General features: G+C 40.2%; 3 protein-coding genes across 5 annotated transcripts; all 3 read right to left on the bottom strand.

Moving 5' to 3' along the window:
* Positions 1 to 33954: 33954 nt before the first annotated feature.
* LOC142174468 (uncharacterized) lies at positions 33955 to 35003 on the bottom strand. The gene is made up of 3 exons (XM_075240268.1): positions 34842 to 35003; positions 34671 to 34763; positions 33955 to 34563 (listed from the first exon to the last, which is right to left on the bottom strand). The coding sequence occupies exons 1-3, from the start codon at positions 35001 to 35003 to the stop codon at positions 33955 to 33957; spliced, it is 864 nt and encodes a 287-aa protein (XP_075096369.1).
* A 6013-nt stretch (positions 35004 to 41016) lies between these two features.
* Positions 41017 to 43089, bottom strand: LOC107797567 (arabinosyltransferase RRA3). Its single transcript, XM_016620466.2, has 2 exons — positions 42736 to 43089; positions 41017 to 42279 (listed from the first exon to the last, which is right to left on the bottom strand). Exons 1-2 carry the CDS (start codon positions 42904 to 42906, stop codon positions 41161 to 41163), a joined length of 1290 nt encoding a protein of 429 aa, XP_016475952.1. The 5' UTR covers positions 42907 to 43089; the 3' UTR covers positions 41017 to 41160.
* A 995-nt stretch (positions 43090 to 44084) lies between these two features.
* LOC107797570 (putative protein phosphatase 2C 55) lies at positions 44085 to 50946 on the bottom strand. 3 transcript variants are annotated; one of them, XM_075239968.1, is made up of 6 exons: positions 50636 to 50946; positions 48770 to 49951; positions 46830 to 47154; positions 46331 to 46480; positions 45481 to 45771; positions 44085 to 44590 (listed from the first exon to the last, which is right to left on the bottom strand). In XM_075239968.1, exons 2-6 carry the CDS (start codon positions 49531 to 49533, stop codon positions 44564 to 44566), a joined length of 1557 nt encoding a protein of 518 aa, XP_075096069.1. In that variant the 5' UTR covers positions 49534 to 49951; positions 50636 to 50946; the 3' UTR covers positions 44085 to 44563. The 3 variants fall into 3 exon arrangements, with proteins under 3 accessions (XP_075096069.1, XP_075096067.1, XP_075096068.1); XM_075239966.1 differs by having other exon boundaries at positions 48770 to 49701; XM_075239967.1 differs by having other exon boundaries at positions 48770 to 49698.
* Between the last annotated feature and the right edge of the window lie 21143 nt (positions 50947 to 72089).

The raw sequence follows: 72089 nt of genomic DNA, 5'->3' as shown, positions 1-72089 counted from the left end.
TCTTAATTGGGAGAAGTGCCATTTCATGGTACAAGAGGGCATAGTCCTGGGGCACCGGGTGTCAAGCAAAGGAATTGAGGTGGATCGTGCTAAAGTGGATGTGATAGCAAAGCTGGCCCCTCCAACTTCAATCAAGGCAATCAAGAGCTTTCTCGGGCATGCCGGTTTCTACCAGAGATTTATAAGAGACTTCTCAAAAATTGCTAACCCTCTTTGTAAGTTGTTAGAAAAAGATCACTCTTTCTTGTTTACTGATGACTGCAGGGTAGCATTCGAGGAGCTGAAAAAGAGGCTAGTCACAGCACCTATCATTGTTGCCCCTGACTGGGAGCAACCATTCGAACTCATGTGTGATTCCAGTAACTATGCAGTGGGGGTAGTGTTGGGACAGGGGAAAGACAAGCGGATGCATCCAGTCTACTATGCTAGTAGAATGCTGAGTGGAGCCCAGCTGAATTGCACTGTGACTGAGAAGGAGATGTTGGCTGTGGTGTTTGCTTTCGACAAGTTCAGATCATACCTGAGTGGATCTAAGGTAATTGTATACACTGATCATACAACTCTCAGGTACTTGATTGAGAAGAAGGAGTCTAAGCCACACCTGATTCGTTGGGTGCTACTATTGTAAGAATTCGACCTCGAAATTCATGACCGTAAGGGCACAAAAAATCAAGTCGCTGATCATGTATCTCGACTTGAAGGAGCTGAAAACTCAGTCAAGGTTGAAGATATTTTGGAAACCTTTCCAGACGAGCAGCTGCTCGCTACTAGTCTTGAGGAAGTTCCATGGTATGCAGATTATGCAAATTACCTAGCCAGCGGTATAGTTCCCTATGACCTTTTATCTGTACAAAAGAAAAAAATTTATTGTGACTGTCACATGTATTATTGGGATGAGCCCTATCTGTTTAGAATATGTGTCGACAATATGATCCGGAGGTGTGTCCCCGAGATAGAACAATCTTCTGTTTTGTAGGATTGACATGCATCGGCATATGGAGGACATTTTGGAGGGATCAGGACAGCTGCGAAACTGCTAGAGGCCGAATTCTTTGGCCAATAGTGTTTAAAGATGCGCACCAATAGGTGAAGGGCTGCAATGAATGACAACGGACCGGGAACATTTCCCGTCGCCATGAGATGCCCATGAACCCGATTCAAGAGGTGGAAGTGTTTGATGTCTGGGGGATTGACTTCATGAGTCCTTTCGTCAGCTCCTTTGGCAATAAGTACATACTTGTTGTTGTGGATTACGTGTCCAAATGGGTAGAAGCTGCAGCGTTGCCCACTAATGATGCAAGAGTGGTGGTGGGATTTTTGAAGAAGAACATATTCACCCACTTTGGGACACCAAGAGCGATCATTAGTGACGGAGGCACACACTTCTGTAATAGAGCTTTCGAGAAGTTGCTCGCAAAGTATGATGTAAGCCACAAAGTGGCTATCCCATATTATCCCCAGACTAGTGGGCAGGTTGAAATGTCAAACAGAGAGATCAAGAGTGTGCTAACCAAGACTGTGAACGCCACAAGAACTAATTGGGCGAAAAAGCTAGATGATGCACTCTGCGCGTAACCGCTTTTAAAACACCAATTGGTGTATATCTCCATATAAGTTGGTATTTGGGAAGGCCTGCTACTTGCCAGTGGAACTTGAACATAAAGCTTGGTGGGCACTGAAATAGCTGAACCTTGACATTGAAGTTGTGGGCACAACGAGGATCACTGAATTGCATAAGCTCGACGAGTTCCGACATCTTGCTTTTGAGAGCACAAGGTTGTACAAGGAAAGAATGAAGCGGTTGCACGACCAGAACATTGTTGAGCGATATTTCAAACTCGGGGACATGGTACTGCTCTATAATTCAAGATTACGGCTATTCCCAGGTAAGCTTAAGTCACGATCGTCTGGGCCATTTCGAGTGGTTGAAGTATTCCCTTCAGGTGCTGTAGAGATTGCCTTAGAGAAAGACTCTCACACATTTAGAGTCAGTGGGCAGAGATTGAAGTTATACATAGGCATAAAGGAACCAAAGGAAGTGTCAGAGGTCCACCTAACGGAACCTCAGAGGTCGAGCGAGCCTTAAATGCGCTTGTTTGCGTCGTGCCATGACAATAACTAAGGCGCTGGTTGGAGGCAACCAAACGATAATAGTAGTTGTTAATTGTGAGTTTTAGGAAGTGCTAACCAATGCAGGTGACAATTGGCGGGTGATAAAGCCATCGGAAGTGGTAAGAACAGGTGGAAAATGTGAAAAATTTCCGCCCAGAAGTGCGCCCGCGCTACAGGCCGCGCTATTTGGGCAAACATTCTGCTTTGCCCGCGCTCGTGAATGCGCTACTAGTCGTGCTACTAGCACGATTGTGATAGTGGATGCGCTAATGGGCAAACATTCTGCCTGGCCCGCACTCGTGAACGCGCTCCTGGCCGCGCTACTAGCACGATCGCTAGTGGCCGCGCTAGTTCCGACGATTTTTTGTGTTATATTTTCTGTGTTGTTCTAATTTTATTTTTTTATTAGTTGTAATAACCCCCCCCCCCCCCCACCTCCTTTAATCCCCAACCCCACGCCCCACTCCCAATCCCCATGCCCCAATTCCAAACACAAGAGAAAGAGAAACAAAACCCTCCCCAAATCCTCTTCTTCATCAAATCCCTTTCACCTTCAACTCCCCTCTTCCACAAATTTTCATCTTTATTTTCAATTGGCCCCAAGTCTCCAAACACATTCTCCTCCACCTTTCTTCTATGTTCCCCACCTTCTATCACTACGGGTATGCATTTTAGGGACCATTTTTTTTCTTTTGTTCCTTTTATTTTTGATTTTCGTTTTTATTTTTGTTATTGTTGCTCTTGCCTTTCTTTAGTCGAAATTTGTAGTATATGTTGTAGTAACTATGGATGGAATGGTTGGTGGAGTTAGAGAATGATTTAGTTGTTCTTGTGGCTACATTGTGGTGGTTTTTGATGTTGTCAAATGCTTCAAAAGGGTTGTGAGTGCCTAATTCATCAAAGATACGTTCGTTATGGTAAGAGCCTAAAGGTATCCCCAGCAGAGTCGCCATGCTGTCGTGCCCCCTTTTTTCCTCCACGGAGAAAAATCCGGGTTCCGATGTTCATGGTGGTAATAACTCATTCCCTTTTGAGATTTGGGTATTTGAAGAGTCGCCACCTAACAGATTATGGTGTGTTAGGTCACCTAGAGCGATTAACTCTTAGACTAGTTTGCATTACCGGAGATCTAGGGTAAGGGCTCGAAATAACCTTGAGGGGAAGGTGTTAGGCACCCCTCACGGTCCACAATGGTGGGTCCCGGCCAAACGTAAACTATGTGAATTAATCCTTTTAAAAATAAATAGTTTTAACACATATAATTGCAAATAAAATCATGTTGGACATTGCATGACCCAAATAATAAAACAAAGAATTTGAACAAGTTGCATATAAAAAGTAAAGTTTAAACATCGGGAATTGGGAAAAGGGGTCCTAGGTTGGTTAGCCTACAGGATCACCCCACACAATGCCCGGTAAAAACTCCTTAATGAGGGGCTACACGTGAGATTAGCGCTTAGTCATCATATCCTTACTACCCAATTCCCCCCCCTGGTCATAGCCTAAAGCGTCCTAATAACCTAAAAAATGTCTTATGCATGCACTACCCATCCCTTCCTCGTGGCCCTGGAGGTATTTTAGGACCTCTACGTTTGGACAGTTCTAGACCTTCCTAAGGTTTTAAAGGATAAAAGTCTAGGCGTCAATCAAAAACAGTTAGAACTAGATCTAAAGGGAACAAGTTAAAGGCCCACAGTTACCTCCACAAATATAACAAGTAAATGCACGTCTTCAAACAACAGTTAGGTATTTAAGAGAAAATCCTAGAACATGATATCTAGGTGAGCATGGATTATGCAGTATTGACTTAGGACAAAGTGTCAAAATCCTATTTAGCTTGCCTACTGATTTAAACATGTTAAATCTAGACAGTTTTAAATAACATAGCACAGTTTCAGAGTTGCGGAATTTAAATCGCCCTATAGGCTTGCCTAAACGTATAACAGTGATGTCCTAAGAGCATGATATCTACATTGATGCAATAAAACATCGAACAGTTTTAATCGGATACTTGAGGTCCTATAGACATGTTTTCTAGCGGTAGTAAATTAAGGCAGTGTTTGAAACTCATTAAAGAAGCGGAAAATTGATTAAACCCGTTAAAAGGAACTAACATGGATTAAACTGATTTGTTCAACTAACTAATTTTTAGTTTTATAGGCAGCATTTCCGATTTTAATTCCTATAGGCAAGGTATCTAATTGTTAAGAGCCGATTATGGAACTTATAGACATGATTTCTAGTGAAAACAAATGTAAATACCCGTTGTAATAGAAACTGAACTTGATATCTTTACATTCTATAGGCATGATATCTAATTATAAAGCCATTTAGGTCCTATAGGCATGATTACTAATTTTAAAGTTGATTTTAACCCTATAGACATGATTTCTATTATTGGAACCATTTCAATCCTATAGGCATGGTTTCTAGTATGGTGAAGCAAACATAGCAAGTGCATTAACACAATCCTATAGGCATGGTATCTACCCGAGTTAACCAACAGTATATGTAACGACCCACCCTTTTTCCACTAATCACCCCAATGTTGTTTACAAATAATTATTACAGGCCAGCTGAATGAATTATATAAATAAAGAAAAAGAAGAAGTTAGTTATAGGGAGCCTGAAGCAGTCCCAAATGACTTCCAAAGCCTCCAATAGCCTCAAATGCCCAAGGTTCCATAGACAGTATCTCGTCTAGGTGTGTCAGAGTTCCCTAAGGACCTGAAGGATCCCGGGCAGTGCTCACATCTAGACTTTTTCTCAACAATAACTGATTTAAGTGCAGTGTGGAAAGGCCAGACATGCCAGAGTTTAGAGAAACCTCAAGGATCTCAAGGCAGTACATATGCCAGAGGGGCAGAACCTAACATCCTAGGAGTAGTGTGAGAGTGCTTGACATAGTTTTGTTTTGAAAATAATACAGAGATGACTTCAGAAGTAGGAATGTTTTTTTCAGAAACAGGGAATAACTTAGTGGTAGAAGATAGTTTGAGAAGAGTGTAAAACAACAGACAATCAATTGGTCATAAGAAATATCCAGATTCAGAACACTCCACCAATAGATCTTTACACAAAGATGGAGGGATTATGGCACACAAGAATCACATTAGGGGACATGGATAGGGATAGTAGAGACATGTAGTCACAAACTGCATACAACAATTAGGATCTTGGAGACTTAGTAAATAGTTTAGAACATAAGTAATAGTTTGCTTGTCTTAAATAGGTTTTAAACATATAATATAGACATGCTAAGTAAAGAAGTAAGCTGATTGCAATGCATTGAAAGGATAGAAATTTAGACATGCTAGGCAAACAAGTGAGCAAGAAAGGGTGCACAACTAAAGCATACATTGAACAGGCAAACTTTGAACATACTGATCAAAGAAGTAGGCAAGGATACAAGTTGACCCTATAACTGATGGACTAATGCAAGAATGAAAAGCACATAGGGTTTGGATTCCAAAACTTAATTAGAGACATACCAGTTAAGGAGAGCAAGACACAAAGTATAGAGCAATGTAGTGCAACAACTAGTCTTGGCTTACAGCCGACTAGTTCAATGGAAGTAGCAAGTGACAGAAAGAGCAGAAAGCTTTAAGTATAAAAGAGAGTTTTGAACTAGTGTTCCTTGTCATGGTTGTTGTCCAGAACTTAAAAGAAGAGGGGGTTTATATGGGAATCAAAAACCTAACAAACAAGGTAATAAATCAATTAAGTAGTAAATCAGGGAAACCGCACGTAAATCAGCAAGATTTTCCCTTAATCAAGGGACAGCTCAACCAACGGTAAAACATACTCAGTATTTAAGGAAAAGAATAAAGTAAAGCTTAGGTATAGAACATGCAACTAAGGGTAAATGCACAGTAGTTTAATTAAGGAAATAAATCAATAACCATTAATAAAATGCAAACAAGGCAAGGAAAAACAATTAAGGCAGGTAAATTCAATAAAATTGAGTAAATAAGTAAGGATCAAACGTTAGATGGAAAGGGGTCAAATTAAACCAGAAAATAAGGGATTCAAAGGGTATAGGAAGTCATGAAGGAAGCAACATGTTTAGCATATAAAATGAGGTAGAGCATGAATAGTCAGGATTTCACACAGCTTTAACAAAACCCATGGTTAAACGACACTGATCCAAAGAGAAGCATACAAGTTTTGCATGAATGGTTAGTACAAACACAAATTCATAATATCAGTGAAAGGTTGAACTAAGAAACTTCAGTAGAAGCATACTAGGACAAATAAATCATAAGAAGTCACAAGAACCCAAGGCAAGAACACAGTCAGAGGTACCAACATCCAAAACCAAACATAGAACCCCAAAAAATTAAGGTTTTCTGTACAAACGGGCTAGGGTTGCAGCAGGTTCATAAAATTAGTCAAAATGTATGAGAATCAGAAATTTAAACACGAAGAGTCATTAAACAAAGTTTTAAAAGAAATTCCTGAAACCCTATTTATAGAAAAAGATGAAAAATCACTTGAAATCATACGATTCTTGTAAAGAATCTCAAGGCTATTGTAAAACACACAAGAAACAAACTCAAATCATCTTAGATCTATACAGAACTAGGAGGTTTGGAAAATATATTAGGGTTTCGAAGAGAACCATACAGAGATGAAGAAACATACTAAAAACCCTTAGATCGTAGCTAATATAGAACGATTTCACTCGAAATCACACTGGAGTGGCCATGAACAGGCGAGAGATGAACCATAGAGGCAAGTCGACATGGCCCTGGTCCCTTGGGGGCCTTACAGATGGCAAGAATGACATGAGAGAAACCATTGGAGGCCTGAGAAATGGTGAGAGGTCACCGGAGATGGCCATTGATGGGGTCGGCATTTGAAGATTAGGGTTTAGGTTGAGAGTGTTTGAGAGCAAAGAGGATTTTTGGGCGGCGGGGTTGGTTGTGAAATGAATTAGGTTTGGGAGGGTATAGGTTAGTTTAATTAGGAAAGGGAAAACCTGGGTCGTTGATCAAAACGATCAACAACCAGGATTTGGCCGGGTATTGGGTCAGGTAGGTGTTCCTGAGTTGGGCTGGGTAATTTTAGGGTCCGGTTTGGGCTGAATTGGGATATAGGAGGGTTGGAATTGGGCTGGAATTGAAATGAAATTAGGCTAGATTTTAAATAGCCATTTTCAGTACTATATAATTTATAAACAATATTTCGTGTACTAAAATGATTAAAAATAGTTGTTTAACATTTTAAAAATATAAAAAACCAAAAGTATGTATTTATAACGTAATTATGCATTAATATGGCTAAAATTGCAAATATAAGCAAATTAACTAAAAAATATAAATGCAATTATAGAAAATGTACTAAAAATATTTGAGCAGTATTTTGGCATAAATATAGAATTTAGATGGCTAAATTACCACAAAAATAATTTGAAGGATAATTATTGGAAATTTTATGAGTAAAAAGGGAAGAAATAAATCAATTTGAAGTCTTTAAAATTATAGAAAAATTATAAAAATGCTTATGCATGCTTATATATGCATATATGCTATTTTGAAAGTGTATATATATGAATTAAAGTATATAGGAAAAAATTGGGTATCAACAAACAATGATATGATGTGTCAAATAACAATAATCGAGACTGAGATATGATATAATATGCATGAACAAGATTCAGTACAGAATATCAATGAAGCTAATGATATGACAGCAAGAATGACCTCTCGGGTCTCAACAGTATTGGCATGAAGCCTTAACATGATAATTAGCATAATTTGCAGCTCATTAACTTAATCATATAATTACAACACAGATATCAGCAAGAAAGAGTCACTAAGCGGAGCCATGGAATGACCCAGGCCGCAATTCTCACGGTGCACACCCACACGCCCGTCACTTGGCATTTGCGTCACCTCAATAGTAATCATAAAACACATAGTTCGGGGTTTCGAACACTCAGAACCAAGTTTGAAAGCGTTACTTACCTCAAGCCAAGCCAAACTCTACCCTGCGACGCCTTTGCCTCTCGATTCAGCCTCCAAATGCCCCAAATCTAACCAAAATCACAACCATAACGTTAATTATGCTAAGGGAAAAAATCCCACGCAAAAATAATTAAATTACATCAAGAATCCCGAAATTGGTCAAACCCGAACCCTAGGTCCACGCCTCCGAATCCGATAAAAATCACATCAATAGAATCCTTATCTTCCTACGAGTCTATATGATCAAGAACATCAAAATCAGACCTCAAATGGCCTCAAATCACCACTCAAAGCTCTCCAAAACTCAAACCCGAATCTCCCAATTTCTTCCTTAATTCCCCCATTAATTTCATGATTATATCATGGAATAATTGTCACAAACATAAGATACAAGGTTCAAGTAGCTTACCTCACTGAAAACACTTAAATTCCTCCTTGAAATCGAAGTCCCCAAGCTCTAACTTGGCCAAAAATGGTGGATAAAAGACTGAAATTCATGAAGTGAAGTTTATATAGCTCATGCCCAGCGATTTTCGCACCTGCGGTCAATTTCCCGCACCTTCGGGACCGCTTCTGCGCTCCATCGAACCACTTCTGTGTTTTCACTTAAACTCCCTTAACCGCATTTGCGACTACCTACCCGCAACTGAGGCCATGCAGGTGCATTCCTTCCTCCGCACTTGCGGCTCCTACCCTTTTCACTTGTGGCCGCATCTTTGGCTGCTTCCTCGCTCCTACGGATGTCGCACCTGCGGTCCCCTAACCGCAGGTGTGGTTATAACAGAACCAGCAACTTTAGCTGCATCTTCCAATTTCCAAACTTTTCGATAACCATCCAAAATCATCCCGAGGCCTCGGGACCTCATCCAAAAATAAGAACAAGTCACATATAGCTATTCAAACTTATTCCAACCTTCGGAACACTCAAAACAACATCGAAATGCCAAATCACCCTCGGATTCAAGCTTAAGGATTTTAAAACTTACGAATTCCGCAATCGATCCAAGTACCTATCAAACCTTATCCAAATGACCTAAAATTTTGTACATACGTCAAAAATGCACAAGGACCTACTCTAATTTTTGGAACTCCATTCCGACCCCGATATCAAATTTTCCACTACCAACCGGAAGACGCCAAAATTCCAATATTGCCAATTCCAGCCTAAATCTACCCCGGACCTCCAAAACACATTCTGATCACGCACTTAAGTTCCAAATCACCTAACGAAGCTATCTGAACCATAAAAACCAAATTCCGAGATCATTCACTCACAAGTCAACTTCTGGTTGACTTTTCTAACAAAATCGCCAACTCAGGTGACTAAGTGTCTCATAACACTCCAAAACTACTCCAAACCCGAGCCAACCAACACGATACGATGAAATGTAGCTGAACAAGACATAAAGAAGTAAAAATGGGGGAAACGAGGCTGAAATTCATAAAACGACCAGCCAGGTCGTTACAGATAACTTAGGCAGGAATGCAAATATTTGTTGCAGGCACTCTTGGTCATTATCTTATCATCTTCATCATCAATACCTTTAAAGATGGGGTTTATAGGTGGCACGACCCAAAAACTGGCCCGGTCGTGATGACGCCTATCGTGGAACTAGGCCAGCCAACTTATTTCCAAATACTCCATAATTCATTAAAAACTTAAGAAAAATAATATTTTTAACAGAAATCCGATGAAAAGGTAAAAGTAGAAATCAGAACAAGCAGAAAGAAATATAAGCCCGACCTCGGGTGTCACTAAGTAATGAGCAAAAATACTACAACTGTTCGAAATAAACAAGAGTACATAGTCTGAGAATATCCAACAAATATACTAAGAGGAAGATAAGGAAGGAGAAGGCAGAACTGCGGTTGCCAGGCAGCTACCTCGCAATCTCCAAGGAAAAGTCTCCAACTGATATGATCAACAACCGCTACCGTGGCCTGAAACGCTTGGATCTGCACACAAGGTGCAGGAGGTAACGTGAGTACACCAACTTAGTAAGTAACAAGTCCAAACTATGGACTGACGGTAGAGACGAACCAAACCTCAACAGGTAGTAACATTTAATTGTACAGAAAAGTAGACATGGTTGGAGTTCAAGTATATTCTCAGTAGTAACTAAATACAGTATGAACAATACGGAGTATAAAGCTTAGGAACCTCTAAGTACTAATGCACATATAGCATGTTCAATATTCTGAATACCTACACTCACAAGTGCTCAACCACTCGGTACTGTATATGGCTATCCGGCCCAGGGAAGATCCATCCCGGAATATATACACATCACTTACCGCAGTCATTCAGTACCGAGGAAGGTCATTCCAGCCCTATATAGAAGATCCATCTCCAAGTATTATTACTTCAGACAAGATCCATGGCCAGGGAAAATCCATCCATCAATATCATTAACTGCGCTCACTGGGGGTGTAAACACTCCGGAGGGGCTTCTCTTAGCCCAAGCGCTATAAGAAGCTAACGAAGGCATGTTCAATATCTCGCTGCGGCGTGCAGCCCGATCCCCTACTATCACTCAATATCAGGTTCTCAACCTCACTCAATCATCACTCTCCATTCTCATACATACGGGCTAAAAATGTAATGATACTAGCCCGGACAATGATATGATATGTCAAATAACAATAATCAAGACTAAGGTATGATATAATATGCATGAACAGGACTGAGTAATGAATATCAATGAAGCTAATGATATAACAGCAAGAAACGACCTCTCGGGTCTTAACAATATTGGCGTGAATCCTTAACATGATAATTAACACGATTTATAGCTCATTAACTTAATCATATAATTACAACATAGATATCAACAAGAAAGAGTCACTAAGTGGTGCCCTAGAATGATCCAGGCCGTATTTCTCATGGTGCACACCCACACGCCCGCCACTTGTCATTTGTGTCACCTCAATAGTAATCATAGAACACGTAGTTCAGGGTTTCGAACCCTCAGAACCAAGTTTGGAAGCGTTACTTACCTCAAGCCAAGCCAAACTCTAGCCTACGACGCCCTTGCCTCTCGATGCGGCCTCCAAATACCCCGAATCTAACCCAAATCAGTATATAACCATCAATATACGCTAAAGGAGTGAAACCCATACAAAAATTATCAATTTAACTCAAAAATCCCGAAATTGGCCAAACCCGACCCCCGGGCCCACATCTCGAATTCTGATAAAATTCAAAAAAAAACTAGAATCCTTACACTCTGACGAGTTCATACATACCAATACACCAAAATCCGACCATAAACGACCCCTCAAATCCCTAAATCTAAGTCTCCAATTCCAAACCCTAAACCGCCAATTTTTAACCACTAATTTCCACAAATTCCATGTCTAATCAGTAAAATATCACCATAGAAACAAGTTTTAGTTCCAGGAATCTTACCTACACGAAATTCCCTTGAATTACCTCTTCAAATTGCTCCCACAAGCTCCAACCCAAATGCGAAATTGATGAAATAAGCCAAAAATTCGTGAAGGCATCTATTTATATGTTCTGCTAGCGATACCGCAGCTGCGACCTTTTTACTCGCACCTGCGGTCCCATGTGCGCACCTGCGGAAGTCACTTATCCACCCAAAGCAGCATATGCGCTCAAATAACCGCACCTGTGCCACCGCAGGTGTGCTTAGCTCTCCGCATCTGCAACTCCTGCCCTTCACAACCTTGGCCGCATCTGCGGCCCTTTCTACACTTCTGCGGGCCCGCACCTTCGGTCCCCTATCCGCAGGTGTGGTTATGACAGGATCAGTAGCTGAAGCTGCTCAAACTAATTTCCAATCTTTTCACCAACCTTACGAAATCATCCCGAGGCCCCCGGGACCTCAACCAAAAATACGAACAAGTCACATACCCCTGTTCAAACTTGTACCAATCCTCAGAACACTCAAAACAATGCCAAAACACCAAATCACCCTCGGATTCAAGCCTAAGGATTCCAAAAACTTCAGAATTCTGCAAACGATCAAAAAGCCTATTAAACCTCACCCGAATGACCTGAAATTTTGCACACACGACACAAATGATAAATACGCATAGAACCATCCTTTTTCTTTACAAACAAGATAGGAGCACCCCAAGGTGATACACTAGGATGAATAAAACCCTTATCAAGCAATTCCTGTAACTGATCCTTCAACTCCTTCAACTTAGGAGGAGCCATATAATAAGGAGGAATAGAAATTGGCTGAGTGCCCGGAAACAGATCAATGCCAGGACCTACTCCAATTTCTGTAATTCCATTTTGACCCCGATATCAAAATTTCCACTACCAACCGGAATATGCCAAAATTCCAATTTCGCCAATTCAAGCCTAAATCTACCATGGACCTCTAAAATACATTACGATCACGCTCCTAAGTCCCAAATCACCTAATGAAGCTATCCAAACCATCAAAATTCACATCGGAGATCTTTTATACATAAGTCAACATCAAGTTGACTTTTCCAACTTAAGCTTACTCAAAAGAGACTAAGTGCCTCATTCCTTTTCAAAACCACTCCGAACCCGAACCAACCAACCCGATACCACATAATACAATTGAATAAGACATAAAGAAGCAGAAATGAGGAAACGGAGCGGTAACTCATGAAATGACCGGACGGGTCGTTACATCCTCCCCCTTTTAAAAAAACGTTCATCCTCAGACGAGTCAAGAAACATACCTAAAGCCTCAAATAGGTGAGGATATCTGCTCCGCATCTCTCGCTCGGTCTCCCAGGTAGCCTCCTCCATGGGCCAACCTCTCCACTGCACTTTCACTGAAGCTATATACTTTGATCTCAACTTTCGAACCCGATGCTCCAAAATAGCCACTGGCTCCACATCATAAGTCAAATCACTGTCTAACTGAACCGTGCTGAAATCCAAGACATGAGACGGATCACCAATATACTTCTGAAGCATAGAAACATGAAATACCGGATGCACACTCGACAAGCTGGGTGGCAAAGCAAGCTCATAAGCCACCTCCCCAATCCTCCGAAGCACCTCAAAATGCCCAATGAACATCGGACTCAACTTACCCTTCTTCCCAAATATCATAACACCCTTAATGGGTGAAACCTTCAATAGAACCTTCTCCCCAACCATGTAGAATACATCACGAACCTTCTTATCAGCATAACTCTTTTGTCTTGACTACATTGTCCAAAGCCGCTCCTGAATCACCTTCACTTTGTCCAAAGCAACATGCACCAAGTCTGTACCCAAAAGCCTAGTCTCACCCGGCTCAAACCAACCAACTGGAGATCTACAGTGTCTCCCATACAAAGCCTCACATGGAGCCATCTGAATAATCAACTGATAACTATTGTTGTAAGCAAACTCCGTGAGCAGTAGAAACTGATCTCATGACCCTCCAAAATCAATGACACACGCGCACAACATGTCCTCCAATATCTAAATAGTACGCTCGGAGGACTGCCCGTCCATCTGAGGGTGAAAAGCTGTACTCAACTCAACTTGAGTACCCAACTCTCGCTGCTCGGCTCTCCAAAACTGTGAAGTAAACTGAGTACCTCTATCTGAAATGATGGAAACTGGGACACCATGCAAGCGAACAATCTCTCAGATATAATTCTCTGCTAACCGCTCTAAAAAAATATGTAGTACACACAGGAATGAAGTGCGCGGACTTGGTCAGTCGATCCACAATCACCCAAATAGCATCAAACTTCTTCAAAGTCTGTGGGAGTTCAACTACAAAGTCCATGGTGATCCGCTCCCACTTCCACTCTAGTATATCTATCTGCTGAAGCAAGCCGCCTGGTCTCTGATGCTCATATTTCACCTGCTGACAATTAAGACACCGAGCTACAAATCCTACAATATCTTTCTTCATTATTCTCCACCAGTAATGTTGTCTCGAATCCTAGTACATTTTCGCGGCACCCGAATAGATGGAATACTGCGAGCTATGGGCCTCCTCTAGAATCAACTCCCGAAGCCCATCTATATTGGGCACACATATCCGGCCCTACATCCTCAAAACCCCATCATCACCAATAGTCACATCTCTGGCATCATCGTGTTGAACCTTGTCCTTAAGGACAAACAAATGAGGATCATCATACTGGCGCTCTCTGATGCGATCAAATAAGGAAGACCTAGAAATCACACAAGCTAATACCCGACTGGGCTCCAAAATATCCAACCTCACTAGCCGATTGGCCAAGCCTGAATATCAACTGCAAGAGGTCTCTCACTAACAGGAATATACACAAAACTCCCCATACTCACCGTCTTCCTACTAAAGGCATCGGCCACCACATTGGCCTTTCTCGGATGGTACAAGATAGTGATATCATAATCCTTAGCAGCTCCAACCATCTCCGCTGCCTCAAATTGAGATCCTTCTACTTGAACAAGTGCTGGAGGTTATGATGATCAGTAAACACCTCACAAGACACACCATAGAGATAATGCCTCTAAATCTTCGACGCGTGAATAATGGCAGCTAACTTCAAATCATGAACAGGGTAGTTCTTCTCATGGGGCTTCAACTGACGAGAAGCATACGTAATCACTCTACCCTCCTGCATCAAAACACACCCAATACCAACTCTAGAAATATCACAATACACTGTATAAGAACCTGAAGCTGATGGCAAAACTAACACTGGAGTTGTGGTCAAGGCAGTCTTGAGCTTCTGAAAGCTTGCCTCACACTCATCCGACCACATGAATGGTGCACCCTTTTGAGTCAACTTGGTCAATGGTGATGCTATAAATGAAAATCCCTGAACGAACCGGTGGTAATAACTCGCCAAACCAAGAAAGCTGTGAATCTCTGTGGCTGAAGACGGTCTGGGCCAACTCTGAACCACCTCTATCTTCTTCGAATCAACCGGAATACCCTCATTGGACACCACGTACCCCAAGAAAGCCACTAAACTTAGCCAAAACTCACACTTGGAGAACTTTACATAAAGTTTCTCCTCCCTCAATATCTACAACACAACTCTCAAATGCTCCGCATGCTCCTCCTGACTACGCGAGTATACCAGAATATCATCAATAAACACAATGACAAACGAGTTGAGATAAGGCCGAAACACGCTGTTCATCAAATGCATGAACGTTGCTGGGGCATTAGTCAGCCCAAAATACATCACAAGGAACTCATAATGACCATATCGGTCCTGAAAGTTGTCTTAAGAATGTCTGAGTCCTTAATCTTCAACTAATGATAACCTGAATGGAGATCAATCTTAGAGAACACCATCGCTCCTTGAAGCTGGTCAAATAAATCATCAATACGAGGCAAAGGATACTTGTTCTTGATTGTGACCTTGTTCAACTACCTATAATCAATATGCATCCTCATAGTGTCATCCTTCTTATTTTCACAAATAGGATAGGCACACCCTACGGCGACACTAGGCTGAATAAACCCCTTATCAAGGAGTTCCTAAATCTTCTCCTTCAACTCTGCCGGTGCCATACGATATGGTGGAATATAAATGGGGTGAGTGTCCAGCACCAGATCAATACCAAAATCAATATCCCTGCCCGGTGGCATGCTTGGCAGGTCTACAAGAAACACATCCGGAAAGTCCCTCACTACCAGGATTGAATCAATGGTAGGAGTCTCTGCACTAACATCCCTCACGAAGGCCATATAACAAAGACAACCCTTCCCAACCATCCGTTGGGCATTCAAAAATAAAATCACTCTACTAGGTACATAATACATCGAACCTCACCACTCAATCCGTGGCAACCCCGGCATAGCTAATGTCAATATCTTAGCATGATAGTCCAAAATAGCACGACACGGTGATAACCAATCCATGCCCAATATCACATCAAAATCAACCATACTAAGCAACAAGAGATCCACTCGGGTATCCAAACCCTCAATAGTCACTACACATTACACATGACCGATATACACGGTCCACAATAATAGTATCACCCACCGGAGTAGATACATGAACAGATAAAACAAGAGACTCGCGGGGCATATCCAAATAATGGGAAAAATATGATAACACATATGAAAAATTGGAACTGGGATCAAATAATACAGAGTCATCTCTGTGGCAGACTGAGATAATACATGTAATCACAGCATCTGAAGCAATAGCATCTGGTCTGGATGGGAGGGCATAGAAATGGGCATGACCACCACTTGATCGACCTCCCCTTCTAGGGCGACCCCTAGTTGACTGACCTCCACCCTGAGCTGACTGGGCGGGTGGGGAAGTAACTGGTGTAAAAGTCAAAGGCTAACTCTTCTGCTGGGACGAACCTCCCATAAGACGGGGACAGAACCTCTTTGTATGACCCAAATCTCCACACTCGAAGCAACCTCTCCCGGCAAATGGCGGTGGAGACTGAAGGGAGCCCCACGCACCAGGATGCCCACCAGAAGAACTAGGCATAGATGAGCCCAAAGCTGATAGTGTCTGAATCGAACTCTGAGATGGAAGGGCACTGAGAAACGATTGACCCTAATGTGAACTATGAGAACCATGGCCAGATGACCCACTACGGTGACCCGAACGGGCTAGCTGAGCATGTCTAAATGGACAGCCTCTGTCGTGCTAAAACTGACCTCCCAAAGGAATACCACTAAATCTACCAGATCTCCGACACCTCTTGGCCACCCTCTCATCTCGCTCCTAGCGGCGAACTGACTTTATCTCTCTAGAAATGTCAACTACTTCCTCAAAAGGAGCACCAGATACTTTCTTTCTGTTCAGAAAAATCTGTAGCTGATAATTGAGGCCATCAACGAACCTCCTGATCCTCTCCCTATCCGTGGGAACTAGCCAGATAGCATGACGGTCCAACTCGGAGAATCTCATCTCATACTGCGACATGATCATATCCCTCTAATGCAGCTACTCAGACTGCCTGCGCAGCTCCTCTCTGTGGGAATGCGGTACATACTTCTCTAGGAAGAGAATGGAGAATTGAAGAAAGGTAAGGGGTGGTGCACCAACAAGCCTACGCCTCTCATAAGACTCTCACCAAGTAAAGGCAGCTCTAGAAAACTAAAAAATAGTAAATGAGACCTCACTAGTCTCCAGAATACCCGTTGTACATAACATTCTCTGACCCTTATCCAAGAAACCCTGGGCATTCTCGCCCTCTACGCCACTAAAAGTCGGAGGCTGAAGTCTACCAAACCTGTCCAATCGACGCTGCTCGTCATCAGGCATAACTGGACCCAGCAGGTGCAACCGGCTGGGCTGGTGGTGTGGTGTTTGGAGTCCCTGAACAACCTGATCGGGTGTACGTGCGGCGGGAGTCTGAGTGCCTCCCTTGGCCTGAGAAGTAGATGTTGCAGTAGAAACTATGATTGCCTGAGCTAGACTAGTTCACATGGTTAGAATCTGAGACAAGGTCTACTGGAGACCTGGAATAACTATAGACACAGTCGGTGCCTGAGCTGGTGCTGCTGGAGCATCCCCTGCTGGAGCCTGATCATAAACTGGGGCGGCGGGTGGATCTGCAGGTGCTGCCCTAACTGCTGTACGGGCTACACCCCTTCCCCTACCACGGCCTCGACCGCATCCTCGCCCCCTGGTGGCCCCAACTGGTAGTACTGGTGGTCGTCCGTCCTGACCGGTAGCACGTGTCCTCACCATCTATGAGAGAATACAATAACAGAAGTTTAGTTACCAGAGTCAACAGATTCGCACGACAAGAATTCAAGAATATAAGTTTTTCCTAAAGGTTCTGCAGCCTCCTGAGGATAAGAACAGACGTCTCCATACCGATCTGTAAGACTCTACTAAACCCGCTCATGACCCGTGAGACCTATGTAACCTAGGATCTTATACCAACATGTCACGACCCAAAAACTGGCCCGGTCCTGATGGCGCCTATTGTAGAATTAGGCCAGCCAACTTATTTTCAAATACTCCATATTTCATTTAAAACTTAAGAAAAACAATATTTTTAATAGAAATCCGATGAAAAGGTAAAAGTAGAAATTAGAACAAGTACAAAGAAATACAAGCCCGACCTCGTGTGTCACTAAGTCATGAGCAAAAATACTACAAATGTTCGAAATAAACAAGACTACATAGTCTGAGAATATCCAACAGATATACTAAGAGGAAGATAAGGAAGGAAAAGGTGGAACTGCGGTCTCCAGGCAGCTACCTCGCAATCTCCAAGGAAAAGTTTCCAACTGATATGATCAGCAACAGCTACCGTGGCCCGAAACACCTGGATCTACACACAAGGTGCAGGGAGTAACGTGAGTACACCAACGCAGTAAGTAAAAAGTTCAAACTATAGACTGACGGTAGTGACGAACCAAACCTCAATAGGTAGTAACATTTAATTGTGCAGAAAAGTAGACATGCTTGTAGTTCAAGTACATTCTCAGCAGTAACTAAATACAGTATGAACAGTAAGGAGTATAAATCTTAGGAACCTCTAAGTACTAATGCACAGATAGCATGATCAATGTTACATATACCTCCACTCACAAGTGCTCAACCACTCGGTACTGTATATGGCCATCCGGCCCAGGTAAGATCCATCCCGTAATATATACACATTACTGACCGCAGTCATCCAGTACCGAGGAAGGCCATTCCAGTCATATAGAGAAGATCCATCTCCAGGTATCAATACTTCGGACAAGATCCATGTCCAGGGAAGATCCATCCCTCAATATCATCAACTGCACTCACTGGGGGTGTAAAGACTCTGGAGGGGCTTCTCTTAGCCGAAGCACTATAACAAGCCAACGAAGGCATGTTCAATATCTCGATGCGACGTGCAGCCCGATCCCATACTTTCACTCAATATCAGGCTCTCGGCCTCACTTAGTCATCACTCTTCAGTCTCACATACACGAGCTAAAAAGGTTATGATACTAGCCCGGACAATGATATAATGTGTCAAATAACAATAATCAAGACTGAGGTATGATATAATATGCATGAACAGGACTGAGTACAGAATATCAATGAAGCTAATGATATGACAGCAAGAAATGACCCCTCGGGTCTCAACAGTATTGGTGTGAAGCCTTAACATGATAATTAGCATGATTTACAGCTCATTAACTTAATCATATAATTACAACATAGATATCAGCAAGAAAGAGTCACTAAGTGGTGCCCTGGAATGATCTAGGTCGTATTTCTCACGGTGCACGCCCACACGTCCGTCACTTGGCATTTGTGCCACCTCAATAGTAATCATAGAGCACGTAGTTTGGAAGTGCTACATACCTCAAGCCAAGCCAAACTCTAGCCCGCGACGCCCTTGCCTCTTGATTCGGCCTCCAAATACCCCAAATCTAACCCAAATCAATATATAACAATCAATATACGCTAAAGGAGTGAAATCCATCTGAAAATTATTAATTTAACTCAAAAATTCCAAAATTGATTAAACCCGACCCACGGACCCATATCTCGGATTCCGATAAAATTCAAAAAATGAGAATCCTTACACTCTCACGAGTTCATACATACCAAACACACCAAAATCCAACCACAAACGACCCCTCAAATTCCTAAATTAAAGTCTCCAATTCCAAACTCCAAAACCCCAATTTTTTAACCACTAATTTCCACAAATTCCATGTCTAATCAGTAAAATATCACCATAGAAACAAGTTTTAGTTCCAAGAATCTTACCTCCATGAAATTCTCTTGTGTGAGCACGTGATTTTTGCCCTATATGAATTATTCCCATAAATTCAAGCAAAATAAATCTTTCCCATTGTTTGCAATTTCGTGAATTTTTGTGGCATTTTTTGTTAATTGCTTGCATTTGTTTGTGCACATTTATTTTATTTAAATTATGAAAAATACCAAAATATCATGCAAGGTATTTAGGCTTTATTTTGTACACTTTTAGGATTAATCGGTAATTACTTGTTTTATAAAAGAATTAAAATCACAAAAAATGCTTCATTTTTTTTTACAAAAAATGCTTCAAAAATGCTAAAACGGGAAAGACTTGAGTTTTTTGTAAAACCCTAATTGCCCTTGTAATTAAAGCCCAGTGCGGCCGCACCCCCTAATTATGCGGTCCGCATGCCTTTTACGCGGCCGCATTATTCTGCTATGCAGTCCGCATAAACCTTGAACCTAAAGGTTGATTATCCCAGCGCGGACGCATGCCCAGTTTGTGCGGTCCGCGCCATGCCCCACGCGGCCGCATCCTATGTTTGCGCGGTCCGCATGGGTGAGGTTCAAAGGGAACCAGTTTTTAATAGTATGGCCAATGCGGCCGCATGACCAATTTGTGCGGACCGCGTTGGCCCCCACGTGGGTTCATTTCCTAACTTGGTCAGTGCGGTCTTCATGCCTTGTTTGTGCGGTCCGCATTGCTATCATCTGTTCTCTATCTGTGTTTCTGTTCTGTACTGAAACTCTGCAATTGCCTGAACTAACAATGTTAGAATTATTTGTGTGTAGAAAATGGTTAAACAATGAGGGCGTGGAGCTAAACAACCCGAACGAGGAGCTGACCCCTCCCGAAGAGGTAAAGCAAAATTGAAGAAACTCACTCCCCAACCAAAGCTAAAAACAAGAAAGCATGTGATGAGTGATGAAAAGCAGTCGGGGAGTGAGTAACTCCCCTCCCAGGATGTCTCAACTGATTCGGGGAAAGCCCTCACAGGCCCAGCTAAAGCTCCAACTGTTATACAACCTGAGTCGTTTGAGGGCTCAGAAGCAGGCAGTGCCAAATACTCCACCTCCCCCACAGCTTCAGAATCTGGGGAGGGTGCAGAAGATAAAAACAAGAGTGATGAGGAGGTCCCGGACATTGGGGTACTTAGAGTTGGGGGAATTGAAAGAACTAGAAACCCAGTTGTATGGCAGGACAGATTTGTCAGCGAGGTGGCCTTTCATAAATTCCGGGAAGTGTGGCCCAAGAAGAAGGTGATTCCAAAAAGAAGAATAGTCACCCGGGATTTGTTACCCTACCTTCCCTGAGTCCGTGAACAATTTCTTACTAGAGTGGGGTGGGATTTCTTTAAAGATGAGCTGGTCGATGCAAATGAACATATGGTGAAGGAATTCTACAGCAATGTGGCCCACACAAAAGAAGGGTCAATTGCAACCAAAGTGCGGGATAAGAAGATAGTGTTCTCAGGAGAGGCGTTGAACGAATATTTAGGTTTCAATGAGGAGGATGACTCTCTGAACAGAGAGAAGTTAGCGTTGAAAGAGGAAGCTCTTCCTTGGGTGGCACAGTTCTTAGCTTAGCCGTGTACTGTTCCGGAGTGGATTCAGGTGGGGAAGAAAATACTACGAAAGGACCTCAATTTTGAGGCGAGAGGATAGTTAACTTTTGTAAACAACAGGTTGGACCCTTCGTCCCATGACCAAACCATTCCAATCGCCCGAGCGGTTCTTATTGCATCCATCATGGCAGGTTTCCCCATCAATGTGGGTAATGTTATGTACAGTGTGATCACATCCATTGGCATTGATACGGACAGAAACTACCCCTACCCGAACACCCTAACAATGTACTTTGAAGATGCAAAGGTGAAAAAATACCCTTTTGATGTTGGAGTCTGATCGCTGTCCCCATCCTCATGGTTTAATATTCAAGGACCAGACAACCCGAAGGGGGATAAGAAGGGAAAATCATCCACCTCTGCTTCGACTGGCCAGTCTGAGGAGCCAGTTGCGGTAGAGGCTTCTATTGAGCCACCTACTCCTGCTGCCACTACTGTTCCGGACATCCCATCCTCCTCTGCAAGTCCCAGTTCTTCAACTGGCCTAGTGGTTCCCACATCCAAATCGAACCCCCTCACGGCCCAGAAATTAGCAAAGACATTGGCCAGTTTGAACAACTGGATGTTAGTCTCGACATCCAAGTTGTCCACTTTGGAAACCACAGTTGTGGCCCAGTCTGGTCCAGCCACTGTTGAGATTCCTCAGTCCATTAAGGAGACATTGAAGACACTCCTGGCCAACCAGGAGAAGATTTTGGTTACTCAGGCTGCCTTGACAAAGGCAGTTGATGCACAGGGCAAAGCTCTAAATGAGCTTGCCAGAGAACACAAGAAGATGAGAAAATCCCGGGCATCTAAGGAAGAGGTGAAGGAGCTCCGAGCTGAGGTTGACAAGCTAAAGGTAGACCAGCTGCCTTTAGACTTGTTCTTTGATGAGTCAGCACCTCCACCAGCAGTAGTTGTATCGGAGCCACAGCAGGAGGAGGAGCCTAGGCACCCAAGGAAGAAGAGGAATCTTCCTAGCACTGATGGTGTTGTGATACAGGTAGCACAGGTTCAGGAGGATACTTTCAGTGCTCCACCAGATGTTCAGTCGGTCCATGACGCGGCCCTTGTCCCAACAGCAGAGCAGTAGCAGGTCGGGAACCAGTCTGAGGTTCCCGCCAGTACAGAGGACCAGGGGACCACTGATCAGCCTATGACGACGGGTCAGGCTTGAGGAGCCACTCTATATCCTTTCTCTATTTATATGCTTATTTTGGTAGTTGGCATTAGGGACAATGCCAGCTTTTATTCGTGGGGGTGCTCCCTACTATTTTGTATTTTGATGGTTGATACATTTGAGATGATTGTACATATTTATTTGACTCTTAGCTTATGTTGCTAGTTGATAGTTGGCATGTACATAACTTTTCATTCTAGTTACTTTTCTACTATATGTACATATTCATTTCCCCCCGTTGTATATTCTACTCCCCTATTGTACATATTCATTCGGTTTTTCCATTTTCGTTAAAATTTTTTGTTTTTAGTTTCATAGCAGGCTCGTAACCTTTTTGTTTTGTGTTGGCGTTTGCAATAAGCCCTTGGTTTTCTTAATGTCACGGTTTTTTCCAAGGGTAGAGTGTTGTGCAAACCGGGTGGCTCTTCCCAGTGAGAGATAGCGTGACAACCTTCTTAAGGGTTTGAGTCCGTTTTTGACTTTTCTTTTTTTTGATTTTCAAGTTTTGCAGTCAAAGGTACCTCAGACAAAGCTTCACTTGGGCCTAACACATTTGCCTTTGATCCCATGGTCAAAGACATAATGTTTTGCTTAGGATGGTGAAAGTCATGGCCTTGAGACTCTTGTGTTGACCAAACAGTCATCATGTGGTCGTATTGGACCATTGTGCGCTTGAATCATAACTAAGGTCGTTGTGGGCCCTCGACTCGATATCTTTAGCAATCCTTGAGAGTGTGTGGTGAGAATTCGATTTGCGAGTCCAAATCCCGAGCCGATGGTCTAGAACCTACCCCGAATGTTTGTTGAGGCAAAATCTTAGGTGAAATTTGGCTTGAGAAGTGATTGTAGGCTCTCCTTGATCCAAAATGCTAAGATTGAACAATTCCATGACCTACCAATGAAATGATCCCTAGTTAACCCTTTTGAGCCTTGAACCTTCTTCTTTCAAGAACCAAAGCTACAAGCCTATACCCGTTCTTAATGATACCCTCTCTTGGCACCCAAATCTTCCCTTGAGTAGCTGGCAAATATCTAAGTTTGGGGGGAGACAAGAAAGGAAACAATGTGGTAAAAGGTACAAAAGCAAAAAGAAAAGAAAGGTAATGAAAAAAAAAGACCTAATTGAATAAGGTCAAAAAGGGGATTCAAAGAAAACAAAAGTGAAAAAGGGTGTGGAAAAAGTAGAAAAAGGAGAAATGTGTTGAATTGCATAAGAAAGGGTGACAATGTGTCTCTATAACCCCTTGAAAAAGAAGTGAATACTCAAATGAGTCAAGAAAGTGTGCCAAAATGAATCAAAAGAAGTGCTTAAGGGAAGATTGAACCCACTTGAACAAAAATATGTCCTACCCTTACCCAAAAGCCTTCACAATGACTCCACAAAAGCCCTACATGATTTTGAGTTGAAGGGAACCTACATTAGTGGATACTTACATAAGGGGCAAGCATATGGTACTTAGAGCCGGACTTGTGGCCTCTTCCTTGAGAGAGATGAGTGAAAATCCATCAACCTCGGTTTGTGTGTCAATACTTTAAAAGGTGAGGTTCACTTAGGGAGAGTTGAGGATGTGTGAGTTTGGGTTCCACAATGGCCAAAGTAATTGAGAAAAGTTCTTTAATGAAATGTGTCAACTCTTGATGCTCTTGTGTCACACTTGATCCACAAGTTTTCAAAGTTTAAATGTGTTAATGATGCATTCGCATCGAGGGAAATTGTTAGTCCCAATTGATGCTTGTTGAGGTTACTTTAGGATAAGCTGAAATTGCTTGGATGTTGCCTTTGAGGGGCGGGTCTTGTTTTGTTTGCTTAAGGACAAGCAAAGGTTTAAGTTTGGGGGAGTTGATAAGTAGGATTTTAACATATTTTATACCCATACTTGCCTGCGCTTTGAGTGTAATTTGCTACAAAATAGTCCCAAAATGCTTACAGATTGCGCTTGATTGCAGGTTTGAGCTATAAAGTGACAAATCGTCAAAGATCGGCTCAAATCAGAGTGAAACCTGCTCAAGTGTCAAAGATCATTAAAGTAAGGACATTCGGAACTTGGTGCGGACCGCACCATCATGTCATGTGGCTGCACCATAGGAATTCAGAGACTATGAAACTACAAGTCAAGCTCATGCGGTCGCGTCCCACTTCATGCGGCCTGCGTCTCACTCATGCGGCCGCACAATCCTGCTATGCGGTCGCATCCAAAAAAGTTCATAGAGTGTCATATTCCAGAAGCAAACCACGCGGCCTCATCCCACTTTATGCGGGCCGCGTCCCTCTCCATGCGGACGCACTCTATGGTCACGCGGTCTGCGTCCAAAAAGTTCAGAGAAGCTACCAAAAACTATTCATACGGCTGCACAACAACTTTGTGCGGTCCGCACCAGTCTTCATGCGGCCGCACTCCAACTTTGTGCGGTCCGCATCACCATCTTCAGAGAGCAAGATTCAGAGGTCAAGCAACCCAGTGCGGCCGCGTGCCAACTTTGTGCAGTCCGCACTAACCCCGCAGGGGCATTTTTGTCCAGTTTTTCCAGCCCACTATAAATAGAACATTTTACCATTTTTAGGGAAGTTTTTGTACATCTGATAGCTGCTGCACTCGTGAGACTTATGTTTTGGCCTATCTTGGGCATTTTTAGCTTAGTTTCATCATAGATTATTGTATTTTAACATTAGCAATTAATTAATATGGTTGTTTCATCTTCTATTTCTTTATTTTCTTCTTTAATTATGTCTAGCTAAACCCATTAGCTAGGGTTGTGGCTCAACCCTAGTGTGGGTAATTAATGGGTGTAGCTTCTTAATGATAGATTGATATTGGGTGTTTGTTATTTGGGTTAATTTTATGGTTTAATAAAGGATTGTTGGTTGCAAACATTGATTCTAGCTTAGTGGGTCTTGACTCTTCTTGAGAAAAAGAGTCTATGACCCCAAAATTGACCCAACAAGGAATTGGGGTGGACCTATGAGAAATGGTAGTCCCAATTAACGGGTTAAACCTCAAGAGAGTAATCCCTACTTGAACCCTAGTTGCTTGGTCTAACTGGCCTACCCAATTGGTCTCGAGAGAGTCAATTGGGCAAAATCGCTCTCTCTACTGAGAGGTGTGAGAGTGGGTATAATTGTGCAATGGTTATAACATTGATCCCAAATATGTCAATCTATTATTAGTAGTCTCTACCCGTTAGTTAACCACCTAGGTGATGCCACGACCCTAGTGCCTTTCTCTATATTAATCACAACTTAGAACATCTCTCTTTAGCATAAATTAGCCTAAATTTGTAGTTGATAATAGTAGTTATTAAACAAAAACCCCAAAAACTTTTAGAAGTACAATTTGGAGCAAGCACGCATTCCTAGTCTGAACAAATACGCAACTCCATCCCAAGCTCCCTATGGAACTTGACCCCGACACCACTATTCGGGTAAAAGTCTTAGCGCCCGCTCTTCCTACCGTTGTGTGAGGTTGAGTTTGCTGCGATCAACCTCTCCCTCATGTTACTTGCTGAGAAGTTTGTAAGCATCCCTCCTCTCGGTAAGCCCTCGAGTCTCGGCCTCATGTTGGTTGAACTCTTCCCGATATCGGAGAAAAGTTTTGACAATATATTCCAATCCAAAGTCATGTTGTATCCTTCTTCATATCAAGCAACTCCTTTCTGTTGCACCCAATTTTCCATTGTATGACAGCCAATATTTCAAATTGAGCTCGCAGACCCAGTCACTGACCAACGTGAATCCCAATTCACTCTAAACGTTTCCTCAAGGTGTGTAGTTATCCTACCACTAAACCCATATGCTACTCTATCATTCTCCCACTTTGGTCAAACTCACTCCTTTAAGCAACTACTCGATTCTTGTTTCTCACACTTGGCCTTCTAGGAGTTTAATCACCACAAGACACTTCCCACATGCCCTTCCTCATCCTTCACTGCCTAGTCAAATACGAAGGAGGAAACATCACACACCACATCTGCAGTACCATTACAATTCCTCGATTCCCGATTAGAACCATCGCTTCACGTCGCATAAGATTGAATGGGAAGGAAATAAAGGCATAAGCCTCAAGGGAATCAAACCGCACGATGAAGAATCAAGAAGGAAAATGCTTCTAACAGCCCTATAGCCTCTTGAAGATAAGTACAGACGTCTCCGTACCGATCCGCAAGACTCTACTAGATTCGCTCATGACTCGTGAGACCCAAGTAAACCTAGTGCTCTGATACCATGTAGTCACGACCCAAAATCCATTAAAGGTCGTGATGGCGCCAGACACCACTGTCAGGCAAGCAAACACCAAGAAGTTAATTAAATTCTCAATTTAGTATTTTTAAAATCTTTCTTTTCCTTATATTAAACAATATATAATAAACTCCATTGAGTAGATAATGATGTCTTTAACAAATTGAATACTGAAAAATCACATAGTCATCCTAAAACCCGGTGTCACAAGTGCATGAGCAATTTTTAGGAATTTAAAATATAATACAATAACTGTCTAAAATACAAATTGGACAGAAAGGAAAATACAATACTCTGAAGGAGACTCTGCTGGTTGCGGGTCGTTCCGAGAGATGCAGCTCACCTAAGTCTTTGTATCAAACCATGCCGCTGCGCCTAACGAGTCCACTAGACATACATGTGCATATGCAACAAAAATGCACAATAAGTGTAGTATGAGTACAAAAGCAACGCGTACCCAGTAAGTATTCAGTCTAACCTCGAAGAAGTAGTGATGAAAGGTCGACTTCGACACTTACTAGTGGTCCAATAATATCAAATACAGTAGAGAAGTAAATAAATATGAAATAGAGTAAATATATGAGATAAACATGTATTAAATACGTTGTACAATTTCCTTCTTTACAATTTTTGCTCGAGCTCTCAACTAGCAAGTTCCTTCCGTAACCGGAGCATATATATAAAGATGTAGTGGATATCATCAAGAGGTTGTCATAAATCAAATCCTGGAGAAACCCTAAGATACATCGGCTTCTAGCAAAATATTACACACGAATTCCATAAGAATGATGTATATATATAGGAAATGATGAGGCGTACGGCCCGATCCAACATCAAAGTAAATTGTGCACTGCCAAGGGTCAAACAGCGCGAACCATAGATGCATCTATTAACCTGCTAAGGCAAACAGCCCGATCCCATGAGAGTGTGGTACATAAATCTTGCCGAGGCGAATGAACCAATCCCATAAGAGTAGCAGAAGGAAATACCCCGCTCGCGAATCATACGTGTGATGCAGGCAAATATAATTTACAAAATTTCCCTGCTCGTGAATTATACATGCGACGCGGCCAAATATAATTTTTTAATAAATCAAAATCTTTTTCTTGATTCCTTTCAAAATAAGAACAATTCAACGTGAAGCTTTTAAAGAGATTTCCCCACTCGCGAAATGCACATGCGACACGGTTACACATAGATTTCTTAAGTCATTATAATATTTCTGAATTCTTTCGAAAATATGAAGTTTCATGAAAACCCTTAAAAATCTTAAATTCCTAAATTCAAATTCCTTTCGACACAATTATTACGCAACCCTAATCTTGTTTCTTCTCAAGACAACAATAACATTAATTAACAACAATATCAACAAAGCATGATGTAAGCCTAAACTACCCGGACATGGGCATAACTAGTAGCTATGTATGGACTCTCGTCACCTCGTGTGTACGCATCCCCCTCAAATAGAATCACATAATAATTTAGTTCACCTATGGGGTTAATTCTTTCTTACAAGATTAGAAAGGAGACTTACCTCACTCCGAAGTTCCAAAACCGGTATTTCACGCCCTTTCGAAGATTCAAATCGATGCACAATGCTCCAAAACTAGCCAAAAATTATGTAAACATATTAACATATGTTCGATTACTCACAATAACCCAATTTATAACAATTTCTAACCCCGAATGAAAAGATGACAAAATTGCCCTCGGGCCAACATGTGGTTTTTCCTCTTTTCAAAGACATTAGAGTTCCTGGTTAGCCAGATTGCCCAAAGGCAGAAGGGCAGTAGTTGTTTCCATTAGATTCAAGCATTGTAGTCCATATTTTGGAGCCTATGTCATGTTTCTTCCCAGTTATGCATACAATATGGATTTGCACTAAGGCTAGGCTGCTGAGTACAATTGTGTAGCAAATGCTGCCAGAATTGTTTGGCATTGGCACATTCAAAGAAGATGTGGTTTATGTCTTCTATTGCATGATCACAGAAGGAGCAATTAGGGGTAATTCTCAGGCTAATGTGGTGTATGTGATTCCCTGTAGGCAGTCTGTTTTGTTGCATGAGCCATATGAAGAACTTGATCGTATTAGGGGTCTTTAATTTCCAAATCTAGCTGAAGTGGTCTTCATTAGAATTGTCATCATGCATAAGTGCATCAAGATAAGAGTAGATTGATTTGGTACTAAACGTGCCATTGGGGTTAAGGTTCCAGATTAGTTTGTCCTCAGTAGAGGTGGAGGTGGGGATGAAGGTGTTTTGTATTATTAGGGTGGTATCAAGTGGGATTGGGTAGGGAATGCAGCTGAAATCTGAAACCCCATTGGAGAACACCTCATTAATCTTGGTGTTCATGTCTTTATGGTTCCATGGACCATTGAGGATTGTATCCAGAGGTTGCATTTTGGGCATCCATGGGTCAGTGAGAAATCTAACCATATCCCATTTGTGAACCACCCATCTAGTGCAATTAGTGCAAATCTTCCATCCCTCCTGGATATTTTTCCAGGTTCTAGTTTTAGTCTTAACCCTATTCCTTCCTCCATTGCAATGATTGCCCATGAGCACTCTAGCCCGGATGGAGGTAGTGTTTTGTAGAGTCTCCAAGCAAGACTAGTGTGGCATGTTTTGTTCTTTAGGTAGGATTGTTGGAGACTCAGCCCTCCCTTGTTCTTTGGTTTGGTGATAGTGACCCACTTGACCATGTGTAACTTTCTTTTCATAGGGGTAATACCTCAAATGAAATTCTTTGGATTTTGTCAATTTGGTTGGTTATTTGGAAGGGTAGCTGGATGTATTGCATGACATGATTTACTAAGGCATTCCTTAGACATAGTGGTTCGACCAGCCATGTTCAGGAATTTTGTTTTCCATCCTGTCATTCTACTATTAAACTTATTTATGATGAACTAGAAGACACTGCTTCTAAGCCTTTTAGTGAAGATAGGAAAACCAAGGTATTTCCCAAAGTCTTTTGCACCTTTGATACCTAGAATGGCACTGCATATTGTGGCACACTCTGTTTGGCAATTGGAGGAAAAGATCACTTTGGATTTCTGGAGGTTGACTTTCTGCCTAGATGCAGCATTGAAACTACCCAAAATGGCTAAGATTGACTCATAGTTACTTTTTGTAACGACCCGAACTGTCGTTATAAGAATTAGCATCTCGTTCAATGGCTTAAGACCTCGAGGAGCTTCGTAATACGCATTATGACCCACATGTATGGTCAAGTTTGGTTTGTCATAAGATTCGGAGTTAAATTTAAAGAAAATCAAAATCTTATTTTTGAAGCAAATGGAAAGAGTTGACCGAAGAGTTGACTTTTGAACGAAAGACCCCAAATTAGAATTTTAATGATGTCAATAGCTTCGTATGGTGATTTCGGACCTAGACGTGTGTCCTAATTTGGATTTGGAATTCCACAGGACAATTCGGTGCATTTTGGCAAAATAAGAAAGTTGACGTGTTCTAATTATATTATTTTATATGTGAAAGAGGTCTATTACCATGATGAATATCAATTGGATATGATAGCAAGTGTACGAGGCGTACTATAAGATATATGGGGTCTAAGGAAAGTCCTAATTCTAAGCCAAGTTGGAAAATTTCGTAATATAATAAAGTTGCAAATGAGTACGCACAAGACCTCATTTTGGACGAGCATATCTACATGTATATAAGAAGTTGTGTGATGAACATCCTATCAAATTAAAGCTCTTTGAGTCTAGTTTACAATGCATCAAACCGTTCATCATTTGGAGGAGCATACAGAAAGTTATGACCATTTTACCGGACCTATGTCATAAGCGCGCCCAGGCGCGCGACCGCGCCAATTCGAAAGTGAGCACGGAGGGAGCGCGGCAAAGCATGTAACATCCCTATAATACCCTTGGGCAGTGTAAAAATCAAAGGGATCTAAAATTTCTTCCATTTTTGGTCATTCAAGCACGGATTTGGGCGATTCCAAAGAGGTTTTTCACGATTTCGACTTGTGTAAGTGTTCTATATTCGGAAGTGGTTACATTTCATGAATCTATATCAATATTCATCGTTTATTTCAGATTTGGATGAAAGAAATTGTGGTTTTTGTAAAGTTTTCCAAAAATGAAAATTTAGGATTTAAAGGTCCATTTGACATCGGAATTCGATAATTTTTGTATAGTTGAACTCATATCGGAATGGGTTGTCGGCTTTTATGATTTTTGTCGAATTCTGAGACATGGGCCCCTCGAGCAATTTTTGATCTAAATTTCGGATTTTAATTCGGAAAATTTGTAAATTCATATAGAATTAGTTCCTACGATTCGTGTTGAGTATTTTGAATTGTTTATGACTAGATTTGAGAATTTCGGGCACGAATTCACGAGGCAAAGGCTTGTTGGAATTTTGAATTGGTTGCAAAGCGAGGTAAGTTTTTGGTCTAACCTTAGCTTGAGGGATTAGGAGTTGTGTCCTATTTGCTATGTGTTATTTGTTAAGTACGGCGTATAGGAATGGTGATGAGTATCTATATGTTGGTGTCAAGCATGCCCGTGAGTCTTATACTATGATTAATGTGATTCTGTTTCGTATTGTTCATGCTCTATATGATAATTTCTATTGAGGAATATAACTTGTGGAAGTATTATTGTTAATTGAACATGGTAGAGCGTTGGCTCAAGTTGAGAAATTAATTGTTGAACATGGTAGAGCATTGGCTCAAGTTGAAAATTGAATTGTTGAACATTGTAGAGCATTGGCTCAAGTTAAGAATAGAATTGTTGAAACTTATAGAGCATTGGCTCAAGTTGTGAATCGAGTTGTGAAGTAAATGTGAAAGAAGAAAGAATAGAGAGAATCATTATATTGTCTCCCTTGTTGGGATGTCATTGTTTTGATATTGTTTGCCTTGCCGGGATTTGATTGTTGTACTATTGTTCCCTTGCCGGAATTTTATTGTAATTTCATTTATTTCCTTGCCCTTATTTCTTGTGATTGTTGTTTGGGTGAGGAAGAGTGTTAAAGCACGAAGGGTGATGCCGTGTATGATTTTGTGAGGAAGAGTGTAAAGCACGAAGGGTGATGCCGTGCCGCATGATGTATAATTCTGTGCCGATTATATTGATTTTATAGTGAGGATGAGAGTAAAAGCACGAAGGGTGATGCCGTGCAGTTTATATTGATTCTCATGGTGAGGATGAGAGTAAAAGCACGAAGGGTGATGTCGTACACTTGTCCTTGATATTCCTGATTCTTGCTGATAATTGAGTTATGTTGTCTTTTACGTTTATTTACTGATTTTCTGTTGTTACTTGATTTTATTTTGAAGTTATAGATTCCCTTACCCTATTTGCCTTGTGTTTGTTTCTTGGGTGAGGAAGAGTGTAAAGCACGATGGATGATGTCGTGTATTGTTTTGGTGAGAGAGTGTTAAAGCACGAAGGGTGATGTCGTGTATTGTTTTGGTGAGAGAGTGTTAAAGCACGAAGAGTGATGTTGTGCACTTGTCTTTGTTTTCTTGATTTTTATCGATAACTGAGTTACGGTTTCTCTATATTTAATTGTTGGTTTCCTGTTGATACTTGTTGTACCCCGCAGCATGATCTCCCCTTCCTATTTTCAATTGAACTACGGTGATCCTCATATTTATTTGTTGCTCTTCTATTATTATTCAATGTCACTGCAGCATGTTACCCCCTCCCACACTTAACTGTACATTATTGTTCTTCTTTTTCGCTGTATATGATTTAACTACATAGGTTTATTTGGTAGTCTGGTCCTAGCCTTGTCACTACTTCGCCGAGGTTAGGCTAGGCACTTACCAGCACATGGGGTCGGTTGTGTTGATACTATATTCTGGATTCTCTTGTGTAGATCCTAGTGTTGTAGACTTCGGACCGCAATGAGATTGTTATTTCTCGTTCATTAGGTGACCTGAGGTAGTCCTGCAGGCGTCTGCAGGCCTTGGCGTCTCCTCTACCTACTATTCCTATTTCTTTCATGTATTTCCAGAGACAATGTTATATTTATTTCTTTCATACCCTTATTATAGTACTCCTAGATAGTGTGTGAAGTTGTGACACCAGTCTTGGGTAGATTTGTTATGGATTGGTATTAGCAGTATTATTAAATCTTTACACTGCAGTCTTTCGCTTATTCAATTCTGTTGTTATCTAATTGTTGGCTCTAAATTGTTATTGGATTCAAAATGAAAACACGGTAAGTAGTTTAGTTGGTTGGCTTGCCTAACTTTCACTAGTAGGCGCCATCACGACTCCCGATGGTGGAAAATCCAAGTCGTGACACTTTTATTGGCTCTAGCAAACATAGTGAGGCCATCAGCAAAGAATAGGTGGGAGATTTTAGGCCCTCCCCTGATGATACTGATAGGACACCAATCTTTCTCAGATACATCATTGTCAATATCCCTGGAGAGCATTTCCATGCATATGATTAACAGGTAGGGCGACATAGGATCCCCCTACCTAATGCCTCTACTGGGTTTGAAGTACTCAGTCTGAGTACCATTGACTAGGATGGAAATGGAGCTTGTAGTGAGACAGGACATGATGAGGGTAGTAAGCTTAATGGGAAAGTTAAAGAAGAGAAGGGATTCTCTAATGAAAGACCATTCTAACCTATCGAAAGCCTTCTCTAAGTCTACTTTCAGGATCATGTTGGCATTCTTGCCTTTCATGTTTTGGAAGTGGGTAATGTATTCTTGGACCACAATGGCATTATCAGAGCCTCTTCCATTGGCTAGAAAGCTGGCCTGGGTAGGGCCAATGATGTTTTGGAGCATTGGCTTGATTCTGTTGACAATGATCTTAGTGATCAGCTTATACAGAGTGTTGCACATACCAATTGGTCTGATGTTTTTCAGCATGATGGCATAAGGGCATTTAGGGATGAGGCATAGGGGTTGGTTTATTTTAGCAGGGACCAAACGTGTGGCAAAGACAGTGTTGCAGAATTGGATAAGACTATTGGTGACTATGTGCCAGTACTTCTGATAAAAGAACGGGAAGATGCCATTAGGCCCAGGTGCCTTCATGGCCTTGAAGGAGAACAGGGCACACTTGATCTTAGAGAGCCTAAGGGTGGATTCAATGGTGTCTTGCTCCCTGTTATTCAGTATATTAGTATTATTAGTGATGTGAATCCTGTTCAGCACTGAGCTGTGATGTTCAGTGTTATAGATTTTAGTGAAGTAGTTAAGGATTGTGTCTTTAATGTCCTAAGGATTCTGAATGTTGTTCCCCACCTCATCCTTGAGGGACATTATCATGTTTCTCCTTCTTTTGTTAAGAGTGGATATATAGAAGAATTTGGTATTAGCATCACCCTCAATCAACAAACTAATTATGGATTTAAGCTTCCAGAAGTATTCCTTACTCTTTAGAATGGCAGAGAAATCATGTTGGAGCTTGGCTTCCAGATCCTGAAGGAAGGTTCTAAAAGGGTAGGCATTGGACTTCTGAATACCAGAAAGTCTAGCAAGGATATGCCTTTTCCTATGGAAGATGTTGCCAAAGGCATGTTTATTCCAGCCAGTTTCTCTGTTGGTAAAGACAGAAGTAGCTTCCAGAATATCAGTCCTAGCATCAAAACTGTCCTCCTCAAGAGGGAAGAAGTTAGGGTGACTACACCACATAGATTCAAACTTGAAGGGATTGTTTGCCCTATTGTGATTCTGGTGGGAAAAGCTTAAAAGAAGAAGACAGTGATCTGAGTGAGTCCTAGGAAGGTGTGTAACAGTAGATTCAGGGAATTTCTCAATCCAAGCATCAGTTTCAAAGCACCTATCGAGTCTTTCTAGGATTAGGTCTTGCTTATTGGAGTATCTCTTATTAGAACAAGTATATTTAGAGCCTTTAAACCCTAGGTCCACTAATTTGCAACTATTTAAGCATTCTCAGAACCTATTGCTTCTATTAGTGTTCAAGATATTGCCCCAAACTGATCCCTGGCTTTTAGGAGTTCATTGAGATCTCCTCCAACAAGCCAACTACCCTCATACATAGAAGCCAGATCCTCTAATATATTCTGGAGTATATTTCTATTATTGACACAGTTACTAGCATATATTGCAGAAAAAAGTCATTTAGTGGAGGAGGGGATTACCTTGACCATGTCATGCACTCCCTGTGGATTAGTAGCTACTTCCTCTAGCTTAAGCAGATCATCCTTCCACATTAGAAAAATCCCCTCAGATTGCCCAACAGTAGGGGATTGGAACTGGGCATCAAACGTGAGCTCAGTAGTTAGGTGTTTATGGTCTACCATTCTAGTTCCAGCAAAACCAGCATGGCAGGGTTATGGAGCTTCACCATAGATGAGCAGTGCCTAAGAAACTCTGCATTGTTCGCCCCCTAGCATTCCATATTATGAAGTTCATTAAGAGGGGTTTTTGGTTGGAGTTTTCCTTCTGATTCCCTTCTCGTTGCCTACTGAGGTTGGGTTCATAGTGCCCACCAGAGGGACCATACACACTGTTGAGTTTTTTGAGTTTGAAAATGAAGGTACCCGGAGATCGAGTTTGCAGCTTAGGAGTTTTTTGGGGGCACAGAGCAATAAGCATTTCTCCTGACTGCTCTTTGAAATCTATCTCTAGGGGTTCCTGCATGAGGAAGGCCTTTATCTTTGGCATCCCTAATTTTTCTAGCATGTTCTCTAGGTCCACATTAGACTCTCGAAGATAGTCCAATGCCATGGTGGTGCCCCTGCTCAGAAGGTCGATGGGAGAAAGTGGTTGTGATGGTGGTGGCTGAGGGAATTGGACTATTGGTGGCCAGAGTTGGAATGATGGAGATGGATTGGAGCCTTCAGATTCATGAGTGGGGAGAAGGGCATTGTCTGGCAAAGCCAGCCCATAAGTATGTTGAGTTCCTCTACTGAGAGGGGTTGTTGCTTCCTCATGTACTGGGCTTGGGGTAGAGTGAACATCCATAACCGGTGTCCAAAGTTTGCTATACCCTGGTGGAGAAGCTGTGTGGCTAGTCGAGCTAGGTAACTAGGATTTTGGATGGTTATCTCCATTGGAACCGACCCAACCATTATTTGAAGGTGTTGGGTGTATCCTTGGAGTGCCATCTCCAACCATGACTCCGATATGAGCTCTGGAGGCATTGGGGTGGTGGAGATGGTTAACGGGGTTGTGATCTATGTTTGGGAAGGAGGGTGGTTGTTGTTTTCCCTAAGAGAAAATACAGTGATTGGGGCATGTGGTGTGACTAGGGGTGAATGAAGTAGTGGAGGGGGGAGACGCATTATAGTCCATCTCTTCTTTGGGTTTCGTGTGAGATGATTTTCCCTTCTGCAAATAATCATGAGGGATTGACAGGGGGTGTCACCTCAAAGCTAGTATTGGTTCTTGGGTTTGTAACAGGTAATTGATTACCTTCACCGGAAGAGGCAACGTCGTGAGAGAGAAGGTAATCAATTACCTTCCAATGAAGGTATTCCCTAAAGAAGAGATATTCTTTAAATGTGATTGTGCTAATGCTGGATACTTTTCCAAAGAAGAGATATTCTTTAAATGTGGCAGAGTACCTGATTTGGGAGGGATATTATCATTTGGGATCCCATATTCGTATACTGGACTTGGATTTTTAGGAATAGAGATATTCCCTAAAGTGGAATCTTTTGAATTTAAGATTGCCTTGTGCAAATGCCTTTTCAGCCCAGTCCGCTTTGCATATGGGGCTTCACATATTTTGATAAGGCCCCCTTGTGATGATGGGCCATTATCGGAGTTGGGCCTAAAAGACATAGAATCTTGTTGGATCTCTGTGGCCTAACCCATAGGGCCTCAATTTTCCCCTAGATTAAGATGTTTGTTAGTTTAAGGGTTGCCGCATCCACTAGTGGTGGCCTCAAGGTTGAGAAACGTACTTGTAGCTTCACTATACCACCTTACCTAGATTGTGGGCTGCTCCTGTGATGCTCTGACTGGCTTTGGCAAGTGGTTTCCTCTGTGGGTTCCTTTTTTGTTTCGCCTGAATGGAACCGTTTGCCATAGAGAGTCTTCGGCGTGAGTTGTGCCTATAGTTACAGATGTAGGATTTGGATTAGTTGGGCTGTTGGCTTCGTTGATTTTGGGCGTGAATGGACAGTGACAAAGTGTGTGGCCAATTCTCCCACACCCTTTGTAGAGAATCCCTTCACCCTCATATAGGATGGGTTGGTTGTAGGTTTTGATGATGAACGCTATGGTGACTGAAGTGTCTAATGGAAATTGGACACAAATCCTAGCGTATCTCTCTCTAAGAGTGGAGGAGGTACATGTATCTATCTTCAGCAGTTTGCCCACCCTATTGCCCACTTGCTCGAGAATCACTCTGTCATAGAACTCTGTTGGGAGCTGTGGGAGTCTGATCCAAATTGCTGTAATAGCGAGTTTGGATTCAGCTGGGACAAAGTTTGGTTCCCATTTTCGTATAGATAGGAAGTGGCCCGTGACAAACCAAGCTCCCTCAGTGAGGACTTTGTTGATTCTAACCTCTAGGTTGAATTAGACGATGAAGAAATCATAACCTAGGTCGATTAGCGTTAAGGATTCAATAGGCTTCCAAAGATGTACGAGCTTTGCTCGCAGAAGCTGATGGGGGATTTTCTTCCCAAATAGTTTTACTATTAGAGAGTATCTCCATGGAAGATATAGTCTGTTCTTATCTTCTTTTGGCAAAGGATGGGGATATTCCCCGCATTTAGTTCAAACAGGGGAGGGGACTGGGTTAGATCATAAGAAGTGGTGGACATCCAATTCCTTTCTAGTAGGATCACTTTGAAAGAATTTTTTTGAGGAGTGTCTTCCTCCATCTCAAATTGGGAAGAGCTTGTAGGGGGATCCGGTGGTTCCGGTGGTACTTTGGAGGATGGGTCCTCCGCCAGTGGTGGAGATGTGGCCATGTTGGTGGTATTTGGTTAGAGAGTGGAGAGAGAATGGTTTTCTCTCTGTTCAGTAATTTCTCACCTGAGTGCAAATATTGAGACGAAAGCTTACCATAAAATTTTAAAAACTTTATATAACAATATTATATATATACTAAGAGTTAAAATGTGAGTGTGTGTGTAATAATCAAAGTTAAAATGTGAGGGACGGGATGCCCCCTAGGGTGAAGTATACAAATAATCCTCAAAGTGGATGGTCTTGAATTTTTGTCCTCGATTACTTATGGGCAGAATTTTAAGTTTAACAAATATTGTCTTTCGCTAATAGGTAAGCATTAATTGATGACCTATTTAATATGACAATTACTATAAAACTTTAAATTAGACTAATAGTGTAAAAGAATTTTACTTTGTCAATTAACTTAAACTGTATATCAACTCCGGTACTTTTTGAATTCCTATGATTTCCAACTCGCATGACTACCTATTCCTTAGGAAATGCAAAAGGCTAACAGACGCCTCGAGAATGCAATTTCTGTGAAATATTTCCTAATTTTAGAGTACACTCTTAAAGAAATGAAAGAAAACCATTGTTTCATATTCAAGTAGGCAAAGATACCACAGTGACAAATTTGAAAGGAAAGATAGAGAACCAAAAAATTCATCTTGAGAATCGTATCATCCTAATGCTGGATACAGATAGTGATTTTATCATGTTGAGTGATGAGAAGTCCTCTTGCAGAGTATGGGGTCAAAGATGGCTCTCATTTTTACCTTTTTTAAAGCTTCCTCATAATAGTGACAATGCTGAAAAATTAAGATGGTGAAGGTGATCATGTTAATATGAATCCTAAAGCTCCGACTTCTCAAGGCAATTCTGTTTCTACTACACAATAAATAAATATGAATTCAGAATTTTAATTACGCCCTGTGGATAGACTAATTCCTTCATTGGATGGATAACGTTCATTTAATTCGTTACGTTGGAATTGGTGATGGTGGAATGACTCTTTGTTTTTTTAGTGAAGGACTGCATTTGCTAGATTGTGCAACGACTGCCAACTCCTGGGAAACAATACCTATATTCCTTCTCCTCCTGTTTCTCTTTTTGTTGATCTCTCGCTCTCAAAATAACTTTTAACAAAATGAAAGAGAATGAAGTTAGTAATAAAAAATACATTAATTTAACTCTTGTATGAGGCGTGAAGAGTAATTAGTTTTTGTAATAATCTTTTAATTATTTAAAAGTATGATATTCTTTGTTATGGCATTATTAGATGGCATCATGAGAAATGTTTGTCTGTAGCGATATATTGTTGCCGAATATTATATATTGTTAACTAAATTAAAAACATTAATAAAAAATTGAAAAGATTTAACTCTGCGACAAATCATTAAACCATATTAACTAATTTCATTAGTCATCTATCATCAAAGAAATCTTCATCAACTGAAAAGGTATTTAATGACCAACGAGAAATTTAGAAATTATAATACAATAGAGCAAAAATCAGTAAAATCAAAATTATACTTCAGAATTAAATGTTATTATCTTACTTGTTGCGAGTTCTAAATATTAAAATATTATATCCTCCATGGCTTGGGTTTCTCATTGGTTGACTTTAGTGTATAGAATCATAGAACAATAGTTATTCAAAGAAATTGAAATAATTCAAGATTGACCATGTAGAAATGGTTAACAATTAAATACCTATTTGTAACAAAAATGTATACCTACTTGACAAATTTGAGGGTCGGGATGCATGCCCCCTAGTGAAAATACCTCCGGTAACTACACTTTTTTGGTATAACCACGTTTCCCCGTAGAAATTAAGGTTGCAACCTTTAATTTTAATTACAATAAAGGTTGTAATGTAAAAGTTTTTTATACAATAAAATCAATTACAAAATAAGTACAGATAAATTTATGTGATAAGTATTAGTTATTAATTTATTTAAAATGGTAACTAACTATTATAAGATAACTAGATAAGCATTGATAACCTATCAAAAATAATAATTATACTGATAGTGTAAAAAAAATTTACATTGCCAATTAACTTAAAATTCTATATCTGCTCTAGTATTTTTTCTAAAATTCCCTTGATTTCCAACTCTCACAACTACCTATTCCTCAGGCAATGCAAATGCTAACAGACTCCTCAGAATGCAATCTATCTTTCTAAGTATCTTCTTTGTCTCTCACTCTCAAAACAATGAAAAAAAATGAATTTGGTGATAGAAATATTAACAGGAACATTGTTTCACATTCAAGTAGGCAAAGATATCACAGTGGCAGATTTGAAAAGAGAAATAGGGAATCAAGAAAATCTTCCTGAGAATCGTCTCATCCTAATGCTGCATGCAGGTGGTGATTTTTTCATGTTGAATGATGATGAACTCCCCCTTGCAGAACATGGGGTCAAAGATGGATCTCATTTTTATCTCTTTTTTAAGCTTCCCCATAACAATGGTGAAAATCAAGATGGTGATGGTGATAATATCAATATGAATCCTAAAACTCCGACTTCTCAAGGCGATTCTGTTCCTACTACAAATAAATAGATGTGGATTCAGAATTTTAAGTCGCTGACTGTGAATTTAAATAAGGTCTAATGTTGATTTGTGATATGGTTTTGCCAGCGTTTAGATCATGTTGCCTTTACCCATCTAACATGAATTGATTGTTGGTCCTCTTGGGAAAAAAAGAGTTGTAATCTGCATTTAGCAAAAAGTATCTGCTGAACTCCACAATTTTTCATGTCTGTTCTTCTTGGTTTGCTTGTGGTTTTCCATTGACACTTCGATACAATCATTTTTAGTGCAAATTTCTGGCAATGAACATTAGCCATTAAATGCCCGGTGGACATATAAGTCTGCTCGAATAAATCAATAAACACAAAGAAAATTTGTTTTAGATGAGAATTTAAGCTATGCTTTCTCCTCTAAGCCTATGTAACGTTTTAAGTGATACTTACAGCTTGTTTGGATGGTTGTTACCTATTGTATTATACATATTGGTATTTTAAATACAATATGTATTTTGATTGTTATTTAAATTTTATTATATAGTATTGTTAAATTTGTGTTATGTAACGAGGAAAAGTACCATGTTATGTAAGGCAAACGATACAATCTATCTAAACAATGTATTCATCAAAACAATACAGTATGATAACCATCCAAACAAGTTGAGTGGTCGTTTTGTTTTAAGTTAAAGAAAATTTAATCTTCTTACTTATACAGCATTTGGTTTTCAGCATAAAATCCTGCATAAATTAATATTATCTTTATATGACTAAAGTGAAATCCCATAAGTTAAGCAAAATCATAAATCAAACGCTATATTACGAATTCCGGTATAAGTAGGAACCAACCAACGTATTATTTAGTAAGGAATAAAATGTGGGATAAGAATACTATTTGCATTATTATTCAGTGAACCTGTGTGGCAAAGAGACATATTTAGAACAGAGAAGCAAAATACAGGATGATAGGATGTTGACATTACACATTGATCCAGCAAAAGGTGGGAATTAGTAGCTACTATTCAGAAATCAGAACCATCCGGAAATACATCCAGAGCATCATGTTTGCCATTAACATAGTACTCAACAACTGCTTTCATTCTGTCAAGCTTATCCGGATGATAGTTTATATGAACCACAACTGGCTTCAACTTCTTCAGTTTCGAATCCTTTCCTACAGTTTTGAATAGGACCTTGCTATTCATGAACAGATACAAATCCATTGTTCTCCTGGAAGCATAAAGTCCAATGTATCCAGGATGTGATGGAAAGGCTAACTCTTCATTGAAAACAGCCTGGTCCCAAGAATTTGGCTCCCCAGTAAGCCTATCAGTAACGCGATCCAAGAGCTCTATTGCAGGAATCGTTGGACGGATATAAAAGAAACCAGAATTATAAGCCCATATCCTCGTTGTATGAGCGTATCGACCCCAACCCATGTCAGGTTCATCAAAAATGTCGTTGTAACCATAAGCTGTTATGTTATTGTGCCCATCTGACATGGCCTCCACGTCTGAATCCCGGTATAGATAATCAAATGGATTTTGCAGATACACAATGTCAACATCAGAAAGCAGGACACTGTAACCAAGCTGCAAGAACTCTCTCAGAATACGGAACTTTAGTCCTGACACGGCTTGGTTACTTCCAGTTTTGCCAATAAAATCAACTCTCTCATCAGGATCTCTTTTGTAAACGGAGACCGCATTTTCCTTGCAGAAATCCACAATCACATCATCCAGTGCGACGACCAGATAATTGGGAATACCCACCCTTTTTATACTGGTGAACCAAACTTCCAGCATCGATTTCACATTTGAATTGGCAAGTACAACTATGACCTCATTCTCAACTGCAACCTCTGCCAATATCTTAGCTAGTCTCGGGTTCACAGATTCGTCAGGAAGGACAGGCGGGTTAGCTCTCATACTCTTGACTTTGCCAAATGGTCCAGCTTTTTTAGGTTCAGTTAACACGACAAGCTGCTCATGCACACGACATTTTCCCTCCTCGGCAATCTGAAGTTTTTCATTTAGCTCTCTTAGCTGCTTCTGCAACTCTGCATTTTCCTCCGATAACTTCCTAATGTATGATCTCAACATGTTTATCCACTCCGTGGATTCATATGACCACGACTCAACCTATGAATTAAATTTCAACAATTAAGGTACATATAGAAGAGTTTAACACTGATCAAATGACATTATGGCCATTAATTATATCAAATGTCACATGTAGAAGTGATGCCATAATGGAGTGTTCAATTATCATCACATTTAGAATTGTAAATAGCATGTAAATATACATGTGATGACTAAATGCCCCATCTTTTAGAAAAGAAAAAAAGAAAAACATAATTCAAAAACCTAAAACAATAAGTCACTTTTTGTAAGACAGTATTGGACCAAAATATCCTCAATTTTTAAACTAGCAACTCCTTGATCACATATCACAGCTTGACACAATCAATCAACTAGGCCAACCTCTAGGCCTAATTGATTTTTTCATTCAACCTCTCTCTCTCTCTTGTAAAATATATTTTGCATGTTAGCTCTATATTTAAGTAAGAGAGAAATATGTGCAGAGACATGACTTACCAAAACATTATATTTAGAAAGAGTCGGAGTTTGAGCTTGTGGATCAGGAGAAAAGAAGCCATAGGGATAAAAGAAAGCAAAGACACGTCCCACAACAACACCAATTGCTATTGCTGCAGCAATTCTTGATCTTCCTACACATTGCTCGCACTTTTCACTACGACCCTCCATTTGGATTTATTATATTTAGCTGAAAAGACCCAAAAAAGTTGCAAATTTTGATTGATTCGTGAAATGAATCAAAGTCTACGAAACTCCATTTTCATACAGAGAAAGCAAAGCTTAAAGTCAAGTAGTGGAAAGACTTATTGTATATGGAGTAGTGGACAGTGTTGTTTGTAATTGAGAATCACCACTTGACTTTTGGAGCTCTTGCATTTAAAAGAAATGTTGCAAAGTCAAATTGTTTTATGTTGACTACGATTTTTGTAAAGATATTTAAAACTCGTATATGTATAGTTTTTAAATATACAGCTTACTTAAAATATTAATACCAGAATTTACACAACAAAAAAATAGATGTACTGACACTTGTGCTTACTCTACACTATTCTTTTTGATGGCGAGAATAGTAGTAACATAACCCTGTTGACTGATTTTATTATGATTTTAATTTAATGAAGTGGTGATTAGTCATACTCATAATAAGGGATTTTTGAGATTTTTTTAATTGTTTATAAGCGTATACATTTTTTTCTAGTAATAATTTATCACATCTTATTTGAGGATTATTTCAATCGTTCATGCTGCTAAACATGTTACTCATTTACCTTGGGGGGGGGGGGGGGGAGTTTAAGATTATACTTAAAATTCACTTTTGTTAATTAAATCTAAGAAATCTGCTACTCGAAAAAAATTGATGCAGATTGTGACTTAGACGTAATTAAGTTTGAGAGTAAGGAACCATCGTCCCTGTAAAGTATTGTGATCCTACATAGGTAACATCGTTTCATTTTGTTTAAAGGAAAATAAGACAATCACTTTCAGACAAAAATATTGTAATATTAACGACCCTGACTTACACCCCTGCATTTCTTGGTTAAGTAAGCCGTAGAGCTTATGTCAAATCTCAGGTAATACTGTCCATCTCGCTGCATTTTTTTTTTTTTTTGGTAACATTTAAAATGCTTTTATTGATCACCAAGAGCTGCATTTAAGTTCATCTCAGTTTGAAAAATATATACAAGGTGTAGTGACCTATCTCATAATTTCCTCTCTACTCAAATATTAGCATGTTGGAATATCAATATTTGATCTTCAAAGACCAGACTTAAATTATCAGTATAGAAAGTCAGACCAGCTCAGAGATTTTACAGAATTAAAAATTTCGACTAGCTGTCACAACCAAATAAAGCAACGAAAATGCTCATCTATTTACAGCCAGTGGGAAAATCATGTCCAAGAATTATTACAATCGAAAGATGACAAGAATTAAGTTCCAAAGAATTCAAGAAAGCTTCATTCTGCTAGTTAATGTGTCCTAGCTAGCATTCTATGGAAACCAACATATTTCCAGAAAGACAATTCCTATATCAAGCACCGTAGGCGCACCTTTCTGTCTAACACCTATTCCATATACATGATCAGCACTCATGATCTTCCCCTAAGCGGAGAGGGAGAGAGAGAAAGAGAGGGAGAGGTTCACGATCTACCTTTTTTTGGGTGAGGTCCATGAAGTTGGAAAGAGGGGGTAAATTGCCAAGAAACAAGTAAATCAGAAGTGATATTCGACAGATTCACACGATATTATGCAAGGTTTGACATCCCCTTTAAATGGAGCTTAGTGCCCCCAAGCCAAGCGTTTCAAAGCAAGTAGGAAAGCTCGCAACTACATCTGTAAGCCATTGGATCTTTCCTGCACATAACAGGTATAGTCGTATAGAACAACATCAGTTTCCATTTTCTATAAAATCAAACACAAAGTAAGCTTCAGCTTCTACTTTGAACAAGGAAATGGACTTAAGCAACTAAAAACAAACCTTTTGATGAAGTATAAGAATATAACCTACATCACCAATCAATTCAAACCAAAATACAGGACGAAAAATCAAAAGTAACTATGAGAAAAGCACTATCAACTACCTAAATTTAAATTATAACACAGCAGTGGTTTGATAAGTGACGCTATATTGAATAATATGTTAAAATGGAGGAAGCTTTTTGTAAAACAATGATGTGAAAGAGTAGAAACTAGGAAATAGAATAATTTCTATTAAAAACCATAAATTTTTTAAGAAAGAAACCTAGATTAATCAAAATAGTAACGATATCGTAATAATTGAGCCATATAAAACCAATGCCAACTGCGCACTACAGATGTCATCAAAATACTAAAATGATATGCTCCATAGGGAATGCCAGAATGAAGACAAACTTAAATGAAGAGTAGGGGCAACATAGGCATGAGGTAATGTTTTTAAAAGGAAACTTTTGGGGATTTTTTTTGTTGATAAGGTAAATTTTAACGGAAACTTGGGGTATTGAAACAAGATACAGCGTCCTCCACAGGTAGTAAAATTGATATTAGGAGAGAAAAATGAAGTAGGGGCTGTGTTTGAAAGGTTGACAAAGCTGTTTAGTGTAAAAGTATGATAGAACAATTTAGCATATCCAGTGCTGAACTGAACTGACGTCTTGTCATGTCCATGCAAATAGATTGGACAAATGTAGGCAAATTAAGAATCTAAAACCTGCAAGCTATGGAGAATAAAAGAAGGGGTGGTGGTGGATATAGAGTGCTCATACATTTCTGTCACTGCTTATGTAGGACACAACCACAGTTATATCGTCCAGCTTCCCGCCATAGTAACGGAACCCAGCTTCTTGAGCTGCAGCAGAGAAAGGGGTCTGCCTGTTTTTATCCTGTGCTCTTTGCCGAGCCAATGCAGCTATCTTTTGAGCTGTCACCTGTGGCCCTAAGCCAGCTCTTGCTGCATGAACCACAATTGCAGTAATATCATTGTTGTACAAATTGTCGAACAACCCATCAGTACCAGCTATTATAACATCTCCTGGTGCCACCGGTATTTTGAACACCTGCAGCACAGGCAAGTCATTCAGATTAAGAGAGAACTGTGATACAAAATAAAAAAGAAATATAGTGATCACAAGACAGGATGTTATTGGCATCACCAAAAGTTCTGGTCAATAACTGAAAAGAAGTGACATTTGTCAAAACTACGAAACAAATATAGAGGACAAGAACCACAAGGCAATTTTAGCTAGAAGTCTAAAAACAGAATAACAGATTTCTAAAGCATGGTACACTTCTCAAGATTCACCACTACGAGTAAACCAGTAGGGAATATATTTGAACACAATTGAAAAGGTTTTTCTTCATATTATGTTTAACAAAAAAAATTATTGTACAAAACTGTAAGAGAACAATCTAAAAACACCACCTGAACCCCAACTCTTTGCTCTCTGAATGACATAGAACAGTCAACAACGAACAACACAATAAAAAAGGCTTCTGAAATATCTTTTATTTGAGTATGAAAAATGTTGTCCAGATTTTTGAAAAACGGAAGCACTAAACTAAGTTCTACATTACCACACGAGTTCTACATTAAGAAAAAAGGGGGGCACTACTGACCTCTCCAGAGCTTGGTAAGTCACCAGAATTACCACTCTCTAGTTGATATGTGAAATTGAAATCATGCTGCTGCACAGGAGATCTGAAAACAGTACATCCATCTCTAACCACCATAAATCCACTGTCTCCTAAATTAATGGCATGCAGGCCCTGGAAAGAGAGGAAAAATGATAAGTTAACTTAATGATGTTAAGTTCTAGATTCATTTCTTTTTATAAGTTTTAACTGCCTTCTAAAGTTACCATATTAATCTTTTATTATCTGTTTTAATCACAAGACTAGAAGAAAGTTCTGTGCACCTAGTTATATACATTACTAAAATGTCAAGAAGTCTGGTGTATAAGGGAAACATCAAATTAAAAGAATCCTCAACATCTGAAGACACCAATGGATCAACGGCCAAGCTCAAACCAATACATACTCCAACTTAATCAAGACACCATTTTCTAAAGCCCAAGCTTCATGAATTAGAATAGGAGATCTAGAATTGCACATGTACCTGATCGGTAAGGGCGATTATACAGGCAGTTGAGGAACCTTTGGCTTTTGTGCATGTATAAGCTTTATCGAGGACCCTGGCTGGGTCCACTGAACGTTTTGGTTCATCTTGAATCGCAGTTACTGAGTTAGACATGAGCTCTCGTGCATACTGCCCAGCATCAACCCCAAGATCCGCCCAACCACCAACACCATCAGCTACACCAATTGCTTGTTCATCACCACAAATAAAATGAGCATCCTCTCCACCTGTTTCTTCTTTGTCAGGATGAGGCAGGTAACATGATCCTGAGTTTAGCTTCAGGGTTCTGTCAATGTGGATATTCCTACAATTGGACAAAAGAAACAATACAGCTGAAAAGAAAAACTTCCCAATTCAATGTAAAGTAAATAAGCTGCCTGTAATATGTTTTTTTTTTTTTTTTATAAATGGTCTACAGGCCACCAAGGAGGGAATACGTAATATGCTCCAGATCTTCATAATGACTAAGCAAAAAACTTGGCCCTCTATAGCAAAAGGTATAAGTCACAGTTTCCTCTTTCCAAATTAGTCACAAGTTCTCATTTACTGAGAGCTGAAATAAATCCAACTATTCTTCCAAAGAGATAGATGCCAGCTTAACAAAAGGTTTCGAACAACTGAACAAGACAAAAGCTTCCCACACCCGTTGCTAGCCTTGAGAAACTTACAGCATAAATTTTATTATATATTTTTACTCGAGTACCTACCCTGAAATCATCTAGTAGCTTGCTTATGGTGGTAGATAAATCAAATTAAGCATCTAATATTCTAATAACAAGCAGCAATAACATCAATGCCTCACTTCCAAGCTAGTAGGGGCTAAACTACTTGCGCATCCAATATTTTAATAGGTCTTCACAATCATTTTTTTGCTTTTTTTTTTTATTTTCAGAGTTTGACATTGGCATATATAGTTTTGAAGAACGGGAAATGTTTTTAAAAGAGAAAAGTGTAAAAAAGAGACAAGGTCCAAGGGACTTGAAGCGAAAAGCAAGAAGTGAAGCGCACATTTACAACATTAGAATATACCAAGCATCTATGAATTTAGTACTACAATGATCAAATTGTAATTAATATAGTAACTAATTTCAGTATCCAATGTACAGTAATCTCAATATAAGTCCATCCCCAAAAACTGAAATTCAAAGAACTGTCATCTTCTCGCTAGGATCACCTTGCGCATTATTATTTGACGGGCACACTTTTATGAAGTGCATGGCTTCACCTATAAAGCGAAACCACTAGCTTTGCATCGCTTTATCGCTTTAAGTGACGAAGCAATAGCTTTTAATAACACTGAGCACAGGCGAATAAAAGAAAATATTATCCCAAAAGGTACAAGCTAACAAATGACTTCTTTCATTTCTTAATTTAGGTTAGGAGTAAAGTCCGTAAGGAGGCAAAATTTCTCAACCCTTTCAGTTCTTGAATTTTCTTCTGGCATAAATATTGGATGTAAGAAACTACATTCACGAAGGACCTCTAAAAACTATACTCCGAGTCCGAGAAGGGAAGAGTTCAAGGAGATATGCAAGCAGGCTTGCAGGTTTGGATGAACTAGACCCATACATCCTAACAAGACCACCTCTGAAAGAAGTCACATGCTAATACCTCCATTTGAGCTCTTGAAATTAAATTTTAAACGCATATAATTAGGAGCTCAAATCACACAATTTCGTTAAAGGCCGCAAATGATTAGAATCACAACTCACACAATTTCCTCAAAGTTATTTAACCAAAATGTTTTTAGTTTCTATGTACTGAGGGTAGTGTTCAAGTCTTCGTTTCCAGTAGACATCTGTAGTTCACATATTATCTTTTTCTTTTTAAATGTCAGTGCATAATCAGCACAGAAAATTTCACCTACATGAACTTCAGCTAGTTGAATAAGAATAGAAAAGTTATGTAAGGAAACATACTGTTCGGAAGAATCTGCTGAACTTGAAAGCTGCACCTCGCATGTAGAGTTACCAAAGGACACATCAGGAGCAGTGCCCGCAGGGGAACAAGCAGGTGATGAAGTGTGGAACCCCGTCAATCCAAAACCTTCATATAGATTAGAATTTCCCTTTCTCTTTGCCACATTGTATGCGAAGTATCCGTAAAGTAAGAAGTTGTTGGGCTGATTTTTATTTCTCAAACTCATGCTGGCTTTTCTACAATTAAAGCTTCTATTGCTATAAGAAGTAACTGGACTATTTACAGCCAAAACAGGATTGAGATGCCTTGAAGCCATTTTACTAGAGGAACAGCCAGGCAGAGAAGTTCTTGAACCATAGATCTCCATAGGTGCTTTGTGATAGTTAGCGTCCAACAAACCGTGAGTAGGCTCAGATATCATGCGATCAATGTGATAGCCACAGACCTGAAATGCAGGCCCTGATACAGATGGAATAGAAATTGCACGAGAAATAGATCCAACTGCAGAAAGATTCTTTTTCTGGTTGACCATATGCAAATTCGCCTGTGTGGCAGCTAAAGTTCCAGGCCGAACAAACACATTTAGGTCACCTGATCTTGCAAATGGTATGGAATAGAAGCTCTTTGAATTGCCCAACAACAATCTCCCTTGGCCAACCAAAATCTCTACTGAGTCCTGGAGCCCACTTTCTTGCCCAGAAATAGATTTCTGGAGTCCCTGCCTAGCTGCGCGGCTTAATCTGAAAAGATAATTACTCGGCATGTCGGCTGATCAACCACAGCTGATTTTCTTGCACCTCTTTATAGGAAAAAACACAACCATCACCACTATACACAAGAACTATCATCACGCTCAGTACATTTATTAACAAGCATCAATTCATTCACTACCTCCCTTCTCCAATATAACTTTTGAGAACCCAGAAACCTACTGAACATGAAAGAGAATATCATGAGAAAGAAACCATGAAAAATTAAACTTGGTAAAACAACTGTACTTGGAGGCAATAAACATTAATGCATATGTAGGTAATATTAAAAGAGTCTCCTTTGATCTGATATTCTTTTAGTAGCATTCCTCATTGATGCCAGCATTGCATGAGCCTAACCAGCCCAAATAGGCACGACAAGGTCCAAGACGAGCAAGACAATTGTTCCTTCGATCTCATATTAAGTTAAACCTAGTCAAGAAGAGCCGCACAAAGACTTAACTATTTTTTTTCTAAAAAAAAGGAGCATGAAGAAACTATTGCTTATTCATCTAAATTAACAGCCCCCTCTTAGAGAGAAGTAAAGAACCAAAACATCAATAAATAAGCCGCAATGCCAAATCAGTTGAAATTGTTTATATGAATACATTATCCATTACTGCTCTATCCGTGTCCAATAAAATGGGACTGTTGAATTTCTTAGTAGCAGGAGCGCAACAAGTTCTAGTTGGATTAGGTAGTCGATATTTAACCTATAATATACCGCTCCAAACTCAATCTCGTTGGATCGCCTATATAAAGTCTCTATATCCTCTCCCTCTATTTCGGCATGTTTCATTCCAATAATCAATAATTTGGGGATACATCCCCCACCACCCCAAATAAATAGCGCCCCAAGCCAGCAATGTGAAGCTCACGTAGAAAGGATTGCTTTCAAACCACCAATAGCCTAAACATAATAGGGATTCAAAGTTTGCATCTTTATGTACAATAAATGCAGGAGACACAGGAACAAAAGAATCACACAAACTCAAGCGTTTTCATCCACACACACACACAAAAAAAAAAAAAAACAATAATAATAATACTAATAAGATTAGACTGTTAAGCAGAGACCCACAATAAAAACAAAGAAGAAGGATTCAAAGATTGCACCTTTATGGATGATAATTGCAATCACAAAAGCTAAGAGCTCCAAATAATATGTTTTTTAAATGCCCCAAGAATTTTCTTGATTTGTTCTCATACGAATCTTAGGGTTTGTTAGGTTGGAGGTTTCTCTCTCTCTTTCTCTCTCTTTGAGCTGAGCTTAGGGCTCAGTTAATCTCTCCAACCAACAAACCCTAATAATCAGAAATTTGAAGATTTGACTTTTCAAATCCAATTTTGGAATGTCATATATGGTTAGACCATTAAAAACGGAAAGAAGAAAAAAGGAGCACGCGGATACACGTTTGGATTAAATTAGAGGACACCCTAATTATACATATCTTTTATATTGTTTTTGAAATTACACTTCGATTTCTATCTATTTTTATTGAATATTCGATTACCTATCTATTTTTATTGAATATTCGATCACGAACAATATATTATATACCGTAACATATTAGTTGTAAAAAAATCTTAGACTGAAAATCAAATGTTAAGCAATGTAAAATTGATATCAAAAAACATAGTGCACAATTTTATGTTCAATTTTTTTTCCTCATATAGCCAGCTGAATGAGACCATATTTTCTTGTTCGTCGAATGTGTGGTGCATAAATGTGTCAATTCCTTCTTTTTAGAAACCCTTATTCTCAAAAATAAAATAGGAGGTACTTGTATTTGAAATAATCTAGATGGAGTGTCCCTATAAATAAAAATAAATAGTGATATAGCACATATGTTGAGGTGATTATGATATCAAATAAATGGGACTAATGAATGTTTCCAACGAGCTGTACTTTTATGGGACTACGGAAGAGAATATAGTATACAACCACTCCCTATAACGTCCACAAGAGCTGGGACCTATTAATGCAATTCCATTTTTTTCTTAACACATGGTAATTTAAAATATAAATTGTTTGGTTCATATTATTCTTAAAAATTCATAATATGGATCTTTAGAAATAAAATAGTATTAGTAAAAATTGTCTTTATTTGAACTGTCTTTACACAATCGTGGACAACGTTTGAATTAAAGGGCATAAAAGACAAATTACAATTTATAAAAGTTTCTAAAATATGAATCCAGTGATAATTATCTACAACAACAACAACAATGTTATAAATAGAATTCTATTTAGAGTGAATATCTATCTTTTAAAGAGTTTTACTTTGTGGCTAAGTCATTTTTCCCCTATAAATAGAGGGTCTTACATCATTGTAAATCTTCCCAAAATTTAATAAGAATTACCTCTCTCTTTTCCTTGCAATATTATTCTTTTCCTTATTTTTTATTTTACGTTATCAGCACGAGACTCTACCGTCTCAGGAAGCTCTTTAAGAAGATTAAGGTATAACTTTTCTCCTCTTTTTAATTATGACTGATATTATGAAAAAAAGTTCGTTGCCCTTGAAACTTCGGGCAAGAACTATATGACATGGGTGTTGAATAAGATGCAATGGGTCTTGGAAACGCCATTAAAGACAAAAATAAAGCATCTACCCAAGACTGTGCTAAGGCCTTGATTTTCTTGCGCATCACCTTGATGAAGGGTTGAAAATAGAATATCTCACAGTCAAAGATCCACTTGTTTTGTGGAATGGCTTAAAGGAAAGATATGATAACTTAAAGTTGGTCACTCTTCCACAAGCACGATATGATTGGGCTCATCTGAGGCTCCAAGACTTTAAGTTTGTCTCTGAATATAATTCTGCGATGTTCAGAATTACTTCTAAATTGAAACTCTGTGGAGATACTATCATCGACTATGATATGCTTGAAAAAACGTTCACAATGTTTCATGCCTCCAATATGCTCTTGCAACAGCAATACCAAGAGAAAGGTTTCAAGAAGCACTCTGAGTTGATTTCTCTTCTCCTTGTAGCTGAACGAAATAATGACTTGCTCATGAGAAATCACGAAAATCGACCCATTGGGTCTACACCATTGCCTGAAGTGGATGAGGTGTATTCCCATTATGCCAAGCGTGGAAAAGGCCATGGCCTTATTCGTAGTCGTGGCCGTGGACAAGGAAGAAATTTTTCTGGTGTTAATCACCCCCCAAAAAAATAACCACCAAAAATGGAAAGGGAAAGATGAGTAGCCAAAGGCAAATGGTTTAGAAACTGAATGTTATCGTTGCGGTGGAAAAGGGCATTGGGCAAATATTTATCGTGTACCAAGACATTTGGTTGAGCTTTATCAAGCATCTCTAAAGAATAAAGGTCCTGAAGCCAATTTTGTCTTCGACAATGATTTTGACATCACTCACTTGGATGTGACAGACTTCTTTGAGCACCCTGATGGAAAAATAGACCACTTGATCGGTGATGGATCCGTGGTTAAAGATGATTGAGTAGTTTAATTTTTATTTTTGCCTATTCGTAGTAGTTAATGAATAAACATCATGTAATTATAGTTCTTTTACATGAGTAGTAGTCATTAGTACAAATAAGTACTATTTATTTTATGGAATAGTATTAGTTCGTTTAGATTAAATATAATTCTAGTATTTGTTTTATGCAATATTAGTACTCTATGTCACTTGTAACAAGAAAGACTACTATAGCACTAAGGATGTTTGTCACAGTTTTTCTTAGCACATATGCGCCGTATGAAGATGAAAGCAAACAAATTCTAAACACATTGTTATCTACAATATAAATGCATTTTTTGTCTGTATGTGCAAAGAAAAGTAAAACATTGTGAAGGAGATGACTTTAACAGCCAAAAAGAGATAAGAATCTCCTTTGATATCTGGGGTTTCATCACATTAAAACAAGGATAAAAAGCAGTTTGCACATAAAACGGGAGTAAGCATACCTCTCCAAAAACTGAATGTCACCGTCCATAATTGTATTATGTTTACTATGTAATTGTTTGTATCATAAATAGAATTTACTCAAAATTGCATTTAAAAATCATTATTGAATCATTGACTTAATTTGTTTTCTTTTCCTTTTCTTTGAAAATACTAATGTTTATTTGTATATTTCTTTTGTATGTGAAATCATGGAAAGCAAATATGGATACCTCACTAAGCGAACTTGGATCAATGTTTAATTGTAAAAATATTTGTTTAGTTGATTCATGTACGACACATACAATATTCAAAGAGAAGAAATATTTCTCTCATTTAAGTATGTGTAAGGCATATGTTACTACAATTTTTGGTAGTAGTAAGGCTCTGGAAAAGCTACTATATCTCTGCCTAAGGGAGCAATACTTATCATAGAGAATGCAATGTTCTCCTCCAAGTCCAAGAGGAATTTGTTGAGTTTTAAAGATATCCGCCAAAATGGATATCATATTGAGACAATAGATGAGAATAATCTTGAATATCTCATCATTACCAAGAATGTCTCTGGCCAAAATAGGGTTATAGAGAAGTTCCCATCTTTATCTTGTAGCCTATATTGGATAAGAATTAGTGCAATTGAGGCACATTCTACCGTAAATCAAAAGGTTACTGATTCCAATACTTTTGTACTTTGGCATGATCGATTGAGACACCCTGGATAAATTATGATGAGACGAATTATAGAAAACTCAAATGGGCATCCATTAAAGAATTTAAAGATTCTTTTAAATAATAAATTTTCTTGTACTTCTTGTTATCAAGGCAAGTTAATTATTAGACCATCACCAATAAAGGTTGGGATTGAGTCCCCTGCATTTTTGGAACGTATACAAGGGGACATTTGTGGACCCATTCACCCACCTAGTGGGTCATTTAGATATTTTACGGTCTTAATAGATGCATCTTCTAGATGGTCTCATGTGTATTGTCATTTTGCAACCTCACGTTTGCAAAATTAATGGCACAAATAATTCGATTACGAGCCCAATTTTCCGATAATCCAATTAAGTCTATTAGACTTGATAATGCTACTGAGTTTTGTAGCTCATATTCACACTCAAAATGGTCTTGCAGAGTCTTTAATTAAATGTCTGCAATTGATAGCAAGACTGTTACTCATAAAAAGTAAGGCTGCCCACTTCTGTTTGGGGTCACACCATTTTGAATGCAGCAATGCTAGTTCATCTCAGACCAACAATTTATCATAAATATTCCCCGTTGCAATTAGTATTGGGTTATGAACCTAATATATCCCATTTAAGAATTTTTGGATGCGCAGTATTGTCACGACCTTAAAACCGACCCGGTCGTGATGGCGTCTATCGTGAAACTAGGTCAGCCGACACAACTCTCGAATTAACCATTAATCAATAATAATTCATTTTTAAGCTTTTAATTTATCCAAATATCTCATAATGTAAGTTTAAATGAATACTGCGGAATAAATACACCAGCCGACATCGGGGTGTCACAGGTCACGAGCATCTACTAAGGTCTGAATACAACAAGAGTCTAAGAATATACTAAATACAGTCTAAGGAAGACAATAGGGAGAAAAGCAGTGCTGCGAACGCCGGGCAGCTATCTTGTTAACTCCAATGACTTTGCCACGAAGCAATTAACACCCGCTACCGGGTTCAGAACTACCTGAATCTGCACACAAGGTGTATGGAGTAATGTGAGTACCCCAACTCAGTAAGTAATAAAAGTAAATGAAAGCTGAGCGGTAAGAAAACACGTATACAACAAATGTAGATCATTTTCAATGCAGTACACGAAATTATTTACCTCGTAAATCAAGCTTAGTTACAGTAAAACTCTTTTTAAAACAACTTTTAATGTTTTCAAACGACTGACAAAAATAGTGAGTATGTCACGACCCAAAATATAATCATGGTCGTGATGGAGCCTATCGTGTTACAAGGCAAGCCTACTTCCCAAAATATTACTACTAATTAATTTTAAGGATTTAATAAAACAATACCAACATTCAAATTTCCCATAAACTAAATCAACTCTAAATATAATTAATATAAAAATACGGAAGCTAGCCCCAAACATCGGGGTGTCACTAAGTCATGAGCGTCTAAAATTATAAACTAAGATATATAAACTATCTAACTGTCCAAAAGAAGAAATGACAAGAGGAGTAACAAGGCCCTGCAGACGCCAGCAGCTACCTTGCAGTCTCCAAAGATAGCCGGCTTGAACTCAACGATCGATGCGCTCTAATTCACCTGGATCTGCACATAAAGTGCAGGGTGTAGTATGAGTACAACCACCTCAGTAGTAACAAAAATAACTAAGGAACTGAGTAGTAGTGACGAGCTAAACAAAACAGTCCAATTATTTATTTTCACAATTTACAATAAACATAAATAAACAGGTAAATTCCATAGAACCAATAAATGCCACAAAGAAGTTAACAGGTAAATGCAGCACCAGCAAAAGTAAATGCAACCTCACAACAATATCACTCCATCACTCAGCACTCCACATTCAACACTCAATACACTCAATACTCTGCGCTCACTGGGGTGTGTACAGTCTCCATAGGGGCTCCCAAAGCCCAAACGCTAAGCACAGACAACTCACGTGCTACCATATCAATACCTGGATCTGCACAGTCAACTCATATGTTACACGGACAACTCACGCGCTATGGTATCAATACCTGGACCCGCACAGTCAACTCACGTGATACACGTACAACTCACGCGCTATGGTATTAATATCCTCACAACCAGGCCCTCGGCCTTACTCAATCATGTACCTCACTAGCCTCACCATCATCAACAAATAAGGGAACACAACTCACATCAAGTATCACAACATATTAGCAAATAGCAGAGACTGAGGTAAACATGTACAATAATTTCTATGACTAAGTGCAAATAATGTGAGCATGAATAAAGCCTAAGTATGATCTCTAACTTGAAGGTAGACAAGTTCAACAACAAGTAACTACGTAAACACAGATGATGGCCATGAGGCCTCACGGGACGAACCAAGTCTCCATCCCTCGAGGTATACACCCACACGCCCGTCACCTAGCATGGGTATCACCTCCAAACAGTTATACAATATCAAATTCTCCGAGTTTATACCCTCAAAGCCAGAGTTAAAATTGTTACTTACCTCAACCGCGTAAAATCCTATTCCAGGATGCCCCCGTCCCTCGATTTGGTCTCCAAAAGCTCTGAATCTATCCAAAATATTGAATAACACGTCCTAATTAGTCTAGGTGGATAATTTTCATAATCTCCGGACAAGTCAAAAATCAAAGTCAGTCCCCGGTCCAGTTAATAACTAATTTGTACACAAACGAGATCAATAGTGGTAATTCTACAAGTACCATAACAGTAGCTTTAGATGAACTTCTACCATGAATTATACACTATAATTATTTCACTTTATTATTGTATCATCATTACTTGCAATCACTACACCATAATCGATTCTTATATTTCACATACTGTAGCAGAATAATGTAACGAAATAACTGAGGCCTTATTTAGAAACCTCCAATGTTATAACAAATATTTAGAGACTCAATCATTAATTCATCATTGCCGCATCGTCATTATTAGCTTACATCGAAGAAAGAATATAAATTTGAATCAGTATACACTAGAATTGCATTCTATAGCAGTGACTTTCAATACTACTAATCATTAGCTCCTTACTATGCTATTATTATTATACCGTCATTATAAGAATATAAATTATAACCCTACTACTCTACTTCATCAATATAATCTATGTTATTGCATGGGTTAGATGTATTACCCGTATGCTTGTCCACAAAAATTCCACACAGAGTTAGACTTAGATTTTCCCACAGATGTGCTGTCACAATGCCCTATTTGTTCTTCCCTATATTCTGATATCTTCTAATGGAACAAGGAATCAAAATTTTCCCTATTTAAAATTGTAAGTCCTAAAACGTGTTGTGCATCAGATGTGGGTTTAGAGCCCACTATGTTATCAATAACCTATTTTTATTATCATACTCGTAAAGTAGGCCCACTATCTATTTATATAATATAGTACCTAATGTATATACACATAATAAAGCCCAATTTCCAACTTCTGCCAATTCAAGTCTAATTCTGCCACGGACCTCCAAATTACATTTCGGACAAACTCCTAAGTCTAAAATAACCCAACGAAGCTAATCGAATCATAAAAATCCAAATACGGATTCGTTTACTTATAAGTCAACTTCCGGTTGACTATTCTAACTTAGCTTTCTAAATGAGAGACTAAGTGTTCATTTCACTCTAAAACTACTCCGAACCCAAACCTACCAACTCGATACAACTCAACACAGCTGAACAATACATAAAGAAGCATAAATGGGGGAAACAGGGCTATAACTCTCAGAACGAACGAATGGGTCGTTACATCCTCCCCCTCTTAAACAAACGTTCGTCCTCGAACGAGTCCAACAAAAGAACATACCTGAAATCATAGCATCTGAAGCAATAGCATCTTGCCTGGCTGGAAGGGCATAGAAACAGGCCTGACCACCCCCTGATCTGCCTCCCCCTCTTGGGCGACCCATAGCTAACTAGGCTCCGCCCCTAGCTTCCTAATCTCCACCCCTAGCTGGCTGGACGGGTGGTGGAGGAACTGGTGCTGGTGCCGGCGGCTGAGCACCCTGCTGTGGAGTCTCACCCGATAGCCTAGGGCAATATCTCACAATGTGACCAAAATTCCCGCACTCGAAATAACCCCTCCTTTGGCGAAACTGTTTCTCCTGATGCCCAAAAGAATTACCCAATGATACCTAAGCAGGCGGGGCATAATGAGAACCCTGTGCTAGCAATGCACTGAATGATGATTGACTCTGCTGAAACTGACCCTAACTGACCTCCTTGAGGAGAACCACTGAAACCACCTTGACCACAAGGACTCTTAGCCTAACTCTCAGCCCTCTCCTAACCTCGAACCATCTCAATCAGTCGAGCAATGTTGACAACCTTATCAAAGGTAGCACCATATACTCTCTCTCTGGTCATAAGCAATCGAAGCTGAAACCCGAGGCCATCTACAAACCTCCTAATCCTCTCTCGGTCTGTAGGAACCAACCAGACCACATGACGAGCAAACTCGGAGAATTGCATCTCGTGTAACAGACATCTCACCTTGACGAAGCTGCTCAAACTGCCTGCGCAACTCCTCTCTGCGGGACTATAGTACAAACTTCTCTAGAAAAAACTATGAACTGTTGCCAAGAAATAGGCGTTGCGCTAACCGGCCTACACATCTCGTAAGCCTCCCACCAATTAAGTATGGCACCAGAAAACTGAAAAGTAGTGAATGAGACCACACTAGTCCCCAAAATACCCGCGGTCTAAACCATCCTCTGACACTTGTCCAAGAAACCTTGTGCATCCTCACCCTCAACACCACTAAATGACGGAGGCTGGAGTCTCTCAAACCTCTCCAATCTATGTTGCTCATCCTTTGGCATCATAGGAGCTACATAGTCCTGAGTAGGTGCAACCGGCTGGGCTGGAGGTGCCCCCGGCGTCTGATGTCCCTGAACAACCTGCTCAGGTGTGCGGGCACCGGGAGTCTGGGTACCTCCCCCGGCCTGAGAAGTAGCTGCGGTCGTAGTAACTGAGACCACCTGAGCAAGGCCCATACACACTAATAGAATCTGGGTCAAAGCCTCCTGAAGGCCTGGAATAACAATAGGCACAGATCGTGCCTGAGCTGGTTCCACCGGAACTTCTACCTCGGGGACCTGATCCTGTGCGAGAACAATTGGGGGAACTGCAAGTGTTGCCCCAGCTACTGCGCCAATGATATCTACGCCCCTACCACGGCCTCTACCGTGGCCTCGGCCTCTCGCGGACCGAGCTGATGACTGTCTCTCCTGACCGGTAGCACGAGTCCTCACAATTTGTGAGAGAATGAAATAACAAATGTTCAGTTACTGGAATACACCGAACGTACAATAAGAATCCATGAATGTGAAATTTCCTAAAGGTTCTGCAGCCTTTCGAAGATAAGTACAGACGTCTCCGTACTGATTCGCAAGACTCTACTAAACCTGCTCATGCCTCGTGAGACCTATGTAACCTAGGCTCTTATACCAACTTGTCACGACCCAAAATCTAACCATGGGCGTGATGGCGCCTATCGTGTTACAAAGCATGCTTATTTCCCAAAATATTACTACTAATTAATTTTAAGGATTTAATAAAACAATACCAACATTCAAATTTCTCATAAACTAAATCAACTCTAAATATAATTAATATAAAATTATGGAAGCTAGCCCCAAACATCGGGGTGTCACTAAGTCTTGAGCGTTTAAAACTATAAACTAAGATATATAAACTATCTAACTATCCAAAAGAATAAATGACAAGAAGAGTAACAAGGCCTTGCAGACGCTAGCAGCTACCTTGCAGTCTCCAAAGATAGTCGGCCTTAACTCAACGATCGCCGCGCTCTAACTCACCTGGATCTGCACATAAACTGCAGGATATAGTATGAGTACAACCACCTCAGTAGTAACAAAAATAGCTAAGGAACTGAGTAGTAGTGACGAGCTAAGCAAATCAGTCCAATAATTTATTTTCACAATTTTCACAAATAATTGAGGTCGTGTTTACAAACCTTCAATATTTTAACAAATATTTAGAGACTCAATCATTACTTCATCATTTCCGCATCGTCGTTATTATCTTACATCGAAGAAAGATTAGAAATTTGAATCAATATACACTAGAATTGTATTCTATAGCAGTGACTTTCAATACTACTAATCATTAGCTCCTTACTATGTTATTATTACTATACCGTCATTATAAGAATATAAATTATAACCCTACTAATCCACTTAATCAATATAATCTATGCTATTGCATGGGTTAGATGTATTACCCGTATGCTTGTCCACAAAATTCCACACAGAGTTAGTCTTAGATTTTTCCACAAATGTGCCGTCACAGTGCCCTATTTGTTCTTCCCTATATTCTGATATCTTCTAATGGAACAAGGAATCAAAATTTTCCCTATTTAAAATTGTAAGTCCTAAAACGTGTTGTGCATCAGATATGGGTTTCGAGCCCACTATTTTATTCATAACCTATTTTTATTATCATACTCGTAAAGTAGGCCCACTATCTATTTATATAATATAGTACCTTATGTATATACACGTAATAAAGCCCAATTTTCAACTTCCGCCAATTCAAGCCTAATTCTGCCACGGACCTCCAAATTACATTTCGGACATACTCTTAAGTCTAAAATAACCCAACGAAGCTAATCGAATCATAAAAATTAAAATCCGGATTCGTTTACTTATAAGTCAACTTCCGGTTGACTTTTCTAACTTAGCTTTCTAAATGAGAGACTAAGTGTTCATTTCACTCCAAAACTACTCCGAACCCAAACCTACCAACTCGATACAACTCAACACAGCTGAACAATACATAAAGAAGAATAAATGGGGGAAACGGGGCTATAACTCTCAGAACGAACGACCAGGTCGTTACATCCTCCTCATCTTAAACAAATGTTCATCCTCGAATGAGTCCAATGAAATAACATACCTTAAATCACAGCATCTGAAGCAATAGCGTCTTGCCTGGCTGGAAGGGCATAGAAACGGGCCTGACCACCCCCTGATCTGCCTTCCCCTCTTGGGCGACCCATAGCTAGCTGGATGGGTGGTGGAGGAACTTGTGCTGGTGTCGGCGGCTGAGCACCCTGCTGTGGAGTCCCACCCGAAAATCTAGGACAATATCTCACAATGTGACCAAAATCCCCGCACTCAAAACAACCCCTCCTTTGGCGAAACTGTTTCTCCCGATGCCCAAAAGAATTACCTGATGATACCTAAGCAGGCGGGGCATAATAAGAACCCTGCACTAGCAATGCACTGAATGGTGAGTGACTCTGCTGAAACTAACCCTGCTGAAACTGACCTCCTTAAGGAGAACCACTGAAACCACCCTGACCACGAGGCATCTTAGCCTCCCTCTCAGCCCTTTCCTGACCTCGAACCATCTTAATCTGTCGAGAAATGTCGACAACCTCATCAAAGGTAGCACTAGATACTCTCTCCCTGGTCATAAGCAATCGAAGCTGAAACCCGAGGCCATCTACAAACCTCATAATCCTCTCTCGGTCTGTCGGAACCAACCAGGCCGCATGACAAGCCAACTCGGAAAACCGCATCTCGTGTTGTGTAACAGACATCTCACCTTGACGAAGCTGCTCAAACTGCCTGTGCAGCTTCTCTCTATGGGACTCCAATACAAACTTCTCCAAAAAGAAAGCTGTGAACTGCTGCCAAGAAATGGGCATTGCGCCAACCGGCCTACGCCTCTCGTAAGCCCCCACCAATTAAGTACGGCACTAGAAAACTGAAAAGTAGTGAATGAGACCCCACTAGTCTCTAGAATACCCGCGGTCCAAAACATCCTCTGACACTTGTCCAAGAAACCTTGTGCATTCTCACCCTCAGCACCACTAAATGAAGGAGGCTGGAGTCTCCCAAACCTTTCCAATCTATGCTGCTTATCCTCTAGCATCATAGGAGCTACATAGTCCTGAGTAGGTGCAACCAGCTGGGCTGGAGGTGCCCCCGTGTTTGATGTCCCTGAACAACCTGCTCAGGTGTACGGGCGCCGAGAGTCTAGGTACCTCCCCCGGCCTGAGAAGTAGCTGCGGTCGTAGTAACTGAGACCGCCTGAGAAAGGCCCATACACACTGGTAGAATCTGGGCCAGAGCCTCCTGAAGGCCTGGAATAACAATAGGCATAGGTGGTGTCTGAGCTGGTTCCACCGGAACTTCTACCTTGGGGACCTGATCCTGCACAAGAACAATTGGGGGAACTACAAGTGCTTCCCCAGCTACTGCACCAGTGATATGTCCGCCCCTACCACGGCCTCTACCGTGGCTTCGGCCTCTCGTGACCCGAGCTGATGACTGTTCCTCCTGACCAGTAGCACGAGTCCTCACCATCTGTGAGAGAATGAAATAACAAATTTTCAGTTACTAGAATACACCGAACCTACGATAAGAATCCAAGAATGTGAAATTTCCTAAAGGTTCTGTAGCCTTTCGAAGATAAGTACAGACGTTTTTGTACCGATTCGCAAGAATCTACTAAACCCACTCATGACTCGTGAGACCTATGTAACCTAGGCTCTGATACCAACTCGTCACGACCCAAAATCTAACCATGGTCGTGATGGCGCCTATCGTGTTACAAGGCAAGCCTATTTCCCAAAATAGTACTACTAATTAATTTTAAGGATTTAATAAAACAATACCAACATTCAAATTTCTCATAAACTAAATCAACTCTAAATATAATTAATATAAAATTACGGAAGCTATCCCCAAACATCAAAGTGTCACTAAGTCATGAACGTCTAAAACTATAAACTAAGATATATAAACTATCCAACTGTCCAAAAGAAGAAATGACAAGAGGAGTAACAAGGCCCTGTAGACGCTAGCAGCTACCTTGTAGTCTCCAAAGATAGTCGGCTTGAACTTAACGATTGCCACGCTCTAACACACCGGGATCTACATATAAGGTGCAGGGTGTAGTATGAGTACAACCACCTCAGTAGTAACAAAAATAACTAAGGAACTGAATAGTAGTGACGAGCTAAGCAAAACAGTCCAATTATTTATTTTCACAATTTACAATAAACATAAATAAATAGGTAAATTCCATAGAACCAATAAATGCCACAAAGAAGTTAACAGGTAAATGCAGCACCAGCAAAAGTAAATGCAACCTCACAACAATATCACTCCATCACTCAGCACTCCACATTCAACACTCAATACACTCAACGCTCTGCGCTCACGGGGGTGTGTACAGACTCCAGAGGGGCTCCCAAAGCCCAAAAGTTAAGCACGGACAACTCACGTGCTACCATATCAATACCTGGATCTGCACGGTCAACTCACATGCTATGCGGACAACTCACGCGCTATGGTATCAATACCTAGACCCGCACGATCAACTCATGTGCTACGCGGACAACTCATGCGCTATGGTATTAATATCCTCACAACCAGGCCCTCGGCCTTACTCAATCATGTACCTCACTAGCCTCACCATCATCAACAAATAAGGGCACACAACCTACATCAAGTATCACAACAAATTAGCAAATAATAGAGATTGAGATAAACATGTACAATAATTTCTATGACTAAGTGCAAATAATGTGAGCATGAATAAAGCCTAAGCATGATCTCTAATTTGAAGGTAGACAAGTTCAACAACAAGTAACTACGTAAACACAGATGATGGCCATAAAGCCTCACGGGACGGACCAAGTCTCCATCCCTCGAGGTATAGACCCACACGTCTGTCACCTAGCATGGGTATCACCTTCAAACAGTCACACGATATCAAATTCTCCGGGTTTATACCCTCAAAGCCAGAGTTAAAATTGTTAATTACCTCAACTGCGTAAAATCCTATTTCGGGATGCCCTCACCCCTCGATTCGATCTCCAAAAGCTCCGAATCTATCCAAAATATTGAATAACACATCCTAATTAGTCTAGGTGGATAATTTTCATATTCTCCAGACAAGTCAAAAATCAAAGTCAATCCCCGGTCCAATAATAACTAATTTGTACACAAACGAGGTCAATAATGGTAATTCGAAAAGTATCGTAACAGTAGCTTTAGATAAACTTCTACCATGAATTATACCCTATAATTATTTCATTTTATTATTGCATCATCATTACTTGCAATCACTACACCATAATCGATTCTTATATTTCACATACTGTAGCAGAATAATGTAACGAAATAACTGAGGCCTTATTTAGAAACCTCCAATGTTATAACAAATATTTAGAGACTCAATCATTAATTCATCATTGCCGCATCGTCATTATTAGCTTACATCGAAGAAAGAATATAAATTTGAATCAGTATACACTAGAATTGCATTCTATAGCAGTGACTTTCAATACTACTAATCATTAGCTCCTTACTATGCTATTATTATTATACCGTCATTATAAGAATATAAATTATAACCCTACTACTCTACTTCATCAATATAATCTATGTTATTGCATGGGTTAGATGTATTACCCGTATGCTTGTCCACAAAATTCCACACAGAGTTAGACTTAGATTTTCCCACAGATGTGCTGTCACAATGCCCTATTTGTTCTTCCCTATATTCTGATATCTTCTAATGGAACAAGGAATCAAATATTTCCCTTTTTAAAATTGTAAGTCCTAAAACGTGTTGTGCATCAGGTGTGGGTTTTGAGCCCACTATTTTATTCATAACCTATTTTTATTATCATACTCGTAAAGTAGGCCCACTATCTATTTATATAATATAGTACCTTATGTATATACACGTAATAAAGCTCAATTTCTAACTTCCGCCAATTCAAGCCTAATTTTTCCACAGATCTCCAAATTACATTTCGGACACTCTCTTAAGTCTAAAATAACCCAATGAAGCTAATCGAATCATAAAAATCCAAATCCATATTTGTTTACTTATAAGTCAGTATTCGGTTGACTTTTCTAACTTAGCTTTCTAAATGAGAGACTAAGTGTTCATTTCACTCAAAAACTACTCCGAACCCAAACCTACCAACTCGATACAACTCAACACAGCTGAACAATACATAAAGAAGCATAAATGGAGAAACGGGGCTATAACTCTCGGAACGAACGACCGGGTCGTTACATCTTCCCCCTCTTAAACAAACGTTCGTCCTCAAACGAGTCCAACAAAAGAACATACCTGAAATCACAGCATCTGAAGCAATAACGTCTTGTCTGGCTGGAAGGGCATAGAAACGGGCCTGACCACCCCCTAATCTGCCTCCCCCTCTTGGGCGACCCAAAGCTGACTAGGCTCCGCCCCTAGCTTGCTAATCTCCACCCCTAGTTGGTTGGACGGGTGGTGGAGGAACTGGTGCTGGTGCCGGCGGTTGAGCACCCTGCAGTGGAGTCCCACCCGACAGCCTAGGGCAATATCTCACAATGTGACCAAACTCCCCGCACTCGAAACAACCCCTCCTTTCGCGAAACTGTTTTTCCTGGTGCCCAAAAGAATTACCCGATGATACCTAAGCAGGCGGGGCATAATGAGAACCCTGCGCTGGCAATGCACTGAATGATGAGTGACTCTACTGAAACTGACCCTGCTGAAACTGACCTCTTTGAGGAGAACCACTAAAACCACCCAAACCACGAGGCCTCTTAGCCTCCTTCTCAGCCCTCTCCTGACCTCAAACCATCTCAATCTGTCGAGCAATATTGACAACCTCATCAAAGGTAGCACCAGATACTCTCTCCCTGGTCATAAGCAATCGAAGCTGAAACCCGAGGCCATCTACAAACCTCCTAATCCTCTCTCGATCTGTAGGAACCAACTAGACCGCACGACGAGCCAACTCGGAGAACCGTATCTCGTACTGTGTAACAGTCATCTCACCTTGACGAAGCTGTTCAAACTGCCTGCGCAGCTCCTCTCTGTGGGACTCCGGTACAAACTTCTCTAGAAAGAGAACTGTGAACTGCTACTAAGAAATGGGCATTGTGCCTACCAGCCTACGCCTCTCGTAAGCCTCCCACCAATTAAGTGCGGCATCAGAAAACTGAAAAGTAGTGAATGAGAGCCCACTAGTCTCCAGAATACCCGCGGTCCGAAGCATCATCTGATACTTGTCCAAGAAACCTTGTGCATCCTCACCCTCAGCACCACTAAATGGAAGAGGCTGGAGTCTCCCAAACCTCTCCAATCTACGCTGCTCATCCTGTAGCATCATAGGAGCTACATAGTCCTGAGTAGGTGCGACTGGCTGGGCTGGAGGTGGCCCCGGCGTCTGATGTCCCTGAACAACCTACTCAGGTGTGCGGGCGGTGGGAGTCTAGGTGCCTCCCTCAGCCTGAGAAGTAGTTGCAGTCGTAGTAACTGAGACCGCCTGAGCAAGGCCTGTACACACTGATAGAATCTGGGCCATGGCCTCCTGAAGGCGTGGAATAACAATAGGCATAGGTGGTGCCTGAGCTGGTTCCACCTGAACTTCTACCTCGGGGACCTGATCCTGTGCGGGAACAACTAGGGGAACTGCAGGTGCTGCCCCAGCTACTGCGCCGGTGATATCTCCGCCCCTACCATGGCCTCTACCGCAGCCTCGGCCTTTCGCGACCTAAGCTGATGACTGTCTCTCTAGACTGGTAGCACGAGTCCTCACCATCTGTGAGAGAATGAAATAACAAATTTTCATTTACTAGAATACACCAAACGCACGATAAGAATCCAAGAATGTGAAATTTCCTAAAGGTTCTGTAGCCTCTCGAAGATAAGTACAGACGTCTCCGTACCGATCCGCAAGACTCTACTAAACCCGCTCATGACTCGTGAGACCTATGTAACCTAGGCTCTGTTACCAACTTGTCATGACCCAAAATCTAACCATGGTCGTCATGGCACCTATCGTGTTACAAGGCAAGCCTAATTTCTAAAATATTACTAGTAATTAATTTTAAGGATTTAATAAAACAATACCAACATTCAAATTTCTCATAAACTAAATCAACTCTAAATATAATTAATATAAAAATATGGAAGCTAGCCCCAAACATCGGGGTGTCACCAAGTCATGAGCGTCTAAAACTATAAACTAAGATATATAAACTATCTAACTGTCCAAAAGAAGAAATGACAAGAGTATTAACAAAGCCCTGCGGACGCTAGCAGCTACCTTGCAGTCTCCAAAGATAGCCGGCCTGAACTCAACGATCGCCGCACTCTAACTCGCCTGGATCTGCACATAAAGTGCAGGATGTATTATGAGTACAACCACCTCAGTAGTAACAAAAATAACTAAGGAACTGAGTAGTAGTGACGAGCTAAGAAAAACAGTCCAATTATTTATTTTCACAATTTACAATAAACATAAATAAACAGGTAAATTCCATAAAACCAATAAATGCCATAAAGAAGTTAACAGGTAAATGCAGCACCAGCAAAAGTAAATGCAACCTCACAACAATATCACTCCATCACTCAGCACTTCACATTCAACACTCAATACACTCAACACTCTACGCTCGATGGGGGTGTGTACAGACTCTGGAGGGGCTTCCAAAGCCCAAACGCTAAGCACGGACAACTTACGTGTTACCATATCAATACCTGGATCTGCACGGTCAACTCGCATACTACATGGACAACTCACGCACTATGGTATCAATACCTGGACCCGCACAATCAACTCACGTGCTACCGAGACAACTCACGCGCTATGGTATCAATATCCTCACAACTAGGCCCTCAGCCTTACTCAATCATGTACCTCACTAGCCTCACCATTATCAACAAATAATGGGACACAACCCACATCAAGTATCACAATATATTAGCAAATAATAGAGACTAAGGTAAACATGTACAATAATTTCTATGACTAAGTGCAGATAATCTGAGCATGAATACAGCCTAAGCATGATCTCTAACTTGAAGGTAGACAAGTTCAACGAGAAGTAACTATGTAAACACATATGATGGCCATGAGGCCTCACGGGACGGAACAAGTCTCCATCCCTCGAGGTATACACCCACACGCCCGTCACCTAGCGTGGGTATCACCTCCAAACAGTCACACGATATCAAATTCTCTAGGTTTATACCCTCAAAGCCAGAGTTAAAATTGTTGCTTAACTCAACCGCGTAAAATCTTATTCCGGGATGCCTTCGTCCCTCGATTTGGTCACCAAAAGCTCCGAATCTATCCAAAATATTGAATAACACGTCCTAATTAGTCTAGGTGGATAATTTTCATAATCTCCGGACAAGTAAAAAATTAAAGTCTATCCCCGGTCCAATTAATAACTAATTTGTACACAAACGAGGTCAATAGTGGTAATTCGATAAGTACCGTAACAGTAGCTTTAGATGAACTTCTACCATGAATTATACCCTATAATTATTTCACTTTATTATTGCATCATCATTACTTGCAATCACTACACCATAATCGATTCTTATATTTCCCATACTGTAGCAGTGTAATGTAACGAAATAACTGAGGCCTTATTTACAAACCTTCAATATTATAGCAAAAATTTAGAGACTCAATCATTACTTCATCATTGCCGCATCGTCATTATTAGCTTACATTGAAGAAAGAATAGAAATTTGAATCAGTATACACTAGAATTGCATTCTATAGCAGTGACTTTCAATATTACTAATCATTAGCTCCTTACTATGCTATTATTATTATACCATCATTATAAGAATATAAATTATAACCCTACTACTCTACTTCATCAATATAATCTATGTTATTGCATGAGTTAGATGTATACCCGTATGCTTGTCCACAAAATTCTACACAGAGTTAGGCTTAGATTTTCTCGCAGATGTACCGTCACAGTGCCTTATTGTTCTTCCCTATATTCTGATATCTTCTAATGGAACAAGGAATCAAAACTTTTCCTATTTAAAATTGTAAGTCCTAAAACGTGTTGTGCATCAGATGTGGGTTTTGAGCCGACTATTTTATTCATAACCTATTTTTATTATCATACTCGTAAAGTAGGCCCACTATCTATTTATATAATATAGTACCTTATGTACATACACGTAATAAAGCCCAATTTTCAACTTCCGTCAATTCAACCCTAATTCTGCCACAGACCTCCAAATTACATTTCGGACACACTCCTAAGTCTAAATAACCCAACGAAGCTAATCGAATCATAAAAATCCAAATACGGATTCGTTTACTTATAAGTCAATTTCCGGTTGACTATTCTAACTTAGCTTTCTAAATGAGAGACTAAGTGTTCATTTCACTCCAAAACTACTCCGAACCCAAACCTACCAACTCGATACAACTCAACACAGCTGAACAATACATAAAGAAGTATAAATGGGGGAAACGGGGCTATAACTCTTAGAACAAACAATCGGGTCGTTACAAAGTACAAATTATAGAAACGTAAACAACCCCTCGGGCAAAACATGTACCATAAACCTCCCCTCGGGCATAATCTCAACAGAACTAGCCCCTCTGGCTACCTCACAATCGCTCGTAATCAGCCCTTCGGGCATAACATGAATCAAGAACCGCCCCTCGGGCAAAAATATAAAACAACAATAGCCCCTCGGGCTACATCATATCACTCACACTGGGTACCCGCACTCACTAGGGGTGTACAGACTCCGGAAGGGGCCCCTTAAGTCCCAAGCGCAATAACAAGCCATCTCTTGGAATAATAAAACAGACTCTCGACCTCATATCAAGCCACCTTATGGCGTAACAAATCAGGCCCTCGTCCTCATAATCATAAATCGATACCACACTGCTACGGCGCACAACCCGATCCCATAATATCCTCACGACGTAGGACCTCGACCTCATTCAGTCAGAAATCTCTCAAGCCACTCGGCAACAGTAAAACATGATACTCAGCCCAAAATATCATTTAAAATATCAAAACAGAGTAAATATGGCTAAGTTATGAAAACAGTAGAATACAACATGACTGGGTACAATTATGAAGTCAAAACAGTGAGGAATAGTAGTAAAAATCCCCTAAGGGTCCAAAATAGTTGGCACGAGGCCCAAATATGGCATTCAGCCCAAAACATAGTAATACTTTCCAAAATACAATTATATCAAAGAGTTTTCAATCAAATACGCGGTTTAACAATCATACAGGACGGACTAAGTCACAATCCCCAACGGTGCACGACCCCACGCTCGTCATCTAGCGTGTGTGTCACCTCAAAGTAGCACAACAATGTGAAATCCGGGGTTTCATACCTTCAGGACAAATATTTACAATCATTACTTACCTCTATCCGGTCCAAACTCTAGCCCGCGATGCCTTTGCCCTTCTAATCAGCCTCCGGATGCTCCAAATCTATCCAAAAACAAGTTTATACCATCAAAATATGCTAAGGGAAAAAAGTCCACTCGAAAATAACCCATTTACATCAAAAATCCCGAAATTGGCCAAACCTAACCCCCGGGCCCACACCTCGGAATCTGATAAAAATCATATCAATAGAATCCTTATCTTCTCACGAGTCCATACATACCAAGAACATTAAAATCGGACATCAAATGGCTCCTCAAATTCCCAATCTACACTCTCCAATTTCAAGCCCTAATTCCCTAATTTTAGGCTTCAATTTCCACAATTTTCATGTTTAAACAAGTAAGAATCAACATAGGATTGAGTATAGAGTTCAAAAATCTTACATCCAAGTGTTTCCCTTTGATTCCCTCTTCAATCCTTCTCAAAAGCTCCAAAAATCGTTCAACAATGGAGAAAAATGACCAAAAATCGCGAAACCCACTTTAAAACATTTTGCCCCAGGTAAAATTTCCTTCTTCACGAATGCGACCGCCCTCGCGCGTTCGCGTAGACCAAATTCACTACCTCACAACTTTTCCCTTTGCGAACGCGGATGCTGTCAGGCAAACGCGATGCTTCACCATTCCAGCCTTTCGCGAACGCGATAATAATCTTGCGAATGCATAGCTCAAGGGCCTGGGGTGCCCAACGACCTCACTCCTCTTCGTGAACGCGATCCCAATCACGCGTTCACAATGCACATGTTGCCTTCACCTTCGCGCTCGGTCCTCTCCTTCGTGAATGCGTAGAACAAAATCATCATCATAGAAAACACCCTTCACGAATGCGATGAATAAAATCTCTGCAATAAAAACCAGCAAAACTGCCAAGTCCAAAGTTCAAAAATTGATCCGTTAAGCACCCGAAACTCACCCGAGGCCCCCGGGACCTCAACCAAACATGCGAACATATCCCATAACCTCATTCAAACTTGTTTCAACCTTCGGAACGCTCAAAACAACATCAAAACACCAAAATCATATCGGATTTAAGCTTAAGAATTCCAAAAACTTTCAAATTCCGCTTTCGATCAAAAAGTCTATCAAACCTCATCCGAATGACCTGAACCCCTATATCAAAATCTCACCTATCAACCGGAAAACACCAAAATCCCAATTTCGTCAATTCAAGCCTAAACCTTCCACGGACCTCCAAAATACATTCTGATCATGCTCCTAAGTCCCAAAACACCTAACGGAGCTAACCAAATCATAAAAATTTCAATCTGAGATCATATACTAACAAATAAAAACTTGCTCAAACCTTTCAAATTTTAAGCTTCAAACTAAGATATGTTCTTCCAAATTCATTCTGATTACCCTGAAAACCAAAACTAACGATATACATAAGTCATAATACATCACACAGGGCTAGTCATGCCCGAAAACTGGCGAGCGAAGTACCAAAGCTCAAAACGACCGGCCGAGTCGTTACAAGTATATATGCCTGTAGCACTACCATATCGCACCAAAATGGGCCCCAAAGAAGGTTAGGAATATATGTTGGGTTTGAATCACCTCCATTATTCGCTATCTTGAAACATTAACAGGGGATCTGTTCGCTGCACGATTTGCAGACTGTCGATTCGATGAGACACTTTTCCCAAAATTAAGGGGAGAAAATGGTGAAACCAAACGGGAAATTTTGTGGAAAAATCCATCATTGTCTCATCTTGA

The sequence above is a fragment of the Nicotiana tabacum genome, chromosome 20 (assembly GCF_000715075.1).
Source record: "Nicotiana tabacum cultivar K326 chromosome 20, ASM71507v2, whole genome shotgun sequence".
Taxonomy (NCBI): domain Eukaryota; kingdom Viridiplantae; phylum Streptophyta; class Magnoliopsida; order Solanales; family Solanaceae; genus Nicotiana; species Nicotiana tabacum.
Note: the sequence above shows the minus strand (reverse complement) of the source record. Positions and strands in the feature narration are given on the sequence as shown.

Coding starts and splice junctions, on each gene's coding strand:
- LOC142174468 (XM_075240268.1), bottom strand. CDS start 35,003: ATGGTAGACCATAAACACCTAACTACTGAGCTCACGTTTGATGCCCAG. Junction 34,764..34,841: donor GAGTGCATGACATGGTCAAG/GTAATCCCCTCC, acceptor AATATACTCCAG/AATATATTAGAGGATCTGGC. Junction 34,564..34,670: donor AAGCCAGGGATCAGTTTGGG/GCAATATCTTGA, acceptor TGTTCTAATAAG/AGATACTCCAATAAGCAAGA.
- LOC107797570 (XM_075239968.1), bottom strand. CDS start 49,533: ATGCCGAGTAATTATCTTTTCAGATTAAGCCGCGCAGCTAGGCAGGGA. Junction 47,155..48,769: donor TCAGCAGATTCTTCCGAACA/GTATGTTTCCTT, acceptor GTCCAATTGTAG/GAATATCCACATTGACAGAA. Junction 45,772..46,330: donor ACTTACCAAGCTCTGGAGAG/GTCAGTAGTGCC, acceptor CCTGTGCTGCAG/GTGTTCAAAATACCGGTGGC.
- LOC107797567 (XM_016620466.2), bottom strand. CDS start 42,906: ATGGAGGGTCGTAGTGAAAAGTGCGAGCAATGTGTAGGAAGATCAAGA. Junction 42,280..42,735: donor TTTCTAAATATAATGTTTTG/GTAAGTCATGTC, acceptor TTTAATTCATAG/GTTGAGTCGTGGTCATATGA.